This window comes from Lethenteron reissneri, chromosome 55 (genome assembly GCF_015708825.2).
Source record: "Lethenteron reissneri isolate LAM-NWPU_2019-01 chromosome 55, ASM1570882v1, whole genome shotgun sequence".
Classification (NCBI taxonomy): domain Eukaryota; kingdom Metazoa; phylum Chordata; class Hyperoartia; order Petromyzontiformes; family Petromyzontidae; genus Lethenteron; species Lethenteron reissneri.
In genome coordinates, this window is record NC_083833.1 from 7,456,035 (window position 1) to 7,528,123 (window position 72,089).

At 50.4% G+C, this 72,089-nt stretch overlaps 2 protein-coding genes across 4 annotated transcripts in view; one reads left to right on the forward strand and one right to left on the reverse strand.

Moving 5' to 3' along the window:
- Positions 1-6,504, reverse strand: part of LOC133356736 (5'-nucleotidase domain-containing protein 3-like) — a 44,007-nt gene extending 37,503 nt beyond the window's left edge. Inside the window, exons 1-2 of one of the 2 annotated variants that reach the window (XM_061574393.1) lie at positions 5,391-6,504; positions 5,277-5,357 (exon numbers count right to left, since the gene is read on the reverse strand). In XM_061574393.1, coding sequence (XP_061430377.1) covers positions 5,277-5,357; positions 5,391-5,727 — 418 coding nt within the window. In that variant the 5' untranslated portion in view covers positions 5,728-6,504. Of the gene's footprint in view, positions 1-5,276 lie in introns of both variants that reach the window. The other variant, XM_061574392.1, reaches the window with a different exon arrangement.
- A 9,984-nt stretch (positions 6,505-16,488) lies between these two features.
- LOC133356822 (adiponectin receptor protein 1-like) lies at positions 16,489-49,102 on the forward strand. Of its 2 annotated transcripts, none has more exons than XM_061574533.1 (8): positions 16,489-16,725; positions 27,450-27,643; positions 34,077-34,208; positions 37,728-37,899; positions 42,199-42,385; positions 44,747-44,934; positions 47,302-47,495; positions 48,383-49,097. In XM_061574533.1, exons 2-8 carry the CDS (start codon positions 27,542-27,544, stop codon positions 48,509-48,511), a joined length of 1,104 nt encoding a protein of 367 aa, XP_061430517.1. In that variant the 5' UTR covers positions 16,489-16,725; positions 27,450-27,541; the 3' UTR covers positions 48,512-49,097. The 2 variants fall into 2 exon arrangements, with proteins under 2 accessions (XP_061430517.1, XP_061430516.1); XM_061574532.1 differs by lacking the exon at positions 16,489-16,725 and adding an exon at positions 22,794-22,863 and having other exon boundaries at positions 48,383-49,102.
- Positions 49,103-72,089: the final 22,987 nt, after the last annotated feature.

Here is a 72,089-nt window from a genome sequence, read left to right on the forward strand (position 1 = left end):
TAGAGACACATGGAGACACATCCTGGCCCACAGAGATACAGACACCCATAGAGATACATTCAGGACAAGCCACAGGAGTGCGATTGTGTCCAAGCAACCCAAACCATGCACCCAGTAGAAAACCCATAGAGACACAGAGAAACACAGAGACACATGGAGACACATCCTGGCGCACAGAGATACATAGACACCCATAGAGATGCATTCAGGACAAGCCACAGGAGTGCGATTGTAGCCATACAACCCAAACCATGCCCCCAGTGGTAAACCCATAGAGACACAGAGAAACACAGAGACACATGGAGACACATCCTGGCCCACAGAGATACAGACACCCATAGAGATACATTCAGGACAAGCCACAGGAGTGCGATTGTAGCCATACAACCCAAACCATGCCCCCAGTAGTAAACCCATAGAGACACAGAGAAACACAGAGACACATGGAGATACACAGCAGCTCACAGAGATACGTAGAGACCTATAGAGACCCATAGAGACACGCAACCCAAACAAATGGACGACATAATAAACCGCTGTGGTCTACGTTCCTTCAGTGGAGGAGGATTATCAAAACGACACCCAACTCTCAACCGAAGCCGTCTCGTGCCAAGTCGACCTCGACAATGGCATCGAGTCTCCCGAATATAGGGGGTGCTTTAAAATGTTTATACTGGTAGAAACCTCCTGGTTACACCAGCCCACAGGGGATTATTGTATCCGTCGTGCAGGGAGGGGCTGGGTGGGAAGGGAGGGGCTGGGTGCGGAGGGGAGGGTGGGGAGGGGCTGGGTGGGGAAGGGAGGGTGTGGAGGGGCTGGGTGGGGAGGGTGGGGAGGGGCTGGGTGGGGAGGGTGGGGCTGGGTGGGGAGGGGCTGGTCACCCCGTGGTGCCCTTATAAAACTCAACGTTTAACCTACTCACGCCGGCTTGTGCCCACCCTCACAGTCGGGCATATTTGTGGAATACACCACGCCGCCGTTGACCCTGGCCATTGACCGAGCAACCCAACGTTCCTACCGGCTCCCTCCGCAGGAATGTGTTAACACTTCTGAGAATTTGCAACAACACCACGAGAAATGTGTTGCCTCCGGGCTCTGGAAACCACCTGGAGAAGATTCCAGGCGCAGCGTTGACAATGATGGCGAACGAATGAGACTAGGCTCTAAAGAAAGCTGTCTCTGGTGTGGATAAATCAGTTTCAAAGACAATGCATCATCATCTACTACCAGAGCACTTGTTTTTGCATGTTCACCATGAATATATGTGGTTAATGCAGACATGGATCCTTGCAAAAGGTTTCAGTTTGGCGTTTTAATATCTTAACACAACTGTTTTATTGCCATAAAGGGTAAAACCTATGCTTATATAATTGGAGACTCTTGACTTTTGAAAGCTATTAACATGCATTTGTTATCACATTAAAATGTATATTATATGTTCTAGATTTTAAGCTTTCGTGACTGCAAGGATTCATACTCTTAGGTTTTTTCGGTAAAGTCACGTAGGTAAAAAATAAAATATAAAATAAATAATAGAAATAATAGAAATAAAATAATAAATCACGTTTCGGAGACAACATGACGGAGACATGTGTTGCCTCCGAAACGTCGTGATTAATTATTTTATTTCTATTATTTATATTATTTACTTTATTTTACCGACTGCAGGGATTCATCTTCTTGGTTCTTTCGGTAAATTCACGTAAAATGGGAAATAATAAAATAATAAAAATAAAGAATGGAAACAATAAAATAATAAAAATAAAACATAATAAAATATTTTATTATGTTTTATTTTTATTAAGAAGACTATATTATATGTTATTTCTCCATTAAAAACGATAGTCGCATGTATGCGTTCACATTTTTTTTAAGCACCCTGTATTTGCTGGCCTGACGCAAGTACAAAACACGCAGTCAACCCCGAACCTCTTCTTGGTTCTTTTGGTAAAATCACGTAGAATGGAAATAATAAAATAATAAAAATAAAACAATGACTGTCTACACGACAGACCTGCTCTCCACCTGAGGACGGCTGCTTGCGTTGTGGCCGAAACGTCGTGAGAATTATTTTATTATGTTTTATTTTGATTATCTTATTATTTCCATTCTACGTGACTTTACCGAAAGAACCAAGAAGATGAATCCCTGCAGTCACAAAAGCTTTAAATCGAAACCCCGAACCTTACAACATTCCCGACCCACGTCGCGAGGCGCTCATCAGCAAGACACGGCCACTTCATCATGGGACCTCCTTTGCCAGTACCAAAATATACAAAGAGGGTTTTTCCCCCTTTTTCTGGCAACAAAACTGACACCTTTTGCAAGGAATCATGCTTACATTAACCACAATACTTGCAGTCAAATGCAAACAAAAAACAATACTCTGATCATTTGTGCATTGTCTTTGAAACTGATTGGTCCACACCAGAGACAGCTTTCTTTGGAGCCTAGTCTCATATGGTGTTCGACCAGATGACGCCAAAAGGCGCACAGTTCAAAGACAACGCACTACCAGAGTAATGAGAGCTCGGGGTGAGCAGCTACATCATGGGACCTCCTTTGCCAGTACCAAAATATACTAATAGGGGTTTTCCCCTTTTTAAATCCTTTATATTAAGTTCGCTTGCTTGCTTGCGTGCTTGCTTGCTTGCTTACGACCGTGCAAACCTTTCGGTCGTTTTTAAACCCACTTCCCGTGATCCAATCGAGCTGACATTTTGTACACAGACTCGTTGTGCGAGACAATTAATATTCCCGAAGAAATTTTTCCAAAATTTCAAGCCAGAGGACGAGAGGACTCTAGCCGCCACGCATATAAAGGATTTAGAGTGAAAAACTTTGTTTTTACGGGTTATACTTGTTTCTACCACGGCCACTTCTCAACGCGGTTGCCAGCACGCGTTGGGAGCCCGGATGGTGAGACGACGCAGCACCAGAGAAGCACCAACGGAGGATCCGGGCTCGCGGGACCACGACCTCTCCTGGGACGTCACCTTCGTGGAAGTTGCCCGTCAAATGTCAGCGGCTCCGTGATGAGCGCCAAGGGCGGTGAAACCAACCGGAGCCCGCCCATTGGAACGGACGATTTGTCTCACGTGAGGAGGATCCGTGACGTTTTGTTCGATTTCGTCGTTTTGCTTTTCAGCGGCAACTCCGATCACGAGGCGGCCTTGTAGTTGGGCAAAGCACGTCGAACAATTCAGGGTCGCGATTCGGATGGTGGAGCAACGCGTCCAAAACCTTTCTTGATCGCGGGAGAGAAACGCGGCGTTGATGAACGTCCTCTGGCAAAGTGACGGGGTTTTACCCCATCACCTCAACCCACTGCCGGATGACCCTAGTAGCACAAGTAGCTACATGTGTAGTAGCTACTACATATGTAGTACATATGTAGTAGCTACTGCACTTTCAACGGCCCCGCGCTAAATGCTTTCAAGCTATCAATTCCGGTTCAGTGATTCTGCACTTGCTCTATTACTATAGTACTATACCGCCTTCAACTTTTACGAATAAACCTTGTGTTTAAGGTTAGCCATTTGTCGTATTATCTGTCTGTATAGCAAATGAAAAAATACAATTACTTTACGAGGCAAGTTAAACATTTATGTGTTTTAATGTTTGTTTTATTTATAACATATGCTACAGGCCCTGCATTAGCTTAATCCGGCACGGCCCCCATCCACGTTGGAATGATGCCACGGAGTTTTCTGTGGGTACGATAGATCATCGTCGGACTCGTTCCATAAATAATCCGCGTTATTGAAACCGTAGGGAGGTCAACGTTCCCAATGACACCTCCCCCCCCCACCCCCATATGGTTCGGATGCCCTTTGTGAATTTGACCGAGGTGTCCGTGTGACACGTACATTTGAAGATACACGGTGACCATGAAACGCCTCTCTCGTGCGTGAAGCTTCGGGTGAGAGGAGTTACCGAGGCAGAACAATGCACGGTTTGTCAACGCAGACGAACCTACGTCCATGCTCTTTGGTTCTTTCGGTAAAGTCACGTAGGTATAAAATATAACTAAATAAATCACGACGTTTGGATTGCAACACAAGCAATCATCTTCAGGTGGGTAAAGCACAGCAATACATTTTTTTTGCGTAAACTTTCAAATCTAGATTGAACCTACGTCCGCCATCAAACCGGATCACCGGCACAACCAGCCGGGCCAGAAAGCCAACAGAATGGCCAATCAGCCCAAAAACCTCAACATCTCCATCCGCCAACTCTGCAACAATCAGAGTTAATCAAACCACCACCATCATCCCACCCAACCAACCATTAACCGATCCAACTGGCCACTCGCCCAAGCAGCTAGACAACCCATCAACGGATTACACAATCACCCAGCAAGTCACATGCAACCAACAAGCCAATTAACTAATCAACTACCCAACCGCCTTACTAACCAACAATGCAACCAGTCAGCCAGCCAGGCTAATAACAAACTGTGTAGCCAATCGATCAACCAGCCAATCGACCAATCAGCCATTCGACCAATCAGCCATTCAACCAATCAGCCATTCAACCAATCAGCCAGCCAGCCATGCTAATAACAAACTGTGTAGCCAATCGATCAACCAGCCAATCGACCAATCAGCCATTCGACCAATCAGCCATTCAACCAATCAGCCATTCAACCAATCAGCCAGCCAGCCATGCTAATAACAAACTGTGTAGCCAATCGATCAACCAGCCAATCGACCAATCAGCCATACGACCAATCAGCCATTCAACCAAATCAGCCAGCCAGCCATGCTAATAACAAACTGTGTAGCCAATCGATCAACCAGCCAATCGACCAATCAGCCATTCGACCAATCAGCCATTCAACCAATCAGCCATTCAACCAATCAGCCAGCCAGCCATGCTAATAACAAACTGTGTAGCCAATCGATCAACCAGCCAATCGACCAATCAGCCATACGACCAATCAGCCATTCAACCAAATCAGCCAGCCAGCCATGCTAATAACAAACTGTGTAGCCAATCGATCAACCAGCCAATCGACCAATCAGCCATACGACCAATCAGCCATACGACCAATCAGCCATTCAACCAATCAGCCAGCCAGCCATGCTAATAACAAACTGTGTAGCCAATCGATCAACCAGCCAATCGACCAATCAGCCATACGACCAATCAGCCAGCCAGCCAGCCATGCCACAAAACAAACCGGCACAATTAACACTGAACAATTCAACCAATAAACCACATGGCCACAACGCAGTCAATTGATTCTGAATGATGCCCCTCCCCCCACTCACCGCTGACCACGTGCTTGAGCCGCGCGTATTGCTGCCTCAGGAACTCTGGCTTCTGCTGCGGGGCTGTCATGTCGTCACCACCTCCACCACCACCTCCACCACCACCTCCTCCACCTTCTGCCATTGGGGTCGAGTAGGACGTGAACGGGCTGACGTGGGGGCATTGCCCCATGGGGCCACCAGTGCCGACGAGACCGGAGCCACGGCTCTGCATTCGTGTCTGCTGGTGAATGTGTCCACAGTAGTGGTGGTTGTTGCCATTGTGTTGCTGCTGATGTTGATGGCAATGGTAATTCCTCTGCTGATGTTGGTGGTGATGATGTTGATGGTGATGGGTGCTGGACACGTGGTCGGAAGAGTGCCCACCGCCGCCAGTGGCCACGCTCAAGATGTGACAGCTCCTGACAGCTGCCGTCCTGTAGACGGCACGAAGTGCTCCGACAGAGGGCATGACGACTCGCTGAGATCCGTGATGGTGTAGGGGAGCAAGCGCGCCTGTGTGTCTGTGTGTGTGCGTTGAACTTCTTTCGCACCGTACGTAGCCCAGTCAAGCGGGCTATTATGGGAGCGTGTCCGAGCTAAGTGAGGGTTTGTGAGTGGAACGAGGGCGCATTTACGAGTCTGCGTGTGTGTGTGCTTTCGGCCTATGTGGGTGTGGATGAGGTTGTGTGCGCGTGTGTCGGTCTGTGTGCGCGTTAAGTACTTGCAGTATTACTTGGGGAGTGCCGTGGATCGAGTGTCGCATGGAATGTACGGCGAACTTCTTTCGCACCGTACGTCGCCGGCGGTGCTGATAGGAAGTGCGGTGCACCGAGTGTTGGTGAGTGGTGACGCTGAGCGTGTGTGTGTGGGGTGGATCGCGTGTATCGGTGAGTGTGCGTTAGAGCGTGTCTGTGTGTGTGTGTCTCTCTGTGTGTGTCTCTCTGTGTCTGTGTGTGTCTCTGTGTGTGTGTGTCTGTCTGTGTGTGTGTGTGTGCGTCTCTGTGTGTGTCTCTCTCTGTCTGTGTGCGTGTCTCCGTATCTCTGTGTGTGTCTCCGTCTCTCTCTGTCTCTGTGTGTGCGTCTCTCTGTGTGTGTCTCTCTGTCTGTGTGTGTCTCTGTGTGTGTGTCTTTGTCTCTCTCTGTCTCTGTGTGTGTGTCTCTCTGTGTGTGTCTCTCTGTCTGTGTGTGTCTCTCTGTGTGTGTGTCTCCGTCTCTCTCTGTGTCTCTCTGTGTGTGTGTCTCTCTCTCCAACCCACGCCGACTGAAGCCGGCACCGGCGTGAACCAGCCTTATAATAGCCACTGGCCACGTCACGGCCACACACTCACGCCCACCGCCCGCGTTTAACCCCTTTAGCTCACAGACTCTGACTCTAAAGTCCGTACCGCCACCCGGGTGTGTAGGAACTTAGCCACTGGGGAGACAAAGGCGGCTGGGCGTGGTGACGACCACGCCACAAAAGCCCCCCTTTGTGTGCCGTGCCAGCCTTTCAAAGTGCTGCTGCTGCTTCTGTTTAGCAGCACTTGCCCCAAGCATACTCTTAGTTCTTTCGGTGAAGTCACGTAGGTAAAAAAAATGAAATTAAAATTAAAAAAATAATAAATTCATTTTTTTTACCTACGTGACTTTACCGAAAGAGCTAAGAGTATGAATCTTTGCAGTCACGAAAGTTTCAAATCTAGAATTGCCCCCAAGCAGTATGTTAAAGCTATACGGGGGGATCTTTGTTGTTTGTGCAGTGATGAATGTAATACGTTGCACTTGATGCATCGGTGGTTGTTGTGGTCTGTGACACGTCTAGGTCGACTCGGCCTTCAAAAATATACATTAACTTAATTATTGCAGAGTGGTTGTGGTCGTGCCGGTGGTGATTTTTGGTTGTTTATTGGTGGGTTGTGATGATGGGTGGTGGTTGCAGTGGTTGTGATGGTGGTGGTGGTTGCAGTGGTGCTATTGGTTTGTTGTGGTCGTGTTGGTTATATTGTGCTGGTGATTGACTTGTCGTTTTGATTGGTTGTGGTGTTGGTGTGTGACGCACCTAGGTCGGTTCGGCCTAAAATGCACGTACCACTTGTTGCATTGGTGGTGGTGCTGCTGCTCACGAAGTTTGCGGCGATTGTTGTGGTAGTTGTGGTTGTTGTGGCGCTGGCGGTGGTGATGATGATGGTGGTGGTGTTGGTTTGTGGCACACCTGGGTGAACTAAGCATGAAATAAAATAAGTACAATCGCACGGATAGAAATAGTTGCGGTTGTGATGATGGCTGGTTAGTTGTGATGTTGATGGTGGTTGGATTTGCGGTGATTTTTGGTGATGCGTGTTCTGTGGGTGGTGGTGGTGGTTGTGGTGTTAATTTCTGCTGGTGGTTATGATAGCATTAATTGATGGTAAAAATTGAGGTTTGTGACGGTGATGGTTGTCCTATTTTTGTCATTTGTCCGACACCACGCTCATCAGATTAGCACGTACGGCGCGAAAGAAGTCTAACGTACACGCCTTTTGTCTTTCTGCCTCGGTAATAATTCCAAGCACGTATCTGCCCGTGCCAATGTGTGCAACATTTCAATTGTTTTGTTCAGTTCTCTTAACGAACCACTTTGCATCTAGAGGCGCGTTGATACTGTTGTTGCTTTCCATTGCTAAGGTAATTGCCGTTGGGCCGGTGGTGGAAATTCCACATTCCTATGGCGGGTGCGGATTTCTACCCAGAGTGTTGCTTGATAATAATAAAATGCTTTTTTACGCATACGGTTGGAATGCACGTGCGGTTAACCGACGCTGGTTTTCGTCAACCCCGAGTGCGGGCACAGACAATGTTTTATCTACACGTTTTATTTACACGCTTTCTTTAATTAACTGTCGTCGTTGTTGTATCCTCAAATCTTGCAACTCAATTTTAACCCACTTCCAAATGTGGTATCGATTGCAAACTTGGTATACGTATGTCATACCGATGACTAATTATATTCTATCATAAAAAAGTTTTATATATTTTTAAACATTCTTTTAACACGCTTTTATTTAACTCTCTCCGTCTGTTGTCGTATCCTCTGAAAATCTTGTAACTTAATTTTAACCCACTTCCCAATGTGGTATCGACTGCAAACTTGGTATACTTATGTCACTCTGATGACGATACTATATTCTATCATAAAAATAACTAAATATATTTTATAAATTCTTTTTTATGTGATGTTTCGGCTTGGGTCTAATTGTCCACGCTCAACTGACATTGGCTGTAATTGACCAACGGTCCCTTACGTTATGGCAAGCTTCGGGACCACTTCATGGAGTCGTGGAATTCTTCCATTACTCGTACATTTCATAAAATCGTTGTTTAGAAAAGTTTTTAAAAAATATTACTTATAGTCAATCCACTTACTGGTTGAGATGGCCTTCCCACGCCGTACAGGTCACCAAGGCTATGAGACCAGACTAGACCATACCAGTCAATGCGGGTTGGTGAACAAGGAAGGGGGTGGGGAGTGGCAGGGTGCTAACTCTAGATGTGAGATCAAAGCATGGTACAGGCAACAACAACAAGAAAAAATATTTTGCTGGTTACACCAGCCCACCGGGGATTATTGTGTCCGTCCGTCGTGCATCCAAAAATGGGAGGGGTGGGGCTGGGTGGGGAGGGGCTGGGTGGGGGGTGGGGCTGGGTGGGGAGGGGCTGGTCACCCCGTGGTGCCCTTATAAAACTCAACGTTTAACCTACTCACGCCGGCTTGTGCCCGCCCTCACAGTCGGCCATATTTGCGGAATACACCACGCCGCCGTTGACCCTGCAGGCCATTGACCGAGCAACCCAACGTTCCTACCAGCTCCCTCCGCAGGAATGTGTTTTTATTTTTTCGGTAAAAAAAAATTTGCCAAAAACTTCAAGAGCAGCCGCGCACCATGTGGTGCACCATGTGGTGATCACGAGGTGCGGGTCCTCGATAGACGGCGCGTCACGAAGCAGCAGTTTTTTAATGAGTCGCAGGTTCGACCCCCTGCCCATGGTAAATTGACTTCCATTGTGAACTGGACTCCCATGGTAAACTGAACTCCCATGGTAAACTGGACTTTAATGTTAAACTGGGCTTCCATGGTAAACTGAGCTCCCATGGTAAACTGGACTCTCATGGTAAACTGGGCTTCCATGGTAAACTGGGCGTCCATGGTGAACTGAACTTCCATGGTAAACTGGGCTTCCATGGTGAACTGAACTTCCATGGTGAACTGGGCTTCCATGGTGAACTGGACTTCCATGGTGAACTGGACTTCCATGGTGAACTGGGCTTCCATGGTGAACTGGACTTCCATGGTGAACTGGGCTTCCATGGTAAACTGGACTTCCATGGTAAACTGGACTTCCATGGTGAACTGGACTTCCATGGTGAACTGGGCTTCCATGGTGAACTGGACTTCCATGGTGAACTGGACTTCCATGGTGAACTGAACTTCCATGGTGAACTGGGCTTCCATGGTAAACTGGGCTTCCATGGTGAACTGGACTTCCATGGTGAACTGGACTTCCATGGTGAACTGGGCTTCCATGGTGAACTGGACTTCCATGGTGAACTGAACTTCCATGGTGAACTGAACTTCCATGGTGAACTGGGCTTCCATGGTGAACTGGACTTCCATGGTGAACTGGACTTCCATGGTGAACTGGGCTTCCATGGTGAACTGGACTTCCATGGTGAACTGGGCTTCCATGGTAAACTGGACTTCCATGGTAAACTGGACTTCCATGGTGAACTGGACTTCCATGGTGAACTGGACTTCCATGGTGAACTGGGCTTCCATGGTGAACTGGACTTCCATGGTGAACTGGACTTCCATGGTGAACTGAACTTCCATGGTAAACTGGGCTTCCATGGTGAACTGGACTTCCATGGTGAACTGGGCTTTCATGGTAAACTGGACTTCCATGGTAAACTGGGCTTCCATGGTGAACTGGACTTCCATGGTGAACTGGGCTTCCATGGTGAACTGGACTTCCATGGTAAACTGGGCTTCCATGGTGAACTGGACTTCCATGGTGAACTGGACTTCCATGGTAAATTGAACTTCGAATGTGAACTGGACTCCCATGGTAAACTGGACTATTGTGGTAAACAACTTCCATGGTGAACTGGACCCCCCATGGTAAACTGGACTCTTGCGATGAACTGAACTTCCATGGTGAACTGCACATCCATGGTCAGAGGTCGGCAACCAAAATAACAAAAAGAGCCTCTTATATTTTCGTTTTCGAATTTCAAGAGGCGCCTCTGCAGGGCCCTAAAAATTAACCCGTAAAAACAAAGTTTTTCACTATAAATCCTTTATATGCGTGGCGGCTAGAGTCCTCTCGTCCTCTGGCTTGAGATGGCTGCCACCTATGGGCCAGATGATTGCCTGCCACTATTAAGCAATTGGTAATTAAATATAAAAAAATTCCTAAAAAGTGTAACATTTTGGAAAAAAATTTTCACGAAAATTAATTGTCACGCACAACGAGTCTGTATGCAAAATGTCAGTTCGATTGGATCACGGGAAGTGGGTTAAAAAACGACCGAAAGATTTGCACGGTCGTAAGCGCGCAAGCAAGCAAGTGAACTTAATATAAAGGATTTAAAAAGAGCCACCCACTGCAGCTCCACCCCGCAGGTTGCCGAGCCACTGGTGGTAGCAGCAGCAGCAGCAGCACATCGATGTAATTTCGCTGCACTGCCCCCTAATCGCTGCTGCTCACAACGCAGCCACCACGCAATCCGGTTGCGTGCGGGTGACCTGGATAACTGATTGTTGTTGTGCGTTCAACGCAGCGGTCGTCGCCCATCCGAGAATTGTTCTGGCTAAAGTCTGCTTAGCTTCCGAGATTCTGACGCGATTAGGAGGATTGATTCATTAGCAGCCGTGCGTTTTTGTTACAAAGCCTCTGGTGCAAGTGACAATCCCCATACGCGTACAAGGGAATCTCGAGGTAGGTACTTTTGAACGGCAATTCCTGTTAATCAACAATTGCAGAAAGTGACGTCACTTCTCTGTTTTGTATTTGGGGGCCGTTCTTCCTGTAATCTAAAAAAGCGCAGCCCTGCAATTTATTTCTCGCGCCGTTGCGAGCGGAGATGACCCTCCAATTGAGGGGTCGGTACCTTGGCCTCCTCTTCCTCCAACCTGCCCAGACATCTTGGCTTGGGTGAGGTGGGGGGGCACCCAGACTTTAACCCACTGCACGGAAACTGCAGGTCGATAAAACTACAGCATTACCCAATCACTGCTGGATGGACGGAGGTGGTGGTGGGGGGTAGATTTGATAAAGTTTCGCAATTGTTTCAAATGCCGCGCCGGTAGATCGAACCAGCGACCACTGGTTTGCAATGCCAGCATGCTATTTACGCATGACCTTAAAACGCTGTGCCACTGAAAATCACTACATTTGACACTACAGGAAGCGTCTCATCACAGCGACCGGTGCTGCAATGTCAACAACTCAGCCAGACGTTGTTGTCCATGGAGCTCCTCGATTTAATTTTACCATCACCCAGGATAGTTCACACTGTCACCTTGTGTGTTACACGTGCCCATGGCTATAAAAAACACAAGCAGCAATTACAGTGATTGATCATTATTGATGTTTGGGCTGGGCCACGTAATCCTCCCCTGTTCCCAATGCATTTTGTCCACAACACAGTGGCCTTAAAATAAATAGAGATGCTAGATTTGAAGCTTTCGTGACTGCAAGGATTCATACTCTTAGGTTGTTCGGTAAAATCACGTAGGTAAAAAATAATAGAAATAATAATAGAAATAAAATAATAAATCACGACGTTTCGGAGGCAACACAAGTCTCCGTCATCAGGTGGGACCGTCACAGCTAGATTAACTGTCTCAAGTAAATGACTCCGAAACGTGATTTATTATTTAATTTCTATTATTATTATTTATTATTATTATTATTATTTTACCCACGTGACTTTACCGAAAAACCTAAGAGTATAAATAGAGATGCGTTTGGCCACGTTCCGGGCAGTAGGAACTTTTGTTGTAGCATATCCTGTAAATGGAAAATGGTCATTGTCCGTCATTTACGAATGTGTCGCTTTTTTAATGCATTAATTGTGCAGTGTGTGCCACTTGTCAACGCAACAGCATTACCAGATGTAGACCCCAATGTGTATCGTCAAACCCCTCCACCTTCCGACACGGTAAATCAAATTGTTACGGCCCTCAGGCGTTTCAACGCCCCCAATATTCATTTCAGAACGAAGCTCACAATCCAACTGAGCAATTAATATTCAAAATCATATTACGAATAATACAGCACTGGCTACGGGGAAAAAAAAAACATCTATCGTGTTTAAGTTATACTGGTAGGAACCACCTAGTTCCACCAGCCCACAGGGGATGATTGTGTCCGTCCGTCGTGAATCCAAAAATGGGAGGGGTGGGGCTGGGTGGAGAGGGGAGGGTGGGGCTGGGTGGGGCTGGGTGGGGAGGGTGGGGCTGGGTGAGGAGGGTGGGAGGGGTGGGGCTGGGTGGGGAGGGGCTGGTCACCCCGTGGTGCCCTTATAAAACTCAACGTTTAACCTACTCACGCCGGCTTGTGCCCGCCCTCACAGTCGGCCATATTTGCGGAATACACCACGCCGCCGTTGACCCTGGCCATTGACCGAGGAACCCAACGTTCCTACCAGCTCCCTCCGCAGGAATGTGTTTAAATTATCGGATTGTCTAGATCAGCGGTCGGGAACCTATGGCTCGCGAGACATATATGGCTCTTCCAGTGACGGCATATGGCTCCCAGACAATTTTGAGTTGAAAAAATAAATAAAAATCAGTTTGGAACTGATTTTAAAATACTTGTGATATTGCTTAATAATACTGTGTCATTTTAAAGTAAACAGAAATTAGTTTTGAAGATAAATTTCACGGGTCACGCCTGCATGAAGCTCAACCTCACCACGTACGAACCAGACTACAAGGCCATCAGCAAAACCATGCAGCACCAGAAGTCGCATTAAAAGTAAGACATATTTAATTTATTATACGTTAAAAATACTATATGGCTCTCAATGAAATATATTTAGAAATATTTGCCTTTTATGGCTCTCCCAGTCAAAAAGGTTCCCGACCCCTGGTCTAGATTATAAGACTTTTTTCGCTGTTTGTTTCAAACAAGAGTTGAGGGTGCATCTTATAACATGGAAAGCACCATAGGTGTGTGACGAGATGTGTGTAACTTTAAAGCACAGCAAGTTGGTACAGTAGGGGGCACAGGTGGTGCATCAGCCAGTCATCTCGGTCATCTCGGTCAGTCGACCCGTGGCACCTGCTGGGTCTGCCCCGTGACCTCCTGCCAGCGGGCGTTCGACACTTCACGTGACCTCAAGGTGCACATGGCCTGGCACAAGCGTCGTGGTGACGTCACCGCCACTTAGTGGCGAATGGTGGTTGTTGTTGTAACTTTATCGGCACTATCATTAATAGTTTCGGGTACGTCTTACTTTCCGGAGCGTGATATAGTCTGGAGAATACGGTAGGTACATCTGACCCGTCGACCATTCCTATAATGCCTGCAGTATAATTGGGTTTCAGACTCGATTAGTGAACCTGTGAAAAACGCAGGGCAGCAAAGGAGAAGTTTATGAACGTTAAACAATTAAAGATAGAAACTTACAAGGTCAAAGATGTTTGCGCACTGCAACCGACCGTAACCGGCGTCGTCGTTTATCAATCCTCATCGGTGAGCTGGAGCCAATAACCCGGTCGACATGGAACGATGGGCCAAACTTCGATTTAAAGCTTTCGTGACTGCAGAGATTCATCTTCTTGGTTCTTTCGGTAAAGTCACGTAGAATGGAAATAAAAAAATAATACAAATAAAACATAATAAAATAATTCTCACGACAGACCTGTTCTTCGCCTGAGGACGGCTGCTTGCGTTGTGGCCGAAACGTCGTGAGAATAATTTTATTATGTTTTATTATTTTATTATTTCCATTCTACGTGACTTTACCGAAAGAAGCAAGAAGAGGGGCAAAACGTTGCTGCGTCCAATGGTTCCAACGGAAAGTCAACTTATATTTATGGTAAGGCCGCAGTATTATTGACGAATGTATTTCGATGTTGTTGTTTTTGCTGCAAGGGCGTCCTAGGGGGGTTGATAAATCAACACGCTATAATGAGCATACATTGCATTAAATTCTATAAACTGAAGCATGTTTTTTTCTTTCGAATGGCATTGTGAAAAGCAACAGTTTTTATTTTTTCTTAATCATAAATTAATGCAAATGTTTCTCATTCATCTTCTTGGTTCCTTCGGTAAAGTCACGTAGAAGGAAAAAAATAAAGTAATAAAAAATAAAAGAATAAAATACAATTCTCACGACGTTTCGGCCACAACGCAAGCAGCCGTCCTCAGGTGAAGAACAGGTCTGTCGGAAAGACCGCGTCTGAATGAACACCGCCAAGCTTGGCAGCGTATATTTAAGCTGGGTTAGAGGGGGAAGGGCGCCTTGACAAAAGGAATTTGCATATCAACAGATGAATTTAGCATATTTATGGGAAATGCAGATATGGGATTAGTCACTACTTGTGGAATGTGTAGGTGGTGGGGAGGGTCTCAAAGTCATATAAAATCGAAATGTGTTTCCATGTTTTTGCTGCAAGGGCGTCCTAGGGGATAAATCAACACGCTATAATGAACATACATTTCAATACATTCTACTATCAACTGAAGCATACGTTTTCTTTTTTCGTATGGCATTGTGAAAAGCAAGTTTATTTTTCTTAATCATTCAGTCCAATGATGTGGTTGACGCAGTGTGGATTTCAGCGATGCCCCCAGAATGTGCATGGATGGAGCATTCATTGGTGATGTGCTTGATGGTTTGGACTCATCCACAGTCGCACAATCGGTGACACTTGCTTGACAGCTCATAGAGCTGAGGGCCAACCCCACGTGGTTGGCAAAGACAAAGATGCCCCGTGTAGCCTTAACAGACTGTAGGGGCAAGTGCTGTTAGCGAGCAGCACCTATGAATGCCAGAACGGCACGCGAGGGGGTGGGTGGCCAGCACCATACCCGGCCGCCTTTGTCTCCCTCAGTGGCGATGTCTACACACCGGGTACTCATTTGAGGCCGAGTCAACCTAGGGGAGGCACAGGATCGGTTCAGATAATCTGTCACCCGTGGTGGCCGTGAGCGGGAAATCGAACTCGGGTCGCCGGGTTCGTAGCGCGCTCACCGCTGCGCCACCGCTCCCCCAAACAGGAAGTGCTGAGGGCCACCCCACGTGGTTAGCACGCGCACACACACGGTGACGTCACCCAGAGAGGCACATCCGCGCACGTGACCGCCGATCGCAGCGCTCCTATTGGGCGAGGGCGGGTCATGCGATGACGTCACCGCGCAAATCTTCCCCCCCCCCCCACCGCGTGCACGTGACCGCCCCGATCGCCCCCCACCCCCACGAACCCCTCTCTAGCCCCGCCCCTCCCTCCCCCCACCGCGTGCACGTGACCGCACCTCCACCCCCCACGAACCCCTCTCTAGCCCCGCCCCCCCACAGTGTGCACGTGACTGCCCCGATCGCCACCCCCACCCCGACGAACCCCTCTCTAGCCCCGCCCCTCCCTCCCCCCACCGCGTGCACGTGACCGCCCCCCCACCCCCCACGAACCCCTCTCTAGCCCCGCCCCTCCCCCCACCGCGTGCACGTGACCGCCCCCCCACCCCCCACGAACCCCTCTCTAGCCCCGCCCTCCCTCCCCCCCACCGCGTGCACGTGACCGCCCCCCCCCACGAACCCCTCTCTAGCCCCGCCCTCCCTCCCCCCACCGTGTGCACGTGACCGCCCCCCACCCCCCACAAAACCCCTCTCTAGCCCCGCCCCTCCCCCCACCGCGTGCACGTGACCGCCCCCCCCACCCCCCACGAACCCCTCTCTAGCCCCGCCCCTCCCCCCACCGTGTGCACGTGACCGCCCCCTCACCCCCCACGAACCCCTCTCTAGCCCCGCCCCTCCCCCCACCGTGTGCACGTGACCGCCCCCTCACCCCCCACGAACCCCTCTCTAGCCCCGCCCCTCCCCCCACCGTGTGCACGTGACCGCCCCTCACCCCCCACGAACCCCTCTCTAGCCCCGCCCCTCCCCCCACCGCGTGCACGTGACCGCCCCCCATCCCCACGAACCCCTCTCTAGCCCCGCCCCTCCCACTCGCCCCGCCCCCCCACTCGCCCCGCCCCCCTGTCCTGCAAGCGGCCAATGTTAAATGCCGGCACGCAGACGCTGCTGCTGCTGCTGCGTTGTAAGGTCAATCGCAATTAGCGCCGTTGTCTTAATAATTAAACCTTCGGCTGTGACCCCCCCCACACACACACACACAACAACAACAACCACCACCACCATCATCATCATCATCACCCACTGAAGCCGGATTAATATCGCGTGCCCCCCACCACCACCACCAACATCAACAACGAGGGAGAGGTAAGCAACTTGCATCGGGCATCAAGCGCTGTGCTGCTGCTGCTGATGATGATGATTGACCCGGTTTGACCCCAGAGCCTCCTCCTCCACTCTCGCTCGCTCGCTCACGGCTAACGTCAGTGGCGAGCTGACGTCTGAACTGGTCCTGCGAACGATCTTCATCATCATCGTCCTCCCTTCGTTCCCTCCTGCTGCTGCTGCTGCCACTGCCACTCTCTCTCTCATCATCGTGAAGTGTTCTATCGGATTAGCGTGGGGGGCCGTTACGCAAGCGGCTGGCGTGGTGGCGGTGGTGGCGGTTGTTGTGGTTGGTGGTGGTGGTGGTGGTTGTTGGTGGTGGTGGTTGTTGGTGGTGGTTGTTGGTGGAGGTGGTGCTGGTGGTGGTTGTTGTTGTGGTTGGTGGTGGTGGTTGTTGTTGTTGGTGGTTGTTGAGGTTGGTGGCGGTGGTGGTGGTGGTTGTTGTTGTGGTTGGTGGTGGTGGTTGTTGTTGTGGTTGGTGGTGGTTGTTCTTGGTGGCGGTGGTGGTGGTGGTTGTTGGTGGTGGTTGTTGTTGGTGGTGGTGGTGGTTGTTGTTGGTGGTAGCGGTGGTGGTGGTTGGTGGTGGTGGCGGTGGTTGTTGTGGTTGGTGGTGGCGGTAGTGGTGGTTGTTGGTGGTGGTGGTTGTTGTTGTTGGTGGTGGTTGTTGGTGGTGGTGGTGGTTGTTGTTGTTGGTGGTGGTGGTGGTTGTTGTTGGTGGTGGTGGTTGTTGGTGGTGGCGGTGGTTGTTGGCGGTGGTTGTTGTTGGTGGTGGTGGTGGCTGTTGTTGGCGGTGGTGGTGGTGATTGTTGTTGGTGGTTGTTGTTGTTGGCGGTGGTGGTGGTTGTTGTTGTTGGTGGTTGCTGTTGGTGGTGGTGGTGGTTGTTGGTGGTGGTTGTTGGCGGTGGTTGTTGGCGGTGGTGGTTGTTGTTGTTGTTGGTGGTGGTGGTGGTGATTGTTGTTGGTGGTGGTGGCTGTTGTTGGCGGTGGTGGTTGTTGTTGTTGTTGGTGGTGGTGGTGGTTGTTGTTGGTGCTGGTGGTTGTTGTTGTTGGTGGTGGTGGTAGTTGTTGTTGGTGGTGGTGGTCAGTTGACCGTCACGGGCTCCAATCATCACGAGGGCCCCTACGGCACCCCCTTCAACTTCACCGGTGATGGTGAAGTGTGGTGGTCCACCACGCCGTGACCCCCCCCCCCACACACACAAATACAGCAGTGGATTGACAAAGAACGCTAATCTTCTTGGTTCTTTCGGTAAAGTCAGTAGAATGGAAATAATAAAATAATTCTCATGACGTTTCGGCCACAACGCAAGCAGCCGTCCTCAGGTGAAGACTTATTTTTTAATGTTTTATTTTTATTATTTTATTACTTCCCTTCTACGTGACTTTACCGAAAGAACCAAGAAGATGAATCCCTGCAGTCACGAAAGCTTTAAATCGAAAAAGAACGCTTAAACAAAGACTCGAGAAATATCTTTCAATATCTTTAAATACATCCCCTTCATTGTGCCTGGTTACATCGTTTACATTTCGTTAAGTAAGGAGGCCCCTTAACCTCATCTGAAAATATATCAACGTTTACTTAATACAACACTTTATAAATCCGCTACTGGCCTGGTGGCCGTCCATAAATGACGTCACGTGACTTTTGACGATTTTTGACCCCCCCTAAAATATGACGTCACAAAGCTCTGCCCCCCCCCCGCCCCCCCAAAACCATACTTTCATTTTGAAAATAAAACGTGCTTCGAATCGCTTTAAACTATTGCCGTTGTGGTGCGTATTTAATGTGGCGTTGCACTCTGATGTTGTAGGAGTGTTGTTATAACAATTAGTGTTATAACAATTCTATATTTATTTAAAGTTGCGCATTTTGATGTAACGTCACATTTCTCAACACCCCCCCCCCCCCTCTCGTCACACATCGTCACAAATGTCTGACCCCCCCCCCCCCTAGTTGCGTGACGTCATTTATGGACGGCCCCATAAGCCACACCCGGGTCGTGAGGGTTATTTGACCATACTTCACCACACCGGTCCAGAGCAGGTAGACGAATGGTCTAGTTTTGCGATGCTACTCACCACTTGATGTGAGCCGTGGCCACCGCTCCAATTGTTGTAAACACCTGGGGAGAAAATAGCCCTCGGCTGAGGCAATTACGTAATGGACAGTTGTTATTATAATTGGAAGTGAAATACTTGAGGGAAAACAGCCTTCGTTCTTTGAATCAGGTGAAATCCCTCCACCGTTCTTGAGCGCGTAAACACACCTTGGGTTGCATAACGTTTGAAACAGAATGGGAATACTATTGGTACTCCAGCTACAGAGACAGCTAAACAAACAGCTACAGAGACAGCGACAGATAGCTACACAGACAGCCACACAGACAGCTACACAAACAGCCACACAGACAGCCACACAGACAGCCACACAAACAGCTACACAGACAGCCACACAGACAGCTACACAAACAGCCACACAGACAGGTACACAGACAGCTACACAGACAGCTACACAGACAGCCACACAGACAGCCACACAGACAGCCACACAGGCAGCCACACAGACAGCCACACAGACAGCCACACAGACAGCCACAGAGACAGCTACACAGAAAGCCACACAGACAGCCACACAGACAGCCACACAGACAGCCACACAGACAGCCACACAGACAGCCACAGAGACAGCTACACAGACAGCCACACAGACAGCCACACAGACAGCTACAGAGACAGCTACACAGACAGCCACACAGACAGCTACAGAGACAGCCACACAGACAGCCACACAGACAGCCACACAGACAGCCACACAGACAGCTACACAGACAGCTACACAGACAGCCACACAGACAACCACACAGACAGCCACACACAGCTACACAGACAGCCACACAGACAGCCACACAGACAGACAGCCACACAGACAGCTACACAGACAGCTACACAGACAGCCACACAGACAGCTACACAGACAGCCACACAGACAGCCACACAGACAGCTACAGAGACAGCCACACAGACAGCTACACAGACAGCTACACAGACAGCTACAAAGACAGCCACACAGACAGCTACACAGACAGCTACACAGACAGCTACAGAGACAGCTACACAGACAGCTACACAGACATCCACACAGACAGCCACACAGACAGCTACACAGACAGCCACACAGACAGCCACAGAGACAGCCACAGAGACAGTTACACAGACAACCACACAGGAAGCTACAAAGACAGCCACACAGACAACCATACAGACAGCCACACAGACAGCCACAGAGACAGCTACACAGACAGCCACACAGACAGCCACACAGACAGCTACAGAGACAGCTACACAGACAGCCACACAGACAGCCACACAGACAGCCACACAGACAGCCACACAGACAGCTACAGAGACAGCTACACAGACAGCCACACAGACAGCCACACAGACAGCCACACAGACAGCCACACAGACACAGCCACACAGACAGCCACACAGACAGCCACACAGACAGCCACACAGACAGCCACACAGACAGCCACACAGACAGCTACAGAGACAGCCACACAGACAGCTACACAGACAGCTACACAGACAGCTATAAAGACAGCCACACAGACAGCTACACAGACAGCTACAGAGACAGCTACACAGACAGCTACACAGACAGCCACACAGACAGCCACACAGACAGCTACACAGACAGCCACACAGACAGCCACACAGACAGCTACACAGACACAGCCACACAGACAGCCACACAGACAGCCACACAGACACAGCCACACAGACAGCCACACAGACACAGCCACACAGACAGCCACACAGACAGCTACACAGACAGCCACACAAACAGCTACAGAGACAGCTACACAGACAGCTACACAGAGAGCTACACAGACAGCTACACAGACAGCCACAGAGACAGCCACACAGATAGCCACACCGACAGCCACATCGACAGCCACACAGACAGCCACACAGACAGCCACAGAGACAGCCACACAGATAGCCACACAGACAGCCACACAGACAGCCACACAGACAGCTACACAGACAGCCACACAGACAGCTACACAGACAGCCACACAGACAGCCACACAGACAGCCACAGAGACAGCCACAGAGACAGCTACACAGACAGCCACACAGACAGCTCCACAGACAGCCACACAGACAGCCACAGAGACAGCTACACAGACAGCCACACAGACAGCCACACAGACAGCTACACAGACAGCCACAGAGACAGCTACACAGACAGCCACACAGATAGCTACAGAGACAGCCACACAGACAGCCACACAGACAGCCACACAGACAGCCACACAGACAGCCACACAGACAGCCACACAGACAGCTACACAGACAGCTACACAGACAGCCATACCGACAGCCACACAGACAGCCACAGAGACAGCCACAGAGACAGCTACACAGACAACCACACAGGAAGCTACAAAGACATCCACACAGACAGCCACACAGACAGCCATACAGACAGCCACACAGACAGCTACACAGACAGCTACAAAGACAGCCACACAGACAGCTACACAGACAGCCACACAGACAGCTACACAGACAGCCACACAGACAGCCACACAGACAGCTACAGAGACAGCCACACAGACAGCTACAGAGACAGCTACACAGACAGCCACACAGACAGCCACACAGACAGCCACACAGACAGCCACACAGACAGCTACAGAGACAGCCACACAGACAGCCACACAGACAGCCACACAGACAGCCACACAGACAGCCACACAGACACAGCCACACAGACAGCCACACAGACAGCCACACAGACAGCCACACAGACAGCTACAGAGACAGCCACACAGACAGCTACACAGACAGCTACACAGACAGCTACACAGACAGCTATAAAGACAGCCACACATACAGCTACACAGACAGCTACAGAGACAGCTACACAGACAGCTACACAGACAGCCACACAGACAGCCACACAGACAGCTACACAGACAGCCACACAGACACAGCCACACCGACAGCCACACAGACAGCCACACAGACAGCCACAGAGACAGCCACACAGATAGCAACACCGACAGCCACACAGACAGCCACACAGACAGCCACACAGACAGCTACACAGACAGCCACACAGACAGCTACACAGACAGCCACACAGACAGCCACACAGACAGCCACAGAGACAGCCACAGAGACAGCTACACAGACAGCCACACAGACAGCTCCACAGACAGCCACACAGACAGCCACAGAGACAGCTACACAGACAGCCACACAGACAGCCACACAGACAGCTACACAGACAGCCACAGAGACAGCTACACAGACAGCCACACAGACAGCCACACAGACAGCCACAGAGACAGCTGCACAGACAGCCACACAGACAGCTGCACAGACAGCCACACAGACAGCTACAGAGACAGCCACACAGACAGCTACAGACACAGCTACACAGACAGCCACACAGACAGCTACACAGACAGCCACAGAGACAGCTACACAGACAGCCACACAGACAGCCACACAGACAGCTACACAGACAGCCACAGAGACAGCTACACAGACAGTCACACAGACAGCTACAGAGACAATTTGTGCCGTGGTTGAACTGGGTCATCGAGCTCGTGACCTCTGGGTTGCAATTCCAGTGTGCTGACCGTAATCCCGCAGCAGCATTCACATGCCAGGCAAGTTGTCTCACAGGACACGTATGGTATCGTGGTGCGTAAGAACAGACAATGAATTAGCAGCTGATGCAAATAATGTCCAGGTGACACAAAATGTTACATCGAGCCTGATGGAGCGAACGAACGAGGAACTTCGCAGACGAGGCGGTAAACAACACGTGACAAAAATTATCGATTCTTGACTTGGATCGCATCTCACGGGACCTCGACGTGTCATCGAATTTTGCCTCGTCGGACGGAGCCGTGAACTTGATGCATGGTCCACGAGATAAGAAGCGTCTATTTGTCGAGTAGGGGGGGTGGGTGGTTGGACGAGTGGCTGGAGTGGCTGGAGTGGTGGCGTGGTGGCGTAGCGCTGAACACACTGCACCCTGAACCCGGATACCCAGGATTCACAACTCTCCCGTGGCCATGGCTGACAGCGCTGCTGGTGAGTGATTATTGAACGGTCCTGAGCACCGGCGACCCGCGCTGATCATCACGGCGAGGTACGGCACGACGACCCGACCCGTGGCCCACGCGCGGCGTGGAAGAGGCACAACATCCAGCAACGGAGCGACGAAGAGGGCTGCTGTTACGTGAACACCCGGTCGTGTTTTCCGCTAACCGCTGGGCTCTCTGTTCTGCTGCTGCTGCTACTGCTGCTGCTACTACTACTGCTGCTGCTACTACTGCTGCTAGTACTGCTGCTGCTACTGCTGCTGCTACTGCTGCTACTGCTACTACTGCTGCTGCTGCTGCTACTGCTGCTATTGCTACTACTGCTGCTGTTGCTACTGCTGCTGCTACTGCTACTACTGCTGCTATTGCTACTACTGCTACTGCTGCTGTTGCTACTGCTACTACTGCTACTATTGCTACTACTACTGCTTCTGCTGCTATTGCTACTACTGCTGCTACTACTGCTGCTACTACTGCTGCTGCTGCTACTACTGCTACTGCTGCTACTACTACTGCTGCTGCTACTGCTGCTACTGCTACTACTGCTGCTCCTGCTACTTCTGCTGCTACTGCTACTACTGCTGCTGCTGCTACGTATGTTTCCGCGGTTGTGCGGTGCAGCTCTCGGGAGTTGTTTTGGTCGTTGTGAGGTTTGATTGTACCGGGTGTTGTAAGGGATAAGTACGCCGGTGTACATTTCCATAATAGAGGGGATTTTTTGCGTGGCGGGTGGGTGGGGGTGTTCGATGGGGTTAGATCGGGGTAAGTATAAATGCTGCCGTTGACCCCGTCGCCATCCGACACGGCCAATCCGTAAGGAGGTTTGTCACGTTAACAGAACGTGGCAATTCGTTACCAGTCCAGCATACGGGTTGTGTGTTGGAGAATAAACCCACAACCCGATTTAATCCCAAAACAAACTAAAAAACGCCTCTGTTGTGGATAACATTGGGTGCGAAAAGCCACGTGATTAACAGACGTGCATTTAAATTTTGATTTAAAGCTTTCGTGACTGCAGGGATTCATCTTCTTGGTTCTTTCGGTAAAGTCACGTAGAATGGAAATAATAAAATAATAAAAATAAACCAATAAAATAATTCTCACGACGTTTCGGCCACAACCTGAGGACGGCTGCTTGCGTTGTGGCCGAAACGTTGTGATAATTATTTTATTATGTTTTATTTTTATTATTTTATTATTTCCATTCTACGTGACTTTACCGAAAGAACCAAGAAGAGACGTGCATTTGTTCGGCGTGATGTCAAACGTTTCGCTCCACGTGCTGGTAGCTTATTCGGGAATTCAGTTCTTGTGAGAAAACTCATCAGGGAGCTTGGTTGGTGGTCCGTTCGATGTGTGCTTAGCAGTAGCAGGAGATGGGGAGGGAGAGGTGAGGGGATGGGGTTCGGGTTGACCACCTGCTTGGTGCACCACTTTAACAACCTTTAACTGTCTTTTTGGTTATTTCGGTAAAGTCACGTAGAATGGAAATAATAAAATAATCAAAATAAACCAATAAAATAATTCTCACGACGTTTCGGCCACGACAGACCTGTTCTACACCTGAGGACGGTTGCTTGCGTTGTGGCCGAAACGTCGTGAGAATTATTTTATTATGTTTTATTTTAATTATTTTATTATTTCCATTCTACGTGACTTTACCGAAAGAACCAAGAAGATGAATCCCTGCAGTCACGAAAGCTTTAAATCGAAACCTTTAACTGACCATTACGCACACCGCGTCAAACTCTTTGGTTCTTTCGGTAAAGTCACGTGGGTTAAATCGCGACGTTTCGATCGCGACACAAGAAATCATCATCAGGTGTGGAAGAGGCACAACATCCAGACTCCAATGTTAAAGTTTCCCATAGGCTCCAATGTTAAAGTCTTCTCCCATAGGTGTGGTTTTCACACCTGATGATGATTGCTTGTGTTGCAATCGAAACGTCGTGATTTAATTTACTATTATTATTATTTCTACCTACGTGACTTTACCGAAAGAACCAAAGAGTATGGATCCTTGCAGTCACGAAAACTTCAAATCTAGAATGACACCTCGTCAACCCACACGGTTTACCCCGTATTCTTGTACAGGCAAATTCAGTTCTCAGGGCCATACCCCGTACTGCCGTTTCAATACGGGCACATTTCTGTCTATTTGTTTGTGATTTTCCCTTGTGATGGGGCTTTGTAGGATGAACTTTGAGATGTATAAGGGGCACGGGGTGACCAATGAAGTCTGAATTCGTCTGTAATAGGGTAGGGCACTGATAAGGGGTTGACAGGTATGTAGTGGTGAGTGTTGTGGTGAGTATACTAGTGGGTACTAGTGGTGAGTGTACTAGTGTGGTGAGTCTACTAGTGGTGAGTGTAATAGTGGTGATTATTCATTTGTTTGTGTTTCTCCCTTTCGATGGAACTTTGTAGAATGAACGTTGAGATGTGTAAGGAGACGGGGTGACCAACAAGGTTTGAATTGGTCTGTAATAAGGTAGGGCACTGATTAGGGGTTGACAGGTATGTTAAAGTCTCCCATATACTCCAATGTTAAAGTCTCCCATAGACTGCAATGTTAAAGTCTCCCATAGACTCCAATGTTAAAGTCTCCCATAGACTTCAATGTTAAAGTCTCCCATAGACTCCAATGTTGAATTCTCCCATAGACTCCAATGTTAAAGTCTCCCATAGACTCCAATGTTAAAGTCTCCCATAGACTCCAATGTTAAAGTCTCCCATAGGCTCCAATGTTAAAGTCTCCCATAGACTTCAATGTTAAAGTATCCCATAGACTGTAATGTTAAAGTCTCCCATAGACTCCAATGTTAAAGTCTCCCATAGACTTCAATGTTAAAGTCTCCCATAGACTCCAATGTTGAATTCTCCCATAGACTCCAATGTTAAAGTCTCCCATAGACTCCAATGTTAAAGTCTCCCATAGACTCCAATGTTAAAGTCTCCCATATGCTCCAATGTTAAATTCTCCCATAGACTCTAATGTTAAAGTCTCCCATAGACTCCAATGTTAAAGTCTCCCATAGACTCCAATGTTAAAGTCTTCCATAGACTCAAATGTTAAATTCTCCCATTGACTCAAATGTTAAAGTCTCCCATAGACTCCAATGTTAAAGTCTCTACCCATAGACTCCAATGTTAAAGTCTCCCATAGGCTCAAATGTTAAAGTCTCCCATAGGCTCAAATGTTGAATTCTCCCATAGACTCCAATGTTAAAGTCTCCCATAGACTCCAATGTTAAAGTCTCCCATAGACTCCAATGTTAAAGTCTTCCATAGACTCAAATGTTAAATTCTCCCATAGACTCCAATGTTAAAGTCTCCCATAGACTCCAATGTTAAAGTCTCTACCCATAGACTCCAATGTTAAAGTCTACCATATGCTCAAATGTTGAATTCTCCCATAGACTCCAATGTTGAAGCATACCTGTCAACCCATACAGTTTACCCGGTATTCTTGTACAGGGAAATTGAGATTTTAGGTCCACAAGGCCGTTTTAATACGGGCAATAAAATGTCTTATTTGTTAGTGTTTCTCCCTTGTGATGGGACTTTATAGGATGAACGTTGATATTTATAATGAGCACGGGGTAACCAATAGGGTCTGAATTGGCCTGCAATAAGGTAGGCACTGATAGTAAGGGGTTGACTGGTATGAGTATGGTCATGTAAGGTCTGTTATCCTACAAAGCCACGTGTTGTTTTCATAACGCCAAATTTGGATGTAACCCCATGAATGTGTCGGAACACATTTTTGCATAGCGCCGACACGAAGTGGATATTCACGGGATCTGAGTGAACGGAGCTACGTCGCGTGAGTAGGAATAAGCTGTTGTACGGCTACGTCGGCGTAGCGTCACGCGAGGCAGGATGCTGCTGGATACTTCTAGACGCTACCCGCGCGCCCCAGTCTTTGTTCGGCCTGCGTACGCATCTCACGTGTTATCACGGACCGTACTTTAGCCAATATTATTAATTTATAACGCAGATTTTTCCATAATGCGGTGTTCTTCGGGAATGTAACGACTACCGCGTTATAGCAGAACATGCTGTGTATGGTCAACAAAGCCATGGGGAGCGTGGGAAGGCCTTCATTCAGCAGTGGACTGGCAAGTGCTGTCCGTGGTGGAACAGCACTTGCCCCATCGTTCTGCTGGGCTATACAAATAATGACGGCGTACCGGAGCACATTTCGTATTGATATTCGTGCCATTCTCCTAGCGCATGGCTATCGCGAAGGTGCTGCGTTTCACAGGTGATATCGTCTGCCAGGGGGGTCAGCGATACTGCTGTGTGTGTGATCCCAACTCAGCAATTTGCAGGTAATTTTTTGACGTACTTTGGACCGTTACGATGGCTCGTTTCCAACGACGTCGGAGGATCTTTAACAGTGTTCTACGGTTAATACGTCCGCAGTAATAACCGGGGAGAGCCGCCGGATTCGAACAACGAACCACAGCTGTACCGTGACACACTGCTCCCCCCGATACGGGTGATCCTGGCCTCCTTTGTCTTCCTCCTTTTAACCCGTCGGCGGCCTCCGTTCGCTTTTGTGCCGAGCAGGAGGAGGAGGAGGACACGGCGGAGGAAGAGGCGCGGTGGAGGGGGTCAGGGTCCGGGTCGGCCACGTCTGTCCCGGCTCCGCGTCGGCCGCGATGGCTTCGGCCGCGGAAGCGAAGTCCTTCCCACGGAAGGATCAGCCGGATCCAGGCGGAGTGACCGCCGCTGAGATGGGACCTCTGCTGCCGGGACGCACCGTGAGTCGCCGGGAGCTGGCAGTGGCCGTGGGTGTCGGGGCGGCACATGTCACTGTGTTCAGTTGTCGGGTCCGCCTTCGCTAACCCGCAGTGACCAACGTGGTGAAGGATAGCCCGGTAATCCTCTGGACCAACTTGGCGTGGGGAGGCGTTCAATCCGACAGAGAGACGCTTGCGTGGAAACTGTCCACAACGGCCACATGGGCAGACACCCTGGGCAGTCGGACCGCCAGGCAAGCGGCAACACACAGATGCACCAATAGCCGCAGAGAAACACACAGATACACACAGATACAAATATCCCTCGTACAGCCTTTAACAGACTGTTGGGGCGAGTGCTGTTAGCAAGCACCGAATGAAGGCCGGCACACGTGGTGGGGGTGGGTGGCCAGCACCATGCCCGGCCATCTTTGTCTTCATAAGTGGAGATACTCTTAGTTTTTTCGGTAAAGTCACGTAGGTAAAAAAATGAAATTTAAATTAATTATTTTTTATTAATTTTAATTTCATTTTTTTACCTACGTGACTTTACCGAAAAAACTAAGAGTATGAATCCTTGCAGTCATGAAAGCTTCAAATCTAGAATAAGTGGAGATGTTTACACACCGCACCAGGTGCTCATTTGAGGCTAAGTAGACCTCAGGGAGGCCCAGGACCGGTTCAGATAATCGCCAATGGTGTTGGCCGTGAGAGGGAATTGAACTCGGGGGGCTGGGTTCGTAGCGCAGGGCGCTAATCGCTACAATCTACCGCTCCCCACCATCACACAGCCACGTGTACAGCAACATGGACAGATACATAGACCATCATACAGACAGCCACACAGCCAAATGGAGAGCCACAAACGCAGCCACACAGGTGCACAGATACGTACAAACAAGAAAAAGCGCAAACGTCTGGGCTTTGTGTCAACACTTGGCGTCGCTTAGGTGGTTTCAGACTTGGCGAAACAACTGTTTGAACATCACGCGATTTAAATAGAGCTTTGTGTCACCCCGCAGTGTGAATAAGGTGCAAAATAACGCTCTCCCGTTGGCAGCGGAGCATGCAAATGCATTCAGAGGAGAGGGTGTCATCTTCTTGGTTCTTTCGGTAAAGTCACGTAGAAGGAAAATATGTTTTATTTTTTATTATTTATTATTTTCCTTCTACGTGACTTTACCGAAAGAACCAAGAAGGAGAGGGTGTTTTTTGTATCTCGGCGCTGCGCTGCGATGTCTTGCAATGTGCCAGTCCGGTCCTTCTACCAATCCCCTGCTGGGTTTATGGCCTCCCCAAGCCAAGTAGGCCGTGAGCGATATTTGACCATGCTTTCCCCGCGCTGCTCAGTGTGGGTTGGCGAAGGCATAGATGTGTGCGCATACGAGTACAGTACAGTTTTACTGGTACGAACCTCCTGGTTACACCAGCCCACAGGGGATTATTGTGTCCGTCGTGCAGGGAGGGGCTGGGTGGGGAGGGAGGGGCTGGGTGGGGAGGGGCTGGTTGGGGAGGGTTGGGGTGGGGAGGGGAGGGTGGGGAGGGGCTGGGTGGGGAGGGTGGGAAGGGTGGGGCTGGGTGGGGAGGGGCTGGGTGGGGAGGGGCTGGGTGGGGATGGGAGGGGTGGGGCTGGGTGGGGGGTGGGAGGGGTGGGGCTGGGTTGGGAAGGGCTGGTCACCCCGTGGTGCCCTTATAAAACTCAACGTTTAACCTACTCACGCCGGCTTGTGCCCGCCCTCACAGTCGGGGAATACACCACGCCGCCGTTGACCCTGGCCATTGACCGAGCAACCCAACGTTCTTACCAGCTCCCTCCGCAGGAGTGCGTTTCGATGGATTTCGCTGCACTGCAAACAATGCCCCGTTAACACAATTGCAGCGTGGTTTGGTAAAAAGGCTAAGCTGGTCTTTAAACGACGAATTTAAACAAATGTATGCCATATGCTCCCATTCTATAATGGGCACCACGTGTGTTTATCAACGGGAATACGTATATAATTAGCGGTAATGTATAATTAGCGATGATGATGATGATGTATAGACGCAGACACATGTTCTTGCTTACTACGAGCCTTTAATTTTGGACGCAACACGAATTCTAGGCCCAGGCTTAAACTTCATCCTCTCTCCAACCGTCCCCTCCCCTCGTGCTGTCCCCTTTTATATCCCTCAAGTTCAAGTTCATTTATTAGGTGTAGCCCTGTGAGCCATTCGGCTCTTGAATCGGGTGCAACCGCAACAAACAAAAAACATGAACAAGAAAACATCTTAAAGTGAATATGTGACTAAGTGCAAACAGAAAATCGAAGAAATGACAGCAAAATATTGCAGAAAAAGCACCGTACATCAACGCTGTGTGCAAAAATCCCAGTGGGATGCAAGTCAAACAACAACAACAACAACCACAAGACAACTTAGATTAAGGCCATCAGTCTAACTCTGTACTACAACAAACAAACATGGCCAAACCAGTAAACTTTTCGAAATCACCAAAATAAAGGCCCCTTTCTCGAACGTTCGCTCACCGCCACTCCCCGCACCCAGTCCTCCTCCTTCCAGAACGGTTGTCAAGAGTCACCCCCGACAGTCCACCCTCGTTTTCACCGCCTTCTTACCTTCGAATTTTCCTTCCAATCACTTAAATTCTGAGACCTCCCTTGCCAGTATCAAAATATAAGAATAAGTTATATCCTATCTGGCCATCATAAAGCGGTTGTGTTAAGATGTTCACACACCAGACGGAAACCTTTTGCAAGGAATCGTGTCCGCATTAACCACACGTACTTGTGGTGAACATGCAACAACAACAAAAACATGCTCCGGTAGTATATGATGCATTGTCTTTGAAACTGATTGGTCCACACCAGAGACAGCTTTCTTTGGAGCCGCTGCTCACCCCGAGCTCTCACTCCTGTCCTTCTCATCTCGCTCTGCTCCCCTCAATCTCCCACCTCTCTGCACCCATCTCGCTCTCTGTCTTCTCATCTCATGCTAGGCCACTCCACACCAGAGGTCGCAAACGGGTTTTGATTCCTTACCCGTACTCGGCCGCACCAGGGTCGCAAACGGGTACCCGATACCCGTACCCTACCCGATACCCGGCTACCCGTACCCGGCCGGGTATCGTGCAGGGTACGGGTATCGGGTACCCGATTGCAACCTCTGGGATGAAGCCATGTTGCAGGCGCGGGTGGGTTGATTCTAGGAACTTGAATTGTGAGAAGAGACAAGACGTTGGGAAATGAGTGACAAACAGTTACTCACCGGTGACTCACGGCCTACCCGTACCCGGCCGCACCAGGGTCGCAAACGGGTACCCGTACCCGGCCGGGTACGGGTAGCCGGGTATCGGGTAAGGTACGGGTATCGGGTACCCGATTGCGACCTCTGCTCCACACAGACTTTCCTACAGCTCCCCGCTCATCATCTCACTCTACCGCCCTTCCCACATCCTCTACACTCCGGCAACCAGCCTTTTTATAATGGAAGTCCAACAGTCAACCTTCGATTAGTGGGAAGTTGCTTATTCCCATCTGCTACCCTCATTTCTGGAAATGGATTTCTCCAGCCATCCGTACTATCTACTCCCTACCTCAAGTCCAAACTAAAGTACTTCCTTTTTTCACAATGACTCGCCGCCTTCGTGCACATATTAAATAAATAAGCCCACGGTTTCTGTACAGTTTCTTCAGATGTGGTCACATTTTGACACTATCCGAAACCAAAATGTGTGGTCATTTTCAATGTACGGAGACCCCCAGACTCACATAGAGCCCATAGACTCACACAGACTCGTAGACTCACGTAGAGACCAATAGAGTCAAATAGAGACCCAAAGACTAACATAGAGATCCATTTACAGTACAATACTCACACGAGACTCGTATAAGTGTGCTGAGGCTTTTGGCACGAACTTTCATACAGAAATTCGTAGCAGCAGCATCAGCAACGCCCAACCGTGGACTTTCGCCCGATAAAAGATTGTGCGGTGCTTGTGAAATTGATGTTGTTCCCTGTAAATCCTCTGCTAGGCGGACATGCGGGGGGGGGGGGGGGCTCTGGTCTGGACCGCTGAAAAGTCCGGCAAGCCGCTACACTCAGTTTAACACGCCGTAGTAGTAGTAGTGGTAGCGGTAGTGGCAGTAGTGGTAGTAGTGGTAGTAGTGGTGGTAGTAGTGGTAGCGGTAGTAGCGGTAGTGGCGGTAGTGGTAGTTGTAGTAGTGGTAGTCGTGGTGGTAGTAGTGGTGGTAGCGGTAGTAGCGGTAGTGGCGGTAGTGGTAGTAGTAGTGGGCTTTCGAGACAAATATCATCCATAATAACAGGTTTTTTGGGTTAGATCGGGGTAAATATAAATGTGTCGTTAAACCCGCCACCACCCGACACAGCCAAATTGGTAAGGTTTGTCACGTAAACAGAACGTGACCAATTCGTTACGAGCAGAGCACCACACCGGTGTGTCGGAGAGCAAATCCACAACATTAAAATCGACGTAAAACAACACAACAATAACACCACGCCTTTGTTGCTATATATGTATGACCGTAAATGTTTTAGGGTCTGTAGTGTGTGTTATTGTACAGACCAACACGTAAAATGCTGTATGGCAATTATGTATTGTCCAGTCCGCGTGAACGCTGGTCCCCCCCCTACCACCCCTCCCCACCACCCCCCACCACCCCTCCCCTATCCCCCCCTCCCCACCACCCCCCACCACCCCTCCCTATCCCCCCCTCCCCACCACCCCACCACCCCTATCCCCCCTCCACCACCCCCACCACCCCTCCCCCCACCCCCACCACCCTCCCTATCCCCCCTCCCACCACCCCCACCACCCTCCCCACCACCCCCCACCCCCCCCCCTATCCCCCCTCCCACCACCCCCCACCACCCCCCCCTATCCCCCCTCCCCACCACCCCCACCACCCCTCCCCTATCCCCCCTCCCCACCACCCCCCACCACCCCTCCCCTATCCCCCCTCCCCACCACCCCCACCACCCCTCCCCTATCCCCCCCTCCCCACCACCCCCACCACCCCTCCCCTATCCCCCCTCCCACCACCCCCCACCACCCCTCCCCACCACCCCCCCACCCTCCCCTATCCCCCCTCCCACCACCCCCCACCACCCCTCCCCTATCCCCCCTCCCCACCACCCCCACCACCCCTCCCCTATCCCCCCTCCCCACCACCCCCCACCACCCCTCCCCTATCCCCCCCTCCCCACCACCCCCACCACCCCTATCCCCCCTCCCACCACCCCCCACCACCCCTCCCCTATCCCCCTCCCACCACCCCCCACCACCCCTCCCCTATCCCCCCTCCCCACACCCCACCACCCCCCCCTATCCCCCCCCCCACCACCCCCACCACCCTCACCTATCCCCCCTCCCCACCACCCCCCACCACCCCTCCCCTATCCCCCTCCCCACCACCCCCCACCACCCCTCCCCTATCCCCCCTCCCCACCACCCCCCACCACCCCTCCCCTATCCCCCCCTCCCCACCACCCCCACCACCCCTCCCCTATCCCCCCTCCCACCACCCCCCACCACCCTCCCCACCACCCCCACCACCCCTCCCCTATCCCCCCTCCCACCACCCCCCACCACCCCTCCCCTATCCCCCCTCCCCACCACCCCCACCACCCCTCCCCTATCCCCCCCTCCCCACCACCCCCCACCACCCCTCCCCTATCCCCCCTCCCCACCCACCCCCCACCACCCCTCCCCTATCCCCCTCCCCACCACCCCCCACCACCCCTCCCCTATCCCCCCCTCCCACCACCCCCACCACCCCTATCCCCCCTCCCACCACCCCCCACCACCCCTCCCACCACCCCCACCACCCCTCCCCTATCCCCCTCCCACCACCCCCCACCACCCCTCCCCTATCCCCCCTCCCCACCACCACCCCTCCCCTATCCCCCCTCCCCACCACCCCCCACCACCCCTCCCCTATCCCCCCTCCCCACCACCCCCCACCACCCCTCCCCACCACCCCCACCACCCCTCCCCTATCCCCCCTCCCCACCACCCCCACCACCCCCTACCACCCCCTCCCCACCACCCCCCACCACCCCCTACCACCCCCTCCCCACCATCTCCCACCACCCCTTCCCTATCACCCCCTCCCCACGATCCCCACCACTAGCAATTAGCCTAAAGTACATTTACACATTTCTACATTATACACAATATATAACGTATACCCAGTGCTTGTGTACTATACGTTACATGACGTATTTAACGTAATACAGTATGTCCATGTCCTATTATATTGACTATCTCTTTGCATCCCACTTACATTTTAGATTATTTATATTTTTCAACTACCCAACCAGTCGAAAAATAGTTAGCATCTCGCCACCGTGACGCCTCCAGTGGAGGGCCTTCTGCCAGCGGTGGTACGAGCGAGGCATTTCAGGGCTGAACCTTTACCAATCTGCGGGTGTGCAGGATGCGCGGACGACTTCTGGTGGAGCCACTGAGGAGGAAGAAGAGGAGGAGGAGGAGGTTCCGCTGAGAGTCATCACGCTGCCCGAGCAGGCCCACCACGCCATGGAGAAGATGGAAGAGTTTGTGTACAAGGTACGTGTGTGTGTGTGTGTACGTTGCACTTCTTTCACGCCGTACGTAGCCGACCGTGTTCATCGGACGTGCGGGGGAAGGACAACAAACTATGTACAGATAAATTTCGATTTAAAGCTTTCGTGACTGCAGGGATTCATCTTCTTGGTTCTTTCGGTAAAGTCACGTAGAAGGGAAATAATAAAATAATAAAAATAAAACATAATAAAATAATTCTTCACCTGAGGACGGCTGCTTGCGTTGTGGCCGAAACGTCGTGAGAATTATTTTATTATGTTTTATTATTTTATTATTTCCATTCTACGTGACTTTACCGAAAGAACCAAGAATATGTACAGATAGTCCCCGAGTCACGATGGTCCGACTTGCGATAGTTCGATCTTACGATGGCAGGCAAACGCAGCAGCATACGAATCTTGGTGAGTGTAGTACAATATGATACATTACAATACGTTCAATGCATGTATGATACGTAGCTTTAGCGATTTCATTTTAGGGTTACCACGATACGATACGTTCAATGCATGTATGATACGTAGCTTTAGCGATTTTATCTTAGGGTTACCATGATTACGATACGTTCAATGCATGTTAAAAGTTTTTATAGCAGATAGGATTGTTTCCTGAAAAAACTTTTGATTAAATTTCAGTTCATATTGGTAGGCCAAGAATTTACCTTGTTTTTGTTACTTTACATTTTACTGTGCAATACAGTATTGTAATTAGTAAATACAAACAGTATATAGTTTATACAGTACGCTACTGTAAATTGCTCTGTTCTGCTAAATTATCACCATTCTTTAAGACTCCTGGGTAGGCTAGGCCATCTTCGACTTACGATTTTTTCGACTTACGATGGGGTCGTCGTAACGCATCTCCGTCGTAAGTAGAGGACTTACCTGTATGTTGAACTTCTTTCACACCGTACGTAGCCGCCCGTGATAATGGCAGGTAGGTGCGGGGGAAGGACAAAGCTGCCACGCTTCTGAGAGACTCAACCACGACTCATGAAGAGTCCCTCTCATCCCTCACACTCTCAGCACCGCCCACAAGAAAAAGACTAAGATCCCCCGTGTAGCCTCAACAGACTGTTGGGGCAAGTGCTGTTAGCGAGCGCCTATGAAGGTCGGCACGGCACACGAGGGGGTGGGTGGCCAGCACCACGCCTGGCCGCCTTTGTCTCCCCAGTGGCGATGTTTACACACCGCACCAGCTACTCATTTTAGGCTAAGTTGACCTCCTATTACATTGCCACGCTCGCTCAACTTACTACCCCACCTCCATGCTCTTTCTGATGTGCCTACGAGCATATTTAGTGGCCACTCCATATGCTCATAGGCGCTGCCCACTCCTCTGCATCCCGGCTAGCTCTGCCCCGCTGCATCATGGGTCGCGCACGAGGGCAGAATGATTTTTCACGGAGATTTAAAAAAAATCTCTCGAATTTCACAAAAACCCGTGGACATCGGTCGCAGTGTCTGCCGCGTAAGTGACGGCATTTTCTGCGTGATTATCATCGTCGTCGTCATCAACGTTGTTATCATCGGTATCGTTTTAATTATCATTATCACCGTCATCATCATCATTACTCTCATCGTCGTCGTCATCAACGTTGTTATCATCATCGGAACCATATTAATCATCATCATTATCACCGTCATCATCATCATTACTCTCATCATCATCATCACGATTGTCGCCGCGATTATCGTCATCGCTGCCTCTTGTTTATTTTACACTTTTTTTTCTCTGCCAAAAGGTCGTGGCTTCCGAAACGTGCAGCTGCCTTGCCCGTCTTTTGACCCAGAAGTCCCCGTTATAGCAACGTGGGAAGTGGTTGTTTACAGTGGGAATCATCAACTGGGCACAGCTGAACAATAGCGGGGGGGGGGGGGGCCGTGTGAGCAGCTACAAACACAAGCGGAATTGCAGCGTAAACGAATGCAAGTCGATTACCCATTGTTTTTGGTGGGTGGAGGGGGGGGGGGTCAGGAGGCAGTCATAACAAGAGAGGTGGAGGTCAATATTTACACTGGGATATTTGCACACAGCGTTGGTGTACGGTGATTTTTCTGCAATATTTTGCTGTCTTTTCTTGGATTTTCTGTTTGCACATAGTCACTTTAAGATGTTTTCTTGTTCATGTTTTTTTGTTTGTTGCGGTTGCACCCGATTCAAGAGCCGAATGGCTCACAGGGCTATACCTAATAAATGAACTTTGAACTTTACCAAAGGTCACTGAGGTTGGTTACATAGGTTTGTAGGTCGGCTCAACCTCAAATGAGTACCTGGTGTGGTATGTAAACATCAACACTGGGGAGACAAAGGCGGCTGCGGTGCGGTGATGGCCGCCCACCCCCTCGTGTGCCGTGCCGGCCTTCGTAGGTGGTCCTCGCTAACAGCACTTGCCCCAATAGCCTCTTCAGGCTGTACGGGGGATCTTTGTCTTTGTATCGGGAGAGATCGTCCACTAATCTTCTTGGTTCTTTCGGTAAAGTCACGTAGAAGGGAAGTAATAAAATAATAAAAATAAAACATAATAATATAACATAATAATATAATATTATTTTATTAATAAAAATAAAACATAATAAAATAATATAATAAAATAATATTATATTATTTTATTATGTTTTATTTTTATTGTTTTATTACTTCCCTTCTACGTGATTTTACCGAAAAGAACCAAGAAGATGAATCCCTGCAGTCACGAAAGCTTTAAATCGAAAATCAAAAGCGATTTGCGACGAGTCGAATGACCGAGGAGCGTTTTTGGAAGCGGTTGGAATTGCCAGCGTCTGTTTCTTGTGTAGAGGTGTTACGGGAGGGCGAACAAACACACCAGGGGTGGTTATGCCCGCACGCGGAAGGATGCTTAAACGGCGCTGTGATCCCCCAAGGCCCCACCCCTCGGTGGGGGAGTTGCTATATAAGGCGGTGAGCCGGTGGGCTCGGGGTTCACTGTTTAGCTTAAACCAGCGAAGAAGGAAGACCGGCTAGATAGGCCCTGGGACTCCCCTGGATCGCTGTCCTTCTAAGGAGCGACCAGGGCAAGCCAGTGGCGTGGCCCCGAGAGCCCAGAGCCGATGCTCTTGTAAGAGCCGGTCTGGGGACTCAGGGTGCCGTGATCCCAGCTTGGCCAGAGCTGGATCAGCTAGCCTCCCCTAGCTCTGTAGTGGAGGACCTGGGATTAGGCTAGCCGGGATAGAGATTGTGGGATCTCCCTGTTAGGCAGGTGAAGGGGCCGGTCTGGTGACTCAGGGTGCCGTGATCCTAGCTTGGCCAGAGCTGGATCAGCTAGCCTCCCCTAGCTCTCGAGTGGAAGACCTAGGAGTAGGCTAGCCGGGATAGAGATCGTGGGATCTCCCTGTTAGACGGGTGAAGGGGCTGATACCCCTTCGAGTGTCGTATTCCTTGGCCTGTATATAGTGGAACGTTTAATAAAGAAGTGTGCCTCCGACTACGTCGTCCAAGTCTCTTTGAACCTACTACACTTGTGTGAACCCATCCACGGCGCAGGTGTGGGAACGGCGCTGGCAGGTCATCCCGTTCGACCTGCTGCCCAGCTGGCTCCAGGACAACGATTACCTCCTGCAGGGCCACCGGCCGCCCATGCCGTCGTTCCGCGCCTGCTTCAGCAGCATCTTCCGCATCCACACGGAGACCGGCAACATCTGGACGCACCTCATCGGTGAGAGAAGGTTTGCGCGAATCGCGGCACCAGGATCGCGGCGATGGCTTTGCCGTCTTTTCTTGGATTTTCTGTTTGCACATAGTCAATCTGAATTTGGAGCTTTCGTGACTGCAGGAATTACTCTTTTGTTCTTTGGGTAAAGTCACGTATAAAGATAAAATAATAAATTAAATGATAGCATACGACGTTTCGATTGCAACACAAGCAATCGTCATCAGGTATAAATGAAATAGCAACAAACATCTAACCAGAAAACTATAGACGGATATCTGTCTGCTTATATGTCTGCCTATAGTTTTGTGGTTCTATTTTTGTTGCTATTTCATTTATACCTGATGATGATTGCTTGTGTTGCAATCGAAACGTCGTAGTATGCTATCATTTAATTTATTATTTTATCTTTATACGTGACTTTACCGAAAGAACCAAAGTGCACATAGTCACTTTAAGATGTTTTCTTATTCATGTTTTTGTTTTTTGTTTGTTGCGGTTGCACCCGATTCAAGAGCCGAATGGCTCACAGGGCTCTATACCTAATGAACTTGAACTTGACGATGTCTTTGTACGTTTGTTCGAGACGCAGGGGTGTCGCGAATGTGATTTGTTTTACAGACGCAGCCTTGCAGTGGTTTAGCAGCAGGGGGCGATGCTGCTACGTGTAAGGAGTGTTTTGCTGGTGGTTTTTTGTCGTTGCAAATTTGGAACGTGAGGCTTGCATACAATGGCCTATGTGTGTGTGTGTCTCTCTCTGTGTGTCTCTGTGTTATCTCTCTGTGCTTATGTGTCTGTCTGTGTGTGTCTGTGTTGTCTCTTTGTGCTTGTGTGTCTGTCTGTGTGTCTCTGTTGTGTCTCTCTCTGTGTGTCTGTGTTGTGTGTCTGTCTCTGTGTCTGTGTTATCTCTCTGTGCTTGTGTGTCTGTCTGTGTGTCTATGTATGAGTCTCTCTCTGCTTGTGTGTCTGTCTGTGTGTGTCTGTGTTGTGTGTCTCTCTCTCTGTGTGTCTGTGTTGTCTCTCTCTGTGTGTGTGTCTGTCTGTGTGTCTATGTTGTGTGTCTCTCTCTGTGTGTCTCTGTGTGTGTCTCTCTGTGTGTGTGTCTATGTTGTGTGTCTCTCTGTGTGTCTCTGTGTTATCTCTCTGCGTATATGTCTGTCTGTGTGTCTCCGTGTCTGTGTTTTGTCTCTCTCTCTCGAATTTAGCAATCTTTGGAAGAACGTAATCAACCAGGTAGGGTGTTGACTGTTATGTTAGCCGACTCTCTGTGTCGTAAGTTTACTAGGTTTGTTTTCTCTTTCATTTCTACCTGATGATGATTGCTTGTGTTGCAATCGAAACGTCGTATGCTGTTCTTTGATAAAGAAAAATATTTCTACGTGACATTACCCAAAGAACCAAAGAGTAGTTTCTGCAGTCATGAAAGCTCCAAGTCAGGTTTTAATGGCCTACCCATTTCGAATGGCGTAAGGGGATCGTTACCGTCCTACTGTGAAGAAGGTTAAATTCTAGATTTTAAGCTTTCGTGTCTGCAAGGATTCATATTCTTAGGTTTTTTTGGTAAAGTCACGTAGGTAAATTTTTTTTTAAATTAATAAAAGTAAAATAACAAAAATATTTTATTTTACTTTTATTATTTTTTTACCTACGTGACTTTACTGAAAAAAACCTAAGAATAAGAAGGTTCAAGTTAGGCCTCGGGCTTTGTGGTTAGGTCAGGGGTCGGCAACCCACGGCTGCGGGGCCGCGTGCGGTGGCTCTTGAAGGACTGCAGAGGCCGCTCTTGAAATTCTAAACAAATGGCTCTTCTTGTTATTGTGGGTGCCGACCCCTGACCATGGAAGCCGAGTTTACCATGGGAGTCCAGTTTACCATGGGATTTCAGTTTACCATGGGAGTCCAGTTTACCATGGGATTTAAGTTTACAATGGGAGTCCAGTTTACCATGGGAGTTCAGTTTAACATGGAAGTTCAGTTTAACATGGGAGTCCAGTTAACCATCGGAGTCCAGTTCACCATGGGAGTCCAGTTTACCATGGAGGTCCAGTTTACCATGGGAGTCCAGTTTACCATGGAGGTCCAGTTTACCATGGGAGTCCAGTTTACCATGGAGGTCCAGTTCACCATGGGAGTCCAGTTTACCATGGGAGTCCAGTTCACCATGGAGGTCCAATTTACCATGGGAGTCCAGTTTACCATGGAGGTCCAGTTCACCATGGGAGTCCAGTTTACCATGGGAGTCCAGTTTACCATGGAGGTCCAGTTTACCATGGGAGTCCAGTTTACCATGGAGGTCTAGTTTACCATGGGAGTCCAGTTTACCATGGAGGTCCAGTTCACCATGGGAGTCCAGTTTACCATGGGAGTCCAGTTTACCATGGAGGTCCAGTTTACCATGGGAGTCCAGTTTACCATGGGAGTCCAGTTTACTATGGAAGTCCAGTTTACCATGGGAGTCCAGTTTACCATGGAGGTCCAGTTTACCATGGGAGTCCAGTTTACCATGGGAGTCCAGTTTACCATGGAAGTCCAGTTTACCAGTAGGTACACAAAAATCTGTCAAAACTTGACCCCTCCCCCGTCCCTGTACGCACGCTTGACGCACCCCCCCCCCCCCCCCCCCGAATCCTATAGAACGGCCGATATTTAATCCACACAGAAACGATCAAGGATTAATAATATTAACGTGTTTTAGCAAACAGACAGTCCACCGCCGGCTGCATTTAAATAATTAAGTTGCGTACCATTCAAAAGGTGACGGCGTACTGTCGGAGTTTCGTGACCACGCGCAGTGTCAGGCTGCAGCACAGCGGCGTTAGCTGCCGCCTGCTGGGCCACCGCCTCAGGATCATCCACAGCGTCGCTGACGTCGTCGTCGTCATCATCATCATCATCATCCAGCTTTTGGTTGTTCTCACTGTCAGAAGGCTCTGTCGTGTGAATGCGCTGGTGTCGTTTGGCACTGGCCTGCGACGAGTGATGCTACACGCCGTGCACGGGACATGTGCGCTTGATAATTATTTCAGGTTGTGCGAGTGACGGACAGCGCATTATCAAATGTCCGCGCATCAGCAGCACAAACAGATTCACGGCTAAAACCTTGAGCCAGCGGCAGTCTGTGGAGAGGCCAGATTGAAGGATGTGTCATCCATGGGGCAGGCCGCCAGACTGTGAGACTCGCTGCTGAGCTGCGTGACAGCTGCAATCAGGGGTACGGTGGCATACAAGTGTAGTGACTGTCACTGTGTGGTGCCGGGCTTGCGAGGCCGCGGCGGATAATACGTTGCCATTACGTGCAGCCCGGTTACTGGGCGTAGTAGCACCAGCCCTAGCGGGGCTTGGGTGAGGCACCACGTACGGTGTGTGCGGTGCGGGCTCCCGGTGAGGGAGCGAGAGAGAGCGTCATCCAGCCAGGGTTACGTTGGGGCACGATAACGCCGGTTGACCTGCCGACACGTGACCGGATGGTATTGGAGGGGGGCCACCGGTGGACGGGGGGCCGCTGGGCGGTCACGTGGTGTAGAGGAGCTCTCGGGAGCCTTTGGGAAGGAGCTCGAGAGAGATCTAGAAGGTGGGCGGGGCGAGGGGCGGAGCCGGCCCCAGCACGGGCCGATATCATGGGGGCGTCCCCGCGAGAGGCGAGCGGTTTACACCATTGGAACCTCATTTGCCAGTAAAAAAATATGATAATTGGTTTTTTACCCTTTTATCTGGCAACAAAACTGACACCTTTTTACGAGGAGTCATGTTTGCATAGACCACGATACCTGCAGTCATAATGCAAACAAAAAACATAACTCTGATAATTTATGCACTTTCCTTGAAGTTGATTGGTCCACACCCGAGACAGCTTTCCTTAGAGCCTAGTCTCACATGGTGTTGGACCAGATGACGCCAAAAGGCGCCTTTTGGCGTCATCTGGTCCAACACCATGTGAGACTAGGCTCTAAGGAAAGCTGTCTCAAGGACAGTGCATACATGATCATAGTTATGCTTTTTGTTTGTATTATGACTGCAGGTATTGCGATCTATGCAAACATGACTCCTCGTAAAAAAGGTGTCAGTTTTGTTGCCAGATAAAAGGGTAAAAAACCAATTATCAGGCTCGGGGTTCTTCGTGTTGCTGGTGATGAAGATCTACGTCGGGTTCAAGAAGCCTCTAGCCACGCGGTCAGGGACCCAGCTCGCGGTGCGGACCGTGATAGCGAGACCGTGTCTCGCTCTGTCGTAGCGTGGTCAGGTGGGCGTTCGACACCCGAGTGTAGGGTGACGATGGTGCCGCTCCCCCACGCCCCGCTCCAACAGGCTTCGTGCTGTTCCTGTCGCTGGGCGTGGTGTACATGCTGCGCCCCAACATGGCGTTCGTGGCGCCGCTGCAGGAGAAGGTGGTGTTCGGCGCGTTCTTCGTGGGCGCCGTGCTCTGCCTGTGCTTCTCCTGGCTCTTCCACACCGTCTACTGCCACTCGGAGAAAGTCTCGCGCACCTTCTCCAAGTGAGTGGCGCGCGAGGGCGCGGGCTGACGGGCACGAGCTCGCGGCCAGCAAAAAACTAAAATCTTGGGCGCCGCGGTTGGAGAGATGTTAGTTTGACACGTGCAAGGTTTTCGCGACCAATATTATTCATAATCAACGTTTTTGGGTTTAGATGGCGTTATTTATAAATGTGTCATAACCCTCCACCACCCGACACGGCCATTCAGTAAAAAAGTGTCACGTTGACAAAAGACAAATAGTTCACTGCTTTAGCCCACCGGTGTGTTGAAGCGTGAAGCCACAACATTTACAATTTGAGTAGTACGACGTTTCGCTGGTAATTGCATCCAGCATCATCGGGCAATTCGCCAGAATGGTCAGGCTCTGCTGTGTCTCCCGTTCTTATATAGAGCAGCAGCAGCAGGGTGACGTCATCATTAACTCATTAACTCATCAGGTGCAACGATTTGAGAGGGGGGGGGGTTATTGTAATTATATACTAGATTAGTAATCAGGCAGTTAAATTCATATGAATTCATTGGTTGTGAAAACCTACGTAAGAAGGAAGGCCTACCTTACAGGTCGTGGTAGCTCATTCCCGGAGTCGATGCTCTACCACAGCGGCCTTCATAGCAAGGCCTTCCGCGGGCCACTGGCGGCCTTTAGTGCGGCCCCTGACGTGCAGCCCCCGACAATACACAACTTGTGAGAACACCCCCCACGATCATCGTGATGCTGTCCGAACCCCAATGCTTTCAAACGGTGTGACGGCTCTCGCACACGGACCGATGTCTTATCGGCCAAAGTGCCCCCCCCCCTCTGAAATTCAATGAAGAATCCCGCTCTGCTCAGCACACGATCGCGTGCCGTTATGATTGTAAAGAACTTCGGACGAGGTGAGTTTCGCTCGACTTCGTGGTTTATTCACAGGTCACCTACAAACGCATGGAGGCCACACTTTTCGAGGCTTCCCTCCAGAATGCGCGCCCGGCTCTCTCTCTCTCTCGGCCCCCTTGTACATCCTGAACTCCCCTTTCTCGCAGGTTCTCCTCTCTCTTCCAATCCCCTTTGTCCTTTTCCAACGGTTATCAACCGTTCCTTATTCATTACTTTAATCTTTCGATTTAAAGCTTTCGTGACTGCAGGGATTCATCTTCTTGGTTCTTTCGGTAAAGTCACGTAGAAGGGAAGTAATAAAATAATAAAAATAAAACATAATAAAATAATTCTCACGACGTTTCGGCCACAACGCAAGCAGCCGTTCTCAGGTGAAACCAGGTCTGTCGAGGCGACAGCGTCTGAATGAAACAGCACACGTGCTTGGAGCATATATATAAGCTGGGTTGATATGCAAATTATTTTGTCAAGGCGCCCTTTCCCCCCCCCCCTTCCAACCCAGCTTATATATATGCTCCAAGCACGTGTGCTGTTTCATTCAGACGCTGTCGCCTCGACAGACCTGGTTTCACCTGAGAACGGCTGCTTGCGTTGTGGCCGAAACGTCGTGAGAATTATTTTATTATGTTTTATTTTTATTATTTTATTACTTCCCTTCTACGTGACTTTACCGAAAGAACCAAGAAGATACTTTAATCTTCCTGCCCCCTTCCCTCTGCACCAATCTGATTTGAATGCTCCGATGCCTTCCAATCAGATGGGTTGTCGGCGGCTCTGCCACTTTTAAACTTGGCTCTGCCTGTGCAGCAGAGGTCGCAACCGGGTACCCGATACCCGTACCCTACCCGATACCCGGCTACCCGTACCCGGCCGGGTACGGGTACGGGTACCCATTTGCGACCCTGGTGCGGCCGGGTACGGGTAAGGAATCAAAACCCATTTGCGACCTCTGCCTGTGCAGTCGTCACGACTTCTGGCTGGCTACCCCCCCCCCCACCCCCGGCCCCCCATTCACAGACATCGTGTTGGCCGCCAGGTCCGACCCTTGCGTGATCAGACATCGTCTCCTGCCGCTCGGAGAAAGCCTCGCGCACCTTCCGCGTGCGGGAGCTCTTCACGGGAGCGAGTGTCGGTCGCGAATATCATAACCCGTTCTGTGCCTCCCCTAGGTCGACTCGGCCTTCATTGGGTACCTGGTACTGCGCGTGTGGCGACGGTCGCACACCCCGCTCTGGTTGGTGCTCGCTACCACCGCTTGCCCCAACGGTCTACAAGAGGCCGCGGGGGGGGGGGGGCATCTTTGCCTTTGTACGCGCGCACGTGTGCAAGTGGTGTGCGTTGTGCGCGCACGTGTGCAAGTGGTGTGCGTTGTGCGCGCACGTGTGCAAGTGGTGTGCGTTGTGCGCGCACGTGTGCAAGTGGCGTGCGTTGTGCGCGCACGTGTGCAAGTGGCGTGCGTTGTGCGTGTGCGTTGTGCGACGCAGGCTCGACTACTCGGGCATCGCGCTGCTCATCATGGGCAGCTTCGTGCCCTGGCTCTACTACTCGTTCTACTGCTCTCCGCAGCCGCGCCTCATCTACCTCGTCATCGTGTGCGTGCTCGGCGTCGCCGCCATCGTTGTCTCGCAGTGGGACCGCTTCTCCACGCCGGCCTACCGGGCGGTGCGCGCCGGTGAGGCCCGGCCAACGTCGTCTTCGGTGACGCCGACGCCGACTGACGGTGATCGCTGACCGACGCTGACGGTGATCGCTGACTGACGCTGATCGCTGACTGACGCTGACGGCGATCGCTGACTGACACTGATGGTGGTCGCTGACTGACACTGATGGTGGTCGCTGACTGACGGTGATCGCTGACTGACACTGATGGTGATCGCTGATTGACACTGATGGTGGTCGCTGACTGACGATGATCGCTGACTGACACTGATGGTGGTCGCTGACTGACGGTGATCGCTGACTGACACTGATGGTGGTCGCTGACTGACACTGATGGTGGTCGCTGACTGACGGTGATCGCTGACTGACACTGATGGTGGTCGCTGACTGACACTGATGGTGGTCGCTGACTGACGGTGATCGCTGACTGACACTGATGGTGATCGCTGATTGACACTGATGGTGGTCGCTGACTGACGATGATCGCTGACTGACACTGATGGTGGTCGCTGACTGACGGTGATCGCTGACTGACACTGATGGTGGTCGCTGACTGACACTGATGGTGGTCGCTGACTGACGGTGATCGCTGACTGACACTGATGGTGGTCGCTGACTGACACTGATGGTGGTCGCTGACTGACGGTGATCGCTGACTGACACTGATGGTGGTCGCTGACTGACGGTGATCGCTGACTGACGCTGATCGCGATCGCTGACTGACGATGATCGCCCGCCGACGCTGATCGTGATTGCCAACTGACGGTGATCGCTGACTGACACTGATGGTGGTCGCTGACTGACGGTGATCGCTGACTGACGCTGATCGCGATCGCTGACTGACGCTGATCGCCCGCCGACGCTGATCGTGATTGCCAACTGACGGTGATCGCTGACTGACGGTGATGGTTTATAAACACTGAAGGAGGTCGCTGACCCGACGCTGATCGTGATTGTTGACCGACGATGATCACGATCGCTGACTGACAGTGATCGCTGACCGACGCTGATCGTGATCGCTGACCGACGATGATCACGATCGCTGACTGACAGTGATCTCTGACCGACACTGATAGAGATCGCTCACCGACGATGATCGCAATCGCCGACTCGCCGATCACAATCGTTGACCGACTTTGAATCTGGGTTTCAACCGCCCGCAGTCATAAACCAGCTCTTAAGCCGTAGTGAGCCTGCTGGTCTTAGCGAGTTGTCGTGGTTTAATTGAGTAGGGAAGGTACGTGACGGGGTCGACCGTGCCGTGAGCTTCCCCTCTGCACCTCTGAAGCGGGGCACTCTCGTATTCTTCTTCCCGCGCATCCGTGCTGTTATCACAGCGGTCGGGAACGGAGGCTCCAGCCTTTGGACCTCGGTCCCGGATCTCCAGATTCGCTGAAACCCGCAGCTTGTGCGGGAGACGCGTGACACGCGCAGCCCTGCGCTGCCGGCGTCGCGAGACGCGGGATCCGTGCGGGAACCCTCGCGGCAGGGTGCGACTCTTTGTGCAGAGAACAGCCCGCGGAGCTTGATGTCACAGAGCTACATCTTAATATCAATTCCAGTGACCTGTGGTCCTCCACACGGGAGAGGGGAGCACTTTCCCACCCGACCTGCCACATGGAGTAATGTTCATTGTGTAATGTGAGGTTATATCCGGGTCGTTGACGGATTACAACTCGTCACGACGATTGGCTCTGCCGGTCCTGGTTCATAGCCAATCGGGGGAAGTCTAGGGGCGTGGCCCTGACGTAATGGGAAGGTGACAGCTGCAAGTAGATGATTGGTTATGCTGGCTTTAGCCACAGCCAATGGGGGGACGAGTCAGGGGTGTGGTCCCGGGAGCCTCTGGAATATTCCATAGAGGCTAACCAGGATTGGTGGAAACGTACCACGTGACCCGGATATTAAATAGGGGTGGAGACGGACGACACGTGGTCAGAACGGGAACGAACGGAGGAAGGGGGCCACGTGGGAGCGGGGCTCTGGGTTGCCACGTGGTCCAGGCTGCCACGTGGTCCAGGCTGCCACGTGGTCCAGGCTGCCACGTGGTCCAGGCTGCCACGTGGTCCAGGCTGCCACGTGGTCCAGGCTGCCACGTGGCTACGTGCGTCTCTCTCTCTATCTGTCCCTCTCACGCTGTCTGTCAGCAGCGCGAAGGAAAGCTGTAATACAAGTTGAATAAAAGACGGATTCCAGAAGTCGCCTCAACGAGCTTTATTACAATTGCATAACACTCCACCGATATATATATATATGTATTTGTTTCAATTCTTAAAGAGATGGAAATCCCACCAAACTTAAGGCACAAATTGAATGCGACATAGTTTTGTACGTCATCCGTTCGCGTCTGTCTGTCTGTCTGTCTCTCCCCCCGGGCAAGGCGTGTTCCTGGGCCTGGGTCTGAGCGGCGTGGTGCCGACCGTCCACTTTGCGGTGGCCGAGGGCTTCGTGAAGGCCACCACGGTGGGGCAGATGGGCTGGCTGCTCCTCATGGCGGTGCTGTACATCACGGGCGCGGGGCTGTACGCCGCGCGCGTGCCCGAGCGTTTCTTCCCGGGAAAGTGCGACATCTGGGTACGCTGCTGATATTGCCGCTGCTGATGCTGCTGCTGCTGATGCAAAAAGCAGTTCTAAAGACATTGGTTTTCATTTTAGAAGCTGCGCTATAAACTCTACAGTATCACCACTTCCTGCTTCTGTTCAATTGCACAAATGTATCTGCAGTCGATCACCACGAGACGTTCTTGATGGACAATAAAGAGCTGGTTTTGATGTAATCCTCATCAGACGCTCACCACTCGCTATAAACACCGAGCAGACACTCACCACTCGGCAGACACCACCCAACAGATGCTCACCACCCAACAGACACTCACCACTCGGCAGACAGTCACCTGACTCTGCACGACACAGAGTAGACATTCGAACTCGGCAGTAAGTATGTACCGTAAGTTCAAGTTCATTCATTAGGTCTAGCCCTGTGAGCCATTCGGCTCTTGAATCGGGTGCAACCGCAACAAACAAAAAACTAAAACATGAACAAGAAAACATCTTGTAGTGAATATGTGACTAAGTGCAAACAGAAAATCCAACAAAAGACGGCAAAATATTGCAGAAAAAACACCGCACACCAACGCTGTGTGTAGAACTTCTTTCGCACCGTGCGTAGCCAACCGTGCTAATCAGAGGTGCGGGGTAAGGCCAACAAACTAAAGCCAGATATCTGTTCTAAAGAATTTAAAAGTGCATAGCACCAGTGGCTTCCTAATATCGCAAGATGGCCGCAGAAGCGAATGTGAAAGCGCCGCGACGTGGTGACCCTCTTTGTTCGATGTCTGTGCCAGTAGACGCCGTCCCCTCGTGCGCGGCCTCAATACGCGCCCGCCAATCAGCGCTTGCCCCTGGGCTACACGAGAGAAACTTTGATTTTGCGTGCACGTCGTGTGCGTTTTCTCTCTCAGTTCCAGTCGCACCAGATCTTCCACGTGCTGGTGGTGGCGGCGGCGTGCGTTCACTTTCACGGCGTCTCCAACCTGCAGGAGTTCCGCTACTCGCTCGGCGGAGGCTGCACGGACGACACGCTCTTCTAAGGCGCGGGGCCGGCACGGACGAGCCGCCCCTCATCGCCGCCGCCAGCAGCAGCAGCAGCGGTAGCAGTAGCAGCCGTCACTTTAGGCGGGCGGAGCAGTGTTTCTGCTCCCCCCCCCACCCCAGTCCCGGTCCCTTTCCATCCATTCCCGTTAATTCCGGACGCTGCACGCTGGTCTGGTAAAGTGTGGCGTCGTGAGGGTGCCGGCTGCCGCCACCGCCGCGATCGGTGGCGGTGGCGATGTTTACTTGAAAGTATGCCGATGAATCGGCGACAGTGCGTCCAATTTTTGACCGTCGATGAAAGCGTCCACTGGACTCTCCTTCAACCGTCGCGTTTGCAGTTCCCATGTCGGCGGTGGGCCCCAGGCGGTAGCCGTGTCAGCGCAGGGGAGTGCACTCTGCCTGTTGTCGCTAGTTATTTTCTGCTCTTGCCGCCGTTGATGCGAACCCGTGCGAAACCGTGCGACCTTGTGCGACCTCGTGCGACCTCGTGCGACCTCGTGCGAACCCGTGCGACCTCGTGCGAACCCGTGCGACTTTGTGCGACCCCATGCGACCTCGTGCGACCTCATGCGACCTCGTGCAACCTCGTGCGACCCTGTGCGACCCTGTGCGACCCCGTGCGACCTCGTGCGACTTTGTGCGACTTCGTGCGACCCCGTGTAACCCCATGCGACCTCGTGCGACCTCGTGCGACCCCGTGCGACCTTGTGCGACCCCGGGCGACCTCGTGCGACCTCGTGCGACCCTGTGCGACCCTGTGCGACCCCGTGCGACCCCGTGCGACCTCGTGCGACTTCGTGCGACCCCGTGTAACCCCATGCGACCTCGTGCGACCCCGTGCGACCTCGTGCGACCCCGTGCGACCTTGTGCGACCCCGGGCGACCTCATGCGACCTCGTGCGACCCTGTGCGACCCCGTGCGACCTCGTGCGACCTCGTGCGACCTCGTGCGACCCTGTGCGACCCCGTGCGACCCCGTGCGACCCTGTGCAACCTCGTGCGACCTCGTGCGACCCTGTGCGACCCTGTGCGACCCCGTGCGACCCCGTGCGACCCCGTGCGACCCCGTGCGACCCCGTGCGACCCCGTGCGACCCCGTGCGACCCCGTGCGACCTCGTGCGACCTCGTGGGACAGGGGCTGAGATGGAAGGGGGCGAAGGCGCCCTGGGCTCGGAACAAACGGCTCATTTTGACGTGCGCCTCGCTGCGTGACCGACCGTGCATTCATTCCCCTCTCCGCTGCCAACCCTCTGGGGGGTGGGGGGTGGGGAGTGTAAACTCGCTGAATTTGTTCAGGGATGGAACAAGCCTCTGACAATCTGGTTTTGGGTTTTTTTTTGTCTCCTTTTTTTTGGGGAGGGGGTCTTGCGGAGCGAGACGGTGGCGGCGTTTAGATCTTCATCCGTTGGTCACCCTTGTCGAGAAAGTTTGCTCTTTTCAGCATTTCATCGAAAGCGGGGGAGGGGGGGCGGGCGGGGGGCTCCACCGTGTGGATTGGGATGCCCACTGGTTGCGCTACGGCCCGGACGTCACCTTCTGAGTTGAGCCGTGCGGCACACGCGGTATGGAAAGCTAAAAGGTGCAGCCCTGCGGCTGCTTTGAGCAGCTGCCGGCAGAAGGGCCCTCCCGCCTATTTCCCGAGAGCCCTTTCTGGCAGGCGCTTGGCCTACTCTTCCATGCTGGCCAGACGTCTTGAAGGAGGTGGGCTTGCGCACGCGCTCTGGCCAACCGCGCGCGACCTGCCGATCGACTCGCCGTGGTGAACCCATTTATGCTGCCGGGTGGATAGAGGTTGGGGGGGAGGGGGGAGATTAAAAAAAAGTAGCCCGTTATTTCAGATGTTTTTTTTTTGCAAAAAAATATTTTTTTATTTTACTGGGTAAGACCCATTGAGCTATAATAGCTCTTTTTCAGAAGCGACCTGGCTTCCACAAATGATAGCCCAATGAAGGGGAAATGTATAGCAGCCAAATACTCTGAACGCACATTGATTCTAAATGTGGAGGTAAAAGCCAAGGGACCCCGAAAAAATCCACGCGACCACGTGGAAAGAGAGAGACACGCTAACGTCATATACAGCAGGCGTTAGGGTCAGGGTGGAGCCCACGACCTCCTGCATACCAGGCGAAGTAGTTAACATCTCCTAGCCACCGTGACGATGATGAGAGAGAGAGACACGCAAACGCCATACACAGCAGGCGTTAGGGTCGGGATGGAGCCCACGACCTCCTGCATACCAGGCGAAGTAGTTAACATCTCCTAGCCACCGTGACGATGATGAGAGAGAGAGACACGCAAACGCCATACACAGCAGGCGTTAGGGTCGGGATGGAGCCCACGACCTCCTGCATACCAGGCGAAGTAGTTAACATCTCCTAGCCACCGTGACGATGATGAGAGAGAGAGACACGCAAACGCCGTATACAGCAGGCGTTAGGGTCGGGATGGAGCCCACAACCTCCTGTAGACCAGGCGAAGTAGTTAACATCTCCGAGCCACCGTGGTACCCCACGAATTGAACCGGCGACCAGTGCATTAAGCCCACCATGGCAGAATTCCCCTATGGGAGTAGAGCTGTGGGTACAGCATACCCATCGGGAGCAATGCCAGCGGTGCTGCTGATGATGATGATGATTATTTACGCTTCTTTTGCCAAGCAAGGCCTCAAGACGGGACGATGTTATTTGCCCCCTTTTAGATGCCCTTCCGCGGCCGTCTGGAACACGCTCCCCCTTCCGATATTAGGTAGCCGCTGGCGCTGTGCACTTTTAAATCCACATTGAAAACTCTTTCTTTAGAACTGTGCTCGGTTTTGCCGTCCTTCCCCCGCACCTCCGATCAGCACGGTTGGATGCGTACGTTGTGAAAGAAGTTCAACATACATACAAACAGTCCAAATTTAGTCAGTCGCAGGTTATTTTGTCCAGCATTGGGATGCTGGGCCAATACTAATTAAACGCGCGCGCGTGTGTGTGTTGTAGCTATAGTGGGGAGCGGTAGTGTAGTGGTTAGCGCGCTGCGCTACAAATCTGGCGACCCGGGTTCGATTCCCGCTCTCGGCCAACATCAGTGACGATTATCTGAACCGGTCCTGGGCCTCCCCTAGGTCGACTCAGCCTCAAATGAGTACCAGGTGCGGTGTGTAAACATCGCCACTGGGGAGACAAAGGCGACCGGGCGTGGTGTTGGCCACCCACCCCCTCGTGTGCCGTGCCGGCCTTTATGAGGTGCTCGCTAACAGCACTTGCCCCAACAGTCTGATAAGGCTATACGGGGGATCTTTGTCTTTGTAGCTAAACCCATGCAGAGCGTGGAGAGAACGTACTAACTCCATGCAGAGTTGGCACCTACATGAGCAGTTGAAGCTAGGCCCTTCTTGCCACGAGGCATGAGTGTTGCCACCCTGCCACCCCAGAGTGCCCGCTGCCATCACAAATAGCCCATTGCCTTCCATCAGTGCAACGCAAGCGTGGGTGGTGGGTGGTGAGTGTGGGGGGGGGGGCGGTGGTGAATGTGGTGGGTGTGGGTGGTGTGGGTGGTGAGTGTGAGTGGTGAGTGTGGTGGGTGTGAGTGGTGAGTGTGGTGGGTGTGAGTGCGTGAGTGGTGGGTGTGAGTGGTGAGTGTGGAGTGTGTGGGTGGTGAGTGTGGTGGGTGTGGGTGGTGAGTGTGGTGGGTGTGGGTGGTGGGTGTGGAGGGGGGGGTGGTGGGTGTGGGGGGGGTGGTGGGTGTGGGGGGCGGTGGTGGGTGTGGATTTGGGTGGTGGGTGTGTGGGGGGGGTGGCGAGTGTGCGGGGGGGTGGTAGGGTACAATTTGAGCAGTCGAGAAACCGTGCGAGCTAAGAGGCTGGTGTAAGCGTGCGATCGACTTGAAATACCGACGACACGAGAGGGACTAAAAGAAAAGCCGTTGCTCGTGGTTTATTTTCTTACAGAAGAAGAAATGCACAGAGCCGCACGTGTTTCTTTTCCCTTGTAAGAATCTGCGTACGGCAGCAGTTGGCATCGCGGGCTCGCGAGGGGGGGCACTTTCCCGCGGCGTTCCTCCTAAACTCCTCTATCGTGCGCGGGCTCTCCCGATCTTTCAGGAACGTGACGGAAAGAAAAAAAAATTAACCCGTAAAAACAAAGTTTTTCACTCTAAATCCTTTATATGCATGGCGGCTAGAGTCCTCTCGTCCTCTGGCTTGAGATGGCTGCCACCTATGGGTCAGATGATTGTCTGCCAGCATTAAGCAATTGGTAATTAAATATTTTTAAAAATTCCCTAAACAGTGTAAAATTTTGGAAAAAAATTTTCACGAAAATTAATTGTCACGCACAACGAGTCTGTGTGGAAAATGTCAGCTCGATTGGATCACGGGAAGTGTGTTCAAAAACGATCGAAAGATTTGCACGTTCGTAAGCAAGCAAGCACGCAAGCACGCAAGCAAGCAAGCGAACTTAATATAAAGGATTTAAAAAAAAAAAATCTCAACTCGGATTCGGTCGAGAGCGTGCTGGCATCCCCACGCGGCAGCGATGTGTTACAAGTAAAACACAAAAGGCATTTTTCATTTCTCTTCGGCGTGAATTGCCGTCGCATTAATTCCGCTCGCTTATGGATTCGAGGACATAAGCCAAGCTCTAGATGTCATATTGACTTTACTAGAAACAAGTATATCCCGTAAAAACAAAGTTTTTCACTATAACTCCTTTATATGCGTGGCGGCTAGAGTCCTCTCGTCCTCTGGCTTGAGATGGCTGCTACATATGGGTCAGATGATTGCCTGCCACCATTAGGCAATTGGTAATTAAATATTTAAAAAAAATCCTAAAAAGTGTAAAGTTATGGAAAAAACATTTTTCACGAAAATAAATTGTCACGCACAACGAGTCTGTGTGCAAAATGTCAGCTCGATTGGATCACGGGAAGTGGGTTAAAAAACGACCGAAAGATTTGCACGGTCGTAAGCGCGCAAGCAAGCAAGTGAACTTAATATAAAGGATTAAAAAATGGGCTTGTGTGCAGCGACTCATGCGGATCGTCGCATGGCGACGCACGGCGAGGGAGACCTTTCATCCAGCAGCAGTGGACGAGATCATGGCCCTGTGGTGACGACGACGACGGGTGACGTCTTCCCGGTCCTTGATTATTTCCGCTGATTTTGCTCGCGTAAGGTCGTCGCGCTGTACACCACGTGCGTCTCCGCGCGTGCGTGCGTGCGACTCGTGGTCGTGGTGGGGGGGGGGGGTCCCCTTGTAAGCGTTCGTGGCTTAGATGCACTCGGCTCCGCCAACCCGTATCCCTGCGTTGCCGATCATTTTCGCTCGCTTGACGAATAAAATGGGTCAAATTTCGATTTAAAGCTTTCGTGACTGCAGGGATTCATCTCCTTGGTTCTTTCGGTAAAGTCACGTAGAATTGAAATAATAAAATAATAAAAATAAAACATAATAAAATAATGATTTAAAGCTTTCGTGACTGCAGGGATTCATCTTCTTGATTCTTTCGGTAAAGTCACGTAGAATTGAAATAATTAAATAATAAAAATAAAACAATATAATTCTCACGACGTTTCGGCCACAACGCAAGCAGCCGTCCTCAGGTGGAGAACAGGTCTGTCGAGGAGACAGAGTCTGTCTGTTTTTATTATTTTATTATTTCAATTCTACGTGACTTTACCGAAAGAACCAAGAAGATAAAATGGGTCACTTGGAAGTTTGAACGCGCACAGCCCCGGGACGGGCACCACCGCAAAGGAGACGCGGGGCGGCAAACAGTGCTGGGACTCCGGAGATGAGTGACGCTGCCGAGATGTGGCGTGGGAAGGCGTTCTTCCAGCGCTGGATCGAGAATGATGGTCATGCCGCCCGCTACTGTTGTTGATGCTGCTGCTGCTGCAACTGAGCTATGGCAGTGAAGGCGGTGAAACCTTCAATTCTGAAGTATCGGGACACACACGCGGACGTCGCCGGGAATTGAGCCCCGGCCGCTTGGATTTCCACACGGAGCGATCGAACCGCTGCGCTGCTCTAGTTTGTATGTTTATTTTTCTAATCGAAGCCACGGTACGTGGCGTGTGTTAGCGGTGATTGGGAGCGGTAGGGGTATCTGTGTGTGCGTGCGTGTGTGCGTGGCGCAATCCGGTGTCATCAATTGCATCTGTGATGTGTACAATAAACGTGGGGGGAAAAAAACATCTGCGTAGAAAGTGTCGTCATTGTTCTACTTACCATTCACACGCGTGTGTATTTGTTGGCAATTCTGGTGGACAATTTCAATACCCGACCAATTATATATTTCCATTTAGTCTTTTCCCACAATTGGCGCTGTCATCTCATAACAATTTGGAACTCGCAGAGAATTGCAACCCCCCCCCCCCCCCACAGTTTTAGAGAACTGCCCACGGAAGAGGATATTGCAGAACGACCTCTGAGATTCCATCAAAAGGCCCACGATCAATCAACACTTCCCCACCCAGTCTGTGACGAGAGTAATGCTCATCGCAGAACAGTCAAACCCCCGAGATATTACTGGTAGGAACCTCTGGTTACACCAGCCCACAGGGGATTATTGTGTCCGTCCGTCGTTCAGGGAGGGGCTGGGTGGGGAGGGAGGGGCTGGGTGGGGAGGGGAGGGTGAGGAGGGGCTGGGTGGGGAGGGGCTGGGTGGGGCGTGGGAGGGGTGGGGCTGGGTGGGGAGGGGCTGGTCACCCCGTGGTGCCCTTATAAAACTCAACGTTTAACCTACTCACGCCGGCTTGTGCCCGCCCTCACAGTCGGGCATATTTGCGGAATACACCACGCCGCCGTTGACCCTGGCCATTGACCGAGCAACCCAACGTTCCTACCAGCTCCCTCCGCAGGAATGTGTTTGATTCCGAGAGCTGTCAAACCACATTTTAGCGTACATAATTTTATTAATAAGTCAATGCGTTCGAGGCTGAGAACATCAACTCGCGACACTTTGATTAACTTGATCACAGGCGGCTGAAACCTGGGGTCGAACCCAGCGTTGTCAATGGTGCTGACTCAGTGTCTCGGACCTCCTCTTGAGCCATGGAGCCACCGAGCCAGCCCCAGGCGTTTCAGTCGTCGCGAGCGGTACACGCGCGGACAGCGTGCATTGCCCTATGCGACGGTCTTAACAGCGAGGAGGTCAAATTTCGATTTAAAGCTTTCGTGACTGCAGGGATTCATCTTCTTGGACAGCTGTCTCCCCGACAGACCTGGTCTTCTTCACCTGAGGACGGCTGCTTGCGTTGTGGCCGAAACGTCGTGAGAATTATTTTATTATGTTTTATTTGTATTATTTTATTATTTCCCTTCTACGTGACTTTACCGAAAGAACCAAGAATATAGAGGCCTCCTTACAGACCCGCTCGCAGTCTACCTTCATTAAATGGCAGGGGGGGGGGGGGTCGCTCCTTCTCGGCCTCTGCTCCCGCTGTCTGGAATCCTCTTCTTGTTGAACTCCTTTTGCGCGGCTGAGGCTCTGTCACCGCCCTCATTCAAAGTCAAGACTTCAGTCCCGCTTTGTTTTGATTAACATACGGATGTTTATTTATATTCTTGGTTCTTTCGGTAAAGTGACGTAGAAGGGAAATAATAAAATAATAAAAAGAAAACAATAAAATGATCACGACGTTTCGATTGCAACACAAGCAATCATCATCGTCGTGATAATTGTATTGTTTTATTTGTATTATTTTTATTATTTCCCTTCTACGTGACTTTACCGAAACAACCAAGAAGAGAGGAGGTCACTTCAAGGTGTGCTTTTGAGATGCGGTGGCACGGGGGGAAGGCGTGGAAAGAGTTTGCGGCTGGTTGCGATGCAAATGCCATCGTGGGAGGTGTCGCTCGCAAGGCCCCGCGTCTCCTCGGTTAGCACGGTTGGCTACGTAACGGCACGAAAGAAAATTCAGCAACGTACCCACAACCACGTCTCCGGACGATTCGCAGGGCAAGGGGAAATGCAAACAAATCGGGACTTCATTCTTGACCTTTTGAACGAGGGCGCACAAAAGGAGTTCAAGAAGAAGAGGATTCCATACTCTTAGGTTTTTTTCGGTAAAGTCACGTATATGAAAAAATAAAATAATTATCATAAATTAAAATAACTCAATTAAATCACGACGTTTCGGAGGCAACACAAGTCTCCGTCTTCAGGTGGGAACGTCCCCACCTGAAGAAAAAAAACCCTTAGAGTATAAATCCTTGCAGTCACGAAAGCTTCAAATCTAGAAAGAGGATTCCAGACAGCGGGAGCAGAACCCGAAAAGGAGCGACCCCCCCCCCCCCCCCCTCCTGTTGAACGAAGGTTGACTGGGGGCGGCTTTGGCAGAAGGACGCTTCTGTTCATGTCCACCCCCTTCTCTCCACCTCGTGGTCACCACCTGGGTAGGGCAGCAGTGTGGAGCCCAGTTTTCCCTCCCTTCATTTGGGCCCCCCCCCCTTTCGCGAACGTAGGAGGAAGTTAACGAACAATACAACCCCATACCTGTCCGACCCCCTTATCAGTGCCCTAACTTCTTACAGGCCAATTCGGATCTTAGTGGTCACCCCGCGGTGCCCTTATACATCTCAACGTTCATCCTACAAAGTACCATCACAAGGGCAAAACACAAACCAATAGACACAAACTTGTTTTTTGCCCTTATTAAAACGACCTGAAAACTAAATTTTCCTGAACAAGAATACGGGATAAACCGTATGGGTTGACATGTATGATACAATACAACAACCGCCATTCGCCACGAAGTGGTGGTGACGTCAACACGACGCTTGTGCCAGGCTATTTGCACATTGAGGCCACGTGAAGTGTCAAACGCCCGCTGGCACGAGGTCACGGGGCAGACCCAGGTGCCACGGGTCGACTGAGACGACTGGCTGATGCACCACCTGTGCCCCCTACTGTGACAACGTGCTGTGCTTTAGCCACCTGGCGCTCCGCTCGTTGTTGTGAGCGTCGCTCCTCCGCCCTCTGTTGTTGTTGGAGGGCGACTGCTTCCAACTGCCCAGTAGCGTCCTTCACGAGCCTCCTCCACAGAGGCCGATCTTGACACCGCTGGTACCAGTCATCGGCAAGTCCACTCAGCTCCACGTCCTCCTGTACCACATCACTCCATCTCTTCTCTAGCCCGTGCCGCGCCCGTTTAGCCCCCTCGATCCGGCAAAGGAGGTCTAATGATGTAGACCCGAAACGCGTGTTTATAGATGTGTAGGGGGAAACCGGAGGACCCGGAGAAAAATCTACGGGGAGAGAGACACGGAAACTCAAAATATACAGCAGCAGGCGTCAGGGTCGGGATCTAACCCAGGACCTCCTGCATACCGGGCGAGGTAGTTAACATCTCCTTGCCATCGTGATGAGAGAGTGAGAGACACGCAAACTCCAAATATACAACAGCAGGCGTCAGGGTCGGAATCGAACCCACGACCTCCTGCATACCGGACAAGGTAGTTAACATCTCCTAGCCATCGTGATGATGATGAGAGAGAGACACGAAAACTCCAAATATACAGCAGCAGGCGTCAGGGTCGGGATCGAACCCACGACCTCCTGTATACCGGGCGAGGTAGTTAACATCTCCTAGCCACCCTGGCATCGCACAGCAATACACGACGCTGCTCCTGACGCGGTTATCTGCTGGCTTGACCAGCTGATTGTGAAATTTACGTTGTTCATTTGCATCTACATCAGCAGCAGCCGTATGAAAGACGATGAAAACCGTGGGTTGGTGGTGGTGGCGGTGGAGCGGTAGTGTAGCGGTTAGCGCGCTGCGTTACGAACCGGGTTCGATTCTCGCTCATTGGCCAACAGCAGTGACGATTATCTGACCCGGCCATGGACCTCCCCTAGGTTGACTCAGCCTCAAATGAGTAGCCGGTGCGGTGTGTAAAAAAAAACATCGCCACTGGGGAGACAAAGGCGGCCGGGCGTGGCGCTGGTGACCCAACGCCTCCCTTCCCTGTGCCGTGCCGGCCTTCACAGGTGCTCGCTAACAGCACTTGCTCCAACAATCTGTTACAGGCTACACGGGGAGTCTTTGTATTTGGTGGCGCCCGTCTCCGTATTGGACGTCAAATACACTGGTCAACACACTTTTTCTGGCATAAGGTATTCCAACGGGTTTAAGGTAATTTTGGGGTGCTGATTCCAAATCTGTTTTTGTCTATCACATCAGGTTTTTGAGATATAAAATATTGCATTTTCAATAAAAACTGCAGAAGAAAAATATTAAATAAATGTGGATATCTACATAAAATGATATTATAAACACACTATCCTAAAAATACAGCACTATATTTTAACACTAAAGCAGTCACTGACTCGCAACAACTTGCAATCACAAGTGACAGAATTAATTTCGGGTAAAATCAATTAAAATGGGGTATGCCGATAGCATAAAAATGAGATGTGATAGAGCAAATCTGAGATCAGATTTGGAATCAGCACCCTGAAATTAGTCTAAAACAGCTGCAAAAGTCCAGGCCAGAAAAAAACGTTTTTTAAATCCTTTATATTAAGTTCACTTGCTTGCTTGCTTGCGCGCTTACGACCGTGCACATCTTTCGGTCGTTTTTTAACCCACTTCCTGTGATCCAATCGAGCTGACATTTTGCACACATACTCGTTGTGCGTGACAATTTATTTTGTGAAAATTTTTTTCCAAAATTTTCCACTTTTTAGGAAAATTTTTTTTTATTTAATTTAAAATACCAATGTGATAAAAATGAAACTCTTACTCAAGAAAAACAGAAATGAATAATTAAATAAAACCGATGCCACGCATATAAAGAATTTATAGTGAAAAACTCAGTTTTTACGGGGTAATTTTTTTTGTTGTTGACCAGTGATATCATCCACTAGGTGGAGACACTGATTCGGGTGTTGAGTTTTGAGTGCAGTGTCCACAAGCCAGGCTCCGTCCGACCTCGTGGTGCTTTGTTGAGTTTTAAGGTCCACACGACGTACAGTCGTTTCAATAATGGCATGGAAAGTAGATTCATATTCGTGGCTCTTTCGGTAAAGTCACGTAGAAGGGAAATAATAAAAACGTCGTGAGAATTGTATCTTAATATGTTTTATTTTTATTACTTTATTATTTCCCTTCTACGTGACTTTACCGAAAGAACCAAGAATATGGTTAGAAAATATTTACGTTCATCATCCGTACATTTATTTCTCAGAACCTTGTTGGGTCAGCCAAAGGGGGTACTCGGTTAAAACAAAATTCAACAAGGGGAGTAACAGAAGCCAAAATGAAGATTGAGAACCACTGATCTGGACAATATGGTTATTACTCTTTGGTTCTTTCGGTAAAGTGACGTATAAAGAGAAAATAATAAATTAAATACTAGCATACGACGTTTCGATTGCAACACAAGCAATCATCATCAGGTATAAATGAAAGAGAAAACAACCCTAGTAAACTTGGAAATATAATACAACACAGAGAGTCGGCTAACATAACAGTCAACACCCTACCTGGTTGATTACGTTCTTCCAGATAATGCTAAATTTGAGAGAGATATAAAACACAGAACCAGAATCTATATGTCTCCGGTTCTGTGTTTTATCTCTCTCTCAAATCTAGCATTCTCTGGAAGAACGTAATCAACCCGGTAGGGTGTTGACTGTTATGTTAGCCGACTCTCTGTGTTGTATCGCATTATATTTCTAAGTTTAATTGGTTTGTTTTCTATTTCATTTGTACCTGATGATGATTGCTTGTGTTGCAATCGAAACGTCGTATCCTATCATTTAATGTATTATTTTCTCTTTATACGTGACTTTACCGAAAGAACCAAAGACTAAATTTCGATTTAAAGCTTTCGTGACTGCAGGGATTCATCTTCTTGGTTCTTTCGGTAATGTCACGTAGAAGGGAAATAATAAAATAATAAAAATAAAAACATAATAAAATAATTCTGACCTGAGGACGGCTGCTTGCGTTGTAGCCGAAACGTCGTGAGAATTATTATGTTTTATTTTTATTATTTTATTATTTCCCTTCTACGTGACTTAACCAAAGAGTAATTCCTGCAGTCACGAAAGCTCCAAATTAAATATGGTTATTGCCAGTGAACGTGGATCGTGGGACCAACAGCTGACCCCATGTTTCCTGGCACTGCCATTTGCATCGGGTGCAAGAGCACGCACACTTAATAAAACGATGACCGTTTGTTCGGTCGCCGCGTTTAAATGAAATAAACTCTCCAGTAGTAGGAGTAGTAGTGGTGGCGGTGCGACTGTGGTCATCCAGAACAGACCGTACACACACATAATGACGCAATCACGACCCGCAAATACAAAAGGAGACATACTCTTAGGTTTTTTCGGTAAAGTCACGTAGGTAAAAATAAATAAAGAATAAAATATTAATATTTAAAATAATAGAAGCAATAATAGTAATACAATTTTATTATTTTATTTTATTATTTCTTCTATTATTTTTATTATTATTTATCTTTTATTATTATATTTTTTTACCTACGTGACTTTACCGAAAAAAAACCCAAGAGTATGAATCCTTGCAGTCACGAAAGCTTCAAATCGAGAACAAAAGGAGACGTCACAGCGATGATGATGCGACGACGCCGCTGGATCGACCACGTGACAGTGAAATTGTAGTTGTTGCTCGGAATCTACAATAGCAGCCGTACGAAAGAATAAGTTTAATAATAAGAAGAGTGAAATAAATAAATGCACACTCAACACATTCGTAAATAAACCACCGTGGCCCTTAAACGGAAGAAAAAAATGTTTGCGTCAAAGTTTATTTGGAGGGGAGGGGAGATTTTCTGTTGCGGTGAGACCCACGTTTTTTTCCCATTTCCGTGACACAATGTTCGCATTACGCCCGGTCAAATATCCCGCTTGAGGCCAGCCTACATGTATGCGTACGGTCAGAAAGAGTTGTATTTAAAATTTGAAATCCACGTTGGGTCAGTTATGTTAAGTGAGGAAGTTACGCAATGCGTTCGCCTCTTGTCGCAGGGGTTTCACGGGTTAGAATCCGGCAGGCGGCCCTGGTTAATACTGGGCGCAACAGCGACTAGGAGATGTTAACTTCCTCGCCTGATATACAGGAGGTCGTGGATTCGATCCCGACCCTGACGCCTGCTGTGTATTTGGAGTTTGCGTGTCTCTCTCTCTCATCATCATCACAGTGGCTAGGAGATGTTAACTACCTCGCCTGGTATTCAGGAGGTCGTGGGTTCGGTCCCGACCCTGACTCCTGTATATTTGGAGCTTGCGTGTCTCTTTCTCTCATCATGATCACAGTGGCTAGGAGATGTTAACTCCCTCGACTGGTATTCAGGAGGTCGTTGGTTCGATCCCGACCCTGACGCCTGCTGTATATTTGGAGTTTGCGTGTCTCTTTCTCTCATCATCACGGTGGCTAGGAGATGTTAACTACCTCGCCTGGTATACAGGAGGTCGTGGGTTCGGTCCCGACCCTGACGCCTGCTGTATATTTGGAGTTTGCGTGTCTCTTTCTCTCATCATCATCACAGTGGCTATGCGATGTTAACTACCTCGCCTGGTATTCAGGAGGTCGTGCGTTCGATCCTGACCCTGACTCCTGTATATTTGGAGTTTGCGTGTCTCTATCTCTCATCATCATCATCACAGTGGCTAGGAGATGTTAACTTCCTCGCCTGGTATACAGGAGGTCGTGGGTTCGATCCAGACCTTGACGCCTGCTGCTGCATATTTGGAGTTTGCGTGTCTCTCATCATCATCATCACGGTGGCTAGGAGATGTTAACTACCTCGCCTCGTATTCAGGAGGTCGTGGGTTCGATCCCGACCCTGACGCCTGCTGCTGCTGTATATTTGGAGTTTGCGTGTCTCTCTCCCCCTGGAGCCGTGTGGATTTTTCTCGGGGTCCTCCAGTTTTTCCTCTCCACATTTCGAAACATGCTTTCAGAGTATTTGGCTGCTTTACAGTTCCACATGATAAGCATGCAAACAAACCTCCTCTGGTAATATAGCCATTGTCTTCGTTAGCATGTTTTTTCCTTACAAGTTCGTGTAGTTAATAATGTAGACCAGCGGTTTCTTAACCTTTAGTGCAGCCTGCACCGTTTTGGTCCTTAGAAAGGGCATCCCGCACCAACCCCACCCCCCCAGGGATTGCGTGCACCCCAGGTTAAGAATCACTTGCTTAGAGAATTAAATGGGGGAGGGGAGGTCACAAGACATCTGGACCATCCTGTACCAGAGGTCGCAAACGGGTTTTGATTCCTTACCCGTACCCGGCCGCACAAGGGTCGCAAATGGTACAGCAAGCGTGCTGTGACGGTTCCGCCTGAAGACGGAAGCTTGTGTTGCCTCCGAAACGTCGTGATTTTTATTTTATTTTACTTTTATTAATTTAAATTAAAAAAATTTACCTACGTGACTTTACCGAAAAAACCTAAGAATAGGGTATCCGTTCCCTACCCGTACCCTACCCGAAATGAGTGACAAATGGTTACTCACCAGTGACTCACGGCCTACCCGTACCCGGCTGCACCAGGGTCGCAAACGGCTACCTGTACCCCGGCCGGGTACGAGTAGCCGGGTATCGGGTAGGGTACGGGTATCGGGTACCCGGTTGCGACCTCTGTCCTGTACAAAACAGCCGAAATAATTTAACCAAAGCCCACAAACCCCGCCCCCATCCCCCAGTTAACCCACAGCCCCTCCCCCCCAAGGCCATCTCGCCCCGCCCACTTCATCCCGCTGAGGTTTCCCAGGTAAAGCCTCACCCAGTGCAGCCCGAAAGCGAAAAAAAAAATATGGGGCCGTCCATAAATGACGTCACGCGATTTTAGACGATTTTTGACCCCCCCCCCACCCCTCGTTACACGGCGTCACAAAAAGTCAGCCCCCCCCACCTCAAATATGACGTCACAAAGCTCTGCCCCCCTCCCCCCCCCGAAAACCATGTTTGCATTTTGAAAATAAAACATGCTTCGAATCGCTTTAAATAATTGTCATTGTAGTGCGTATTTAATGTGGCGCTGCACTCTGATGTTGTAGGAGAAAACATTTATTTACAAGTCTATTTAAGTAAGTAGAACGTGTTGTCTATATTTATTTAAAGTTGCGCATTTTGATGTGACGTCACATTTCTCAACCCCCCCCCCCCTCGTCACACATCGTCACAAATGTCTGACCCCCCCCCCCAGGTGCGTGACGTCATTTATGGACGGCCCCTATGGTAGAGGGGACGTTTCGGGCAATGGCCCTTCGTTTGGCGCATTATGATAGAACACGGCAATAATTACACCTTTAAAACGTCTCCTCGTGAAGTGTGTTTATTATCACGTGAATAGTTACCTAGTATTCGCTCTCTACTAACGCATACAACCTCAAATAATTCAAACGTATGAGTGTATGACTAAATAAACTCAATTCTAGATTTGAAGTTTTCGTCACTGCAAGGATCCATGGCATCGGGTGGGTGAAAATAAGAATAAAAAATTAAAATAAAATAAAAAATTAAAATAACTAAATTAACGGGCGCAACACAAGCGTCCGTCATCAGGTTTCACCTACGTGACTTTACCGAAAGAACCAAAGAATATAAAACAGGACCCTGCGGGGTGGGCTGGTAGGAACTAATAACCAAAGAATATAAACATAATGTATTATTACACTTGTTTAGCCAGGAAAGCCCCACTGAGTCTAAAGGTTTTGTAGGGTCCTGCCAAGTGTTTGCAGTAGGGGGCGATGTTGCTACACCTAATCGGACGATACGAAGGGAGAGTTTGAGGCCTAGTTCTAGGCTTTAGGCCTAGCTGGAGGCTTTAGGCCGCTGTGAGTTAATTTTTAATTTAAATGTTTTAATTATTAATGTAAAAGCTTTAAATGTAAATGTTTCTATTGTAAAAAAACATCAGGGAATGTAACATTGTAAAACATTAACTCCCTTTCACACACGCGGGGGTATGATACGAAGGGAGAGTTTGAGGCCTAGTTCTAGGCTTTAGGCCTAGCTGTAGGCTTTAGGCCGCTGTGAGTTAATTTTTAATTTAAATGTTTTAATTAAAAGCTATTTAGGGAATTATAAGGGAATGTTGCACTTGTTTAGCCAGGAAAGCGTCACTGAGTCTAAAGGTTTTTGTAGGGTCCTGCCAAGTGTTTGCAGTAGGGGGCGATGTTGCTACACGGACGGACGGACGGACGATATAATCTATTGTAGGCGGGTTCACTTCGTTCCTACCAGTATAAACTCAATTGTATTCAGAGACACATTGTCCAATCTCCCCCGCCTCTCTCCCTATTGCCCCACCCCTTTTCCCCATTGTGAAAAGAGCTTTACAGCTCATCGGATTCCTCATCTTGTCTAAATTCTAATTCTGAGTCAAATTGATCGCGCCCCTCCCCCGACTGCCCCGCCCCCCTAAATTCCCCCCCCCCTTTATTGACCACACCTCCCTCCATTGCCCGCCCCCCCCCCCCGTATTGCCCCACCTTCCCCAGCGCCCCGCCCACTCATTAGCCCACCCCCTCCACCCATTGCCCCGCCCCCCTCCACCCAGTGCCCCGCCCACTCATTACCCCGCCCCCCTCCACCCACATTGCCCCGCCCCCCTCCACCCATTGCCCCACCTTCCCCAGCGCCCCGCGCACTCATTAGCCCACCCCCCTCCACCCATTGCCCCGCCCCCCTCCACCCAGTGCCCCGCCCACTCATTACCCCGCCCCCCTCCACCCACATTGCCCCGCCCCCCTCCACCCATTGCCCACCTTCCCCAGCGCCCCGCCCACTCATTAGCCCACCCCCCTCCACCCATTGCCCCGCCCCCCTCCACCCAGTGCCCCACCTCCCCCAGCGCCCCGCCCACTCATTGCCCCACCCCTCCTCCTACATTACCCCGCCCCCCTCCACCCATCGCCCCGCCCCCCTCCACCCATCGCCCCGCCCCCCTCCACCCATCGCCCCGCCCACTCATTACCCCGCCCCCCTCCACCCACATTGCCCCGCCCCCTCCACTCATTACCCCGCCCCCCTCCACCCATTACCCCACCCCCCTACACCCACTGCTCCACCCTCCCCCATTGCCCCACCCCTCATTACCCCGCCCCCCTCCATCCATTGCCCCGCCCACCCATCGCCCCGCCCCCCTCCACAGCCGCCCCCCCCCCCTCATTGCCCCGCCCCCCTGCACAGCTGCCCCCCCCCCTCCCGAGCCGCCCAGTTCATGATGGCGGACGCGTCGACTCGTTGGTTCGTCGCGTCGCCCGCGCTGCTCGCCAAGGAGCTGGCGCGCACTTTCCGCGCCTTCGGCCGCCTCAAGCAGCACTTCCAGAACAACCTGCAGGAGACGGAGGAGTACTTCGCCGAGCTGCAGGACTGCGGACACTACGACGAAGGCGAGTGCCGAGTTTGCCGAACGACGCCGCCGCAGTTCCAATTCGCGGCTTTTTTTCTCCATTTTTTTGCTTCGCTTCGAACGGGGGGGGGGGTGGCCACGCCCTCCCTTGAGATTTCCCAGTGCAGATAAGCGTGGCATTACCACGCCCATTGGACGAACGCCGCGTCACGTGGGCCGCAGGGGCCAATGGCGCGAGGGGGGGTTGGAGGGGGGGGGGTCGAGCGCTTATGCGAGCTGGGAAATATGAACGGCACCGGCGATTGTAAACAAACTCCACGTTACTCCGTAAAGAATATGATAATTGTTTCGAGATTTGAAGCTTTCGTGACTGCAAGGATTCATATTCTTAGGTTTTTTCGGTAAAGTCACGTAGGTAGAACATCAAAATTAATAAAAGTAAAATAAAATATTTTATTTTTATTAATTTTGATGTTTTACCAACGTGACTTTACCGAAAAAACCTAAGAATATGATAATTGTTTTTTTTACCCTTCTATTTGGCAATAAAACTGACACTTTTTTTTACAAGGAGTCATGTTTGCATAGACCACAATACCTGCGGTCATAATGCAAAAAAAAACACAAGTCAGTGCACATTATCAGAGTTGTGTTTTTTGTTTGCATTATGGCTGCAGGTATTGTGGTCTATGCAAACATGACTCCTTGTAAAAAAGTGTCAGTTTTGTTGCCAGATAGAAGGGTAAAACAATTATAAACCTCCACGTTAGTTTATTAACGCGTAAGTCGTAGCAGCAGTGGTGGTGGTGATGGTTAGTCGGGCGTTTTGCGATCAATATCATCCGTAATGTAGGCAGTTTATTTCGATTTAAAGCTTTCGTGACTGCAGGGATTCATATTCTTGGTTCTTTCGGTAAAGTCACGTAGAAGAAGAAGGGAAATAATAAAATAATAAAAATATGAAACAATAAAATTCTCGCGACGTTTCGATTGCAACACAAGCAATCATCATCAGGTGTGAAAACCACAGAAAACTTTTTCAAATTGTCTTGCATTTTTTTTTCTTCAAATGTTCTTGCTGTGGTTTTCACACCTGATGATGATTGCTTGTGTTGCAATCGAAACGTCGTGAGGATTTTATCGTTTAATATTTTTATGATTGTATTATTTCCCTTCTTCTACGTGACTTTACCGAAAGAACCAAGAATATAGGTGGTTTAGTAAAGGTTTTTTGTCACGTAAACAGAACGTGCCCATTCGTTGCGAGGCACGGCAACCCACAACAACCCACAACAACCATTTGCGTGTTGGGGGTTTCTCTCTCTCCGCTGCTGGATGACGACCTCACCGTGCCCCCATCGATCACCCTCTCGGCTCGCGCGAGGTCACACACGTGTTGTGTCCCCCTTGCGATTAATCGATGTGTGCGCTTTAATCCGCTCGCTACGACTAATCGATGTGTGCGCTTTAATCCGCTCGCTACGATTAATCGATTTGTGCGCGTTAATCCGCTCGTTACGATTAATCGATGTGTGCGCTTTAATCCGCTCGCTACGATTAATCGATTTGTGCGCTTTAATCCGCTCGCTACGATTAATCGATTTGTGCGCTTTAATCCGCTCGCTACGATTAATCGATGTGTGCGCTTTAATCCGCTCGTTACGATTAATCGATTTGTGCGCTTTAATTCCGCTCGCTACGATTAATCGATGTGTGCGCTTTAATCCGCTCGCTACGACTAATCGATGTGTGCGCTTTAATTCCGCTCGCTACGATTAATCGATGTGTGCGCTTTAATCCGCTCGCTACGATTAATCGATGTGTGCGCTTTAATCCGCTCGTTACGATTAATCGATGTGTGCGCTTTAATCGCTCGCTACGATTAACTTTTTTTGATTTGTGCGCTTTAATCGCCTCGTTACGATTAATCGATGGTGTGCGCTTTAATCCGATCGCTACGATTAATCGACGTTTGTGTGCGCTTTAATCGCTCGCTACGATTTAATAATCGGATGTGTGCGGTTCTATCCGCTCGTTACGATTAATCGATTTGTGCGCCTTTAATCTCGCCTCGCTCCGATTAATCGATTTGTGGCGTTAATCCGCTCGTTCCGATTAATCGATTTGTGCGCTTTAATCCGCTCGCTACGAATTTAATCGGATTTAGTGCCGCCGGTTATCCGCTCGTTACGATTAATCGCTGTGTGCGCTTTAATCCGCTCGCTACGATTAATCGATGTTGTGCGCTAATCCGCTCGCTACGTTAATCGATGTGTGCTGCTTTTAATCCGCTCGCTACGATTAACTCGATGTGTCGCGCTTTAATCCGCTCGCGTCTACGATTAATCGATTGTGTGCGCTTTAATCCGCTCGCTACGATTTACTCGATGTGTGCGCTTTAATCCGCTCGCTACGATTAATCGATGGTGCGCTTTAATCCGCTCGCTACGATTAATCGATGTGTGCGCTTTAATCCGCTCGTTACGATTAATCGATTTGTGCGCTTTAATCGCTCGCTACGATTAATCGATTTGTGCGCGTTAATCCGCTCGTTACGATTCAGCGATGTGTGCGCTTTAATCCGCTCGCTACGATTAATCGATTTGTGCGCTTTAATCCGCTCGCTACGATTAATCGATGTGTGCGCTTTAATCCGCTCGTTACGATTAATCGATGTGTGCGCTTTAATCCGCTCGCTACGATTAATCGATTTGTGCGCTTTAATCCGCCCGTTATGATTAATCGATGTTGTGCGCGTTAATCCGCCCGCTACGATTAATCGATGTGCTGCGCTTTAATCCGCTCGTTACGATTAATCGATGTGTGCGCTTTAATCCGCTCGCTACGATTAATCGATTGTGCGCTTTAATCCGCCCGTTATGATTAATCGATGTGTGCGCGTTAATCCGCCCGCTACGATTAATCGATGTGTGCGCTTTAATCCGCCCGTTACGATTAATCGATGTGTGCGCTTTAATCCGCTCGTGGGTTTCGCTTGGCGCGCGGTCGAGTTGACATTTGTCGATGGTGTGAAGAAGAAGAATAAGAAGACGGCAAAGACGACTCGATGCGAATTTTGTAAATTTTACGCGAAAGATTACGAAACTAAACAAGTTACTAAGTAAGCACCCACCCCCCCCCCCCCCCCCCCCACTGAGCTATGTTGTAGCTATTTTTACAGAAGACGACGACCTGGCTGTCACAAATGATAGTTCCACGAAGTTGGCGGCTTATTATCATCATCATCACGTGAAAATGTAAGCAACCAAATTAGTCTGAACGCGTGATAATGTGGAGGGGGCGCGGGGGGGAGACCGGAGAACCCAGAGGAAAATCCACGCGACCGCGGCTGAGAGAGACACGCAAACTCCAAATATACAGCAGCAGCAGGCGTCAGGGTCGGGATCGAACCCACGACCTCCTGCACACCAGGCGAGGTAGTTAACATCTCCTAGCCACCGTGATGATGATGAGAGAGAGAGACACGCAAACTCCAAATATACAGCAGCAGCAGGCGTCAGGGTCGGGATCAAACTCACGACCTCCTGCATAACGGGCGAGGTAGTTAACATCTCCTAGCCATCGTGATGAGAGAGAGAGACACGCAAACTCCAAATATACAGCAGCAGGCGCCAGGGTCGGGATCGAACCCACGACCTCCTGCACACCAGGCGAGGTAGTTAGCATCTCCTAGCCACCGTGATGATGATGAGAGAGAGACACGCAAACTCCAAATATACAGCAGCAGCAGCAGACGCCAGGGTCGGGATCGAACTCACGACCTCCTGTATAATGGGTGAGGTAGTTAACATCTCCTAGCCACCGTGATGATGATGAGAGAGAGAGACACGCAAACTCCAAATATACAGCAGCAGCAGCAGGCGCCAGGGTCGGGATCGAACTCATGACCTCCTGCATAACGGGCGAGGTAGTTAACATCTCCTAGCCACCGTGATGATGATGAGAGAGAGAGAGACACGCAAATTCCAAATATACAGCAGCAGGCGTCAGGGTCGGGATCGAACCCACGACCTCCTGTATACCAGGCGAGGTAGTTAACATCTCCTAGCCATCGTGATGAGAGAGAGAGACACGCAAACTCCAAATATACAGCAGGCGTCAGGGTCGGGATCGAACCCACGACCTCCTGTATACCAGGCGAGGTAGTTACATCTCCTAGCCATCGTGATGAGAGAGATAGACATGCAAACTCCAAATATACAGCAGCAGGCGTCAGTGTCGGGATCGAACCCACAACCTCCTGTATAACGGGCGAGGTAGTTAACATCTAGCCATCGTGATGAGAGAGAGAGAGAGACACGCAAACTCCAAATACACAGCAGCAGGCGTCAGTGTCGGGATCGAACCCACAACCTCCTGTATAACGGGCGAGGTAGTTAACATCTAGCCATCGTGATGAGAGAGAGAGAGACACGCAAACTCCAAATACACAGCAGCAGGCGTCAGGGTCAAGATCGAACCCACGACCTCCTGTATACCAGGCGAGGTCGTTAACATCTCGCCGCTGCAGCACCCCATGTATGGTGTCATCATAACCAGCTGCCATTGTTGGCCGAGGGATCCTCCGTTCCCACGCCGTGCGAGTTGCGGGTCGGTGAAGGCTGGCGAGCGCTAGTCGTGGGAGCATAGATGGTGGCGTGCAACAATTGTTTTTGTTGTTGCTGTATTGCACTTGCGTGGCTGCTCACGCAGCACGTGAGCCTGCAGAGCCACTGTGGCAACCTGCCTTGTGCGTGCGTGTCGTCGCCAGACGGCGTGTGCAGCGGTTAGCGCTACGCTGCGCTACGAACCCGGCCACCCGAGTTCGATCCCCCCCCTCTCGCGGCCAACAGTGGTGGCGATTGTCTGAACCGGTCCTGGGCCTCCTCCCCTAGGTCGACTCGGCCTCAAATGAGTACCTATTGCGGTGTGTAGTCAACATCGCCACTGGGGACACAAAGGCGGTCCGGGCGTGGTGGTGGCGGCCCACTATCCCCGTTCGCGTAGCGTTCAGGGCTTCATAGGTGCTCGCTAACAGCACTTTGCCCCAACAGTCTGTTAAGGCTACCCGGGGGATCTCTGTCTCCCGACGGAGCGCCATGCAGGCTCAAAACTACTTAGCTTGCGACAACATCTCGATGGGGTCGGGTGGCACCTGCAGTCAGTCAGCCCCATGGCACCTGCCGAGTCTGACCTGTGACCTTCCTGCCAGCGGGCGTTGGACGCTTCACCTGCCCTTAAAGTGCACATAGCCTAGCACGAGCGCCGTGGATGACGTCACCGCCACTTAGTGGCGAATGGCGATTGTTGTTGTTGATTTGGTCCTTTCTTGTATCGGGGAAAACAGACACGACCCTTGAGGCTTGATCATGATTCATCGCAGTGATGCCGTGGTTGGTTGGGGTGACAAGTCTGTTGACGGAGGAACTGACTCCCTCGTTGTTTCTGGTCATTGCCATATTCGTCAGGTCAGTCTTTAGACTCGGAAAGATCACACCGCCACTGTCGTATTATTATCATTCTTCACCGGCATGAGACTTCCCTGAAATGTGTTCTCATCGATTGTTGATTTCTTAGCACGTGTTTAATATTTCACCAGGCTCGTGTGTCTCGTGTGTTTTTTGTGTTAATGATTTGCGCCCCAGGTCTCCTTTACAATCCGAGATTTTTGCCAAAAACTTTCACCCACTTAAACCGTTTTCTCTGGATTATACGGCGCTCTGGAAAGTAATCCGCAGCCCAAACTTGTGCGTTATGTTAATAAAGTTAGACGAATCTGGTCTCCCACGCAGGCACATCTTGTAAGACGCACTCCCCAACTTTTTGTTTACATTACAGGGGAAAAGAGTGCATGAGGATGCACAGAATCCGATGCTTAATTGCACCGTACATTATGCACCTGGGGTTGTGGCAGTGGTGCAGTGAGTGGTTAGCGCTCAGTTCTGTGAACTTGAGAGTGGAAGTGGATGCTAACGGAACGAAGTTGACAACTATGAAAAGATAAACGAGCAGCTAAACTTCAGAGATGTTGTGTCAAAGCAAAAGAAAAGTGAATGCATTATCTATCTCGCGAGGAAATCTACAGGAGCATCACAAACTCAAGGTGATAAGTGAGATAAAATAATTGACGAAAGGTCTTACGATGGAACCGGGTGTCATCGGGAAGGGGCAGTGTAAGCCTGCTGAAGGTTACTTGGAAGTGAATTCAAACGAGCGTAGCTTAATGTAATCGAAAGTAGACAACTTCCTAATAGGT

What these genes read in the sequence shown, in the direction of transcription:
- LOC133356822 (XM_061574532.1), top strand. An exon ending in GTCTCGCGCACCTTCTCCAA is followed by an intron (nt 42,386 to 44,746) that starts GTGAGTGGCGCG and finishes TGTGCGACGCAG; the next exon opens with GCTCGACTACTCGGGCATCG. An exon ending in CTACCGGGCGGTGCGCGCCG is followed by an intron (nt 44,935 to 47,301) that starts GTGAGGCCCGGC and finishes CCCCCGGGCAAG; the next exon opens with GCGTGTTCCTGGGCCTGGGT.